At 36.5% G+C, this 72,089-nt stretch overlaps 1 protein-coding gene across 1 annotated transcript; it reads right to left on the reverse strand.

Annotated features, from left to right (window-relative positions):
- Positions 1–43,641: 43,641 nt before the first annotated feature.
- Positions 43,642–48,666, reverse strand: LOC131597957 (uncharacterized). The gene is made up of 3 exons (XM_058870614.1): positions 46,778–48,666; positions 46,164–46,684; positions 43,642–44,033 (listed from the first exon to the last, which is right to left on the reverse strand). The coding sequence occupies exons 1-3, from the start codon at positions 48,664–48,666 to the stop codon at positions 43,642–43,644; spliced, it is 2,802 nt and encodes a 933-aa protein (XP_058726597.1).
- Between the last annotated feature and the right edge of the window lie 23,423 nt (positions 48,667–72,089).

A 72,089-nucleotide genomic window follows, 5' to 3' on the forward strand; every position in this document is an offset into this window, starting at 1 on the left:
GAAATTTGCTGTGAGAATTTATGAAAAAAAATGAGGGGTATTTATAGAGTGAAAAGAAGGATGGAGACGTTGGGGAATGAAGTGATACCGTACAAAAAAGGAAAATTTGAGTGGTAGTAGGATTTGAAAGAAAGTGTATGGTAGGGTTTGAAAAGAAAGATGTATGGAATAAAGTTAGGATTTGATTTGAAAGAAAGAGATTTGAAAAGAAAGGAAAAGATATGAAAACAATAGTATAGTACAAAAATTAATGGGAAACAAAAACTAATAATAATTTAATTGTTACCAGTACAGTCTGAATCCCCGGACTCTGCGCCTGCAAAAATTTAATTCTGTACCAATTGCGTCAGTACTATTTATCTGCAAATAAATCTCAAATAAACAGCGTGTGTGAAGTGATAAACAGTACTTGGTGTTTGTGTAAGAATAAATTCAACAGCGAACCAAAATACCGTATAAAATATTCTAAAAAAAACTGAGTATTCATAAAATCAGGATATTTATGAAATAAAATCCAAGATTATATGAAACTCCCAATTTTTAGACAGAAGTCTGTTGCCTTCTCTCTGAAAAAAATGCGGGCAAATTTTGGGGTATTACAGGGAGCATTGTTAATTTCCGGGACATTCCTTTGAGCAACACAAAGGTGTCTAACTCTATAATAAATATCATATTAAAATATTTAAATACTGTTTAAAAGTAAATAACATTATAAGAATAACATATATTTTCGATTTGATATTGATATATATTTTTATTAAATATAATTTTCATAACGTTGCACATATTTGGGAAAAAGTATTAAAAATATACTTCTTAATTAATATTAAATTATTTAACCACGTCTTATAGAAAATTTAATTTTAATATTTAAACTTTATCCAAAAAAATTATAATTTCCAAAGAAAAATAAAAATTTCAAATTTCATATTTCAAATTCCAAATTTCAAATTTCAAATTTCAAACACAAATATCAATATATTGAGTAAAAATACAAATATTGTCAAAGAGATGATAAACCAATCCATTGAAAAAGCTCACAAAGAAGAAAGTCACAACAACATTTTGCTCTTGATCTATTTGATTTAAAAATGGTGAGCAACTTCATGACAAGATTGTAGTTGTAACACCCCATACATATATGTCTAGAATAATATGTAGTGATGCTAAAAATGGTACAAGAAACATACATAAGCGGTAAAGACAAGAAATTAAAATCATATACAAATCAAGTTTCCTACTAAATGTATATAATCAACTTGTCTTCAACAATGCACAACAGAAAGATAACGTCTGACGAGGTCTTCGTGCCAACTACTAATCCACTGGCTTCAAGCAATCCCTCAAGCAATCCGCCTACTTCTAACCTGTTCCTGAAAAATATTAAGAGGATTGGGGGTGAGATTATTAAATCTCAGTGAGTTCCCATATCTTATGGGTTCGCTCGGTCTACAAGGTGCATGCAATTAAACAGATCCACTGTGGATCCGAGGTTTTCCTCACGGTCTAGTACAAATACACAATAAGGGTACACCATCATTGAAAGTCCCATAACTATCCAATGAGGCAAACACAACAAACAACAACCGGCTCATTGCCATCACAAGCAAGTATGCAGACCCGTACCCGTGTACGAGGAATCCAGAAGTAAATCCCGCCTGTCTACCTAGGCTGCCAAACCACACCCTCGGTGAGTTACTCCTGTACATCGCGTCAAGAGACTCGCACAAGACCATCACACTATGAGTCAGATGAATCCCATGAGAATTACAACACAATCTCATCTGTGTTGAGTTACTGCAGTGACTTCTTAAGTGGTATCACCACCCCCATCAATCATGTATATACGCAGGTGGTTATCCAAATTGAAAAACGCATACATGACAGTACAAGCCCACCGGGCAAAAGCCTAGTGATTATCTACGTGACATCACTAGAGGTGAGTCCGAAGTGATGTAACCTACATGGCATCACGACCTCACCATAACAAGCACCTAATATGTTACTTTAAGGTGGGAAACTCCTTTCAAGACCCTCACCTTCATATTGCAATGGTAGCTCAGGTGCATAAACATACCGAGCACGTATGTGTGTCACATCAATGTGGGAAACGCCATTCAAGACCCCCACCTTCACTCCGCAATGGCAAATGATGGAACTAAGTCCATAAACAGGCCTTACCACCTATTAGATTAAGCCTACTCCGATTCAAGCATACATAACAACCATGCTCATAAAACCATACAATCAAACAACTCCGAATGTTCAACCAGAACAAATGGGAAACAATGCATAATTATACATAACATTACATGTGATTAATAACCCATCAAACATGCATACTAATGTTATAACCATAGGGTAATCATGCATTCAATCATCATAAAAAAACATTTATTCAATCAGTCACTTCCATGAAAATTCCCAATCCAAAACAAGAAGCTTTCGGTTCCCGATTCAAAATGAAACTGCACTCAATAGGGAAAAGTATAAATTCTGTGTAATATCCCATATTGGTCTAAGCATAATTATGTGATATTAGTAGAGTAATGAAGAGTGGCATTAGGGTAATCCTTCTTAAGTGCAAGAACCATAATGGGATTAGTTAGAATTGAACTAAGTGGCATTTGTTGTAAATACCACTTAGTTAAAGGGCATTTTTGGCCAAGAAAGAATATATCTTTAATAAGGTTTTGTTTGGCTTAAAGAATCAGAATTGGAAAGAATAAGAGTGGTCTTAGAAGCATGGAAGAGAAGAGTAATACTCATGTTCATCATCTTCATCCTCCATTTTTGCAACTATGGTACATCCCTCACTAATCAGGTAACAACTCTTCACTCGTAACTCCAATTGAGCTGATTCTGGTCTTGTTGGAAAGCTTACAAATTTCTCTACAATTTGCATATATGGATCACCTCTTGCATGTTCTTTATCATGGAGAAAAACATGTTTGAACATGGAACATTATTGCTGGAAGTGGATAAGGGTGTGCTACGGATTTGGTGATGATGGAAGAAGAGCCATGGCCTTGATGGGAGTTCTAATGCAGAAAGCTCGCCTTTCTAATCTCCATTTAAGTCAAGTGAGTTCCATTAGATAGGAATTTGGGGTAGGAGAATTGGGAATCTTTACATGAATTGGTGTTTTGGGGATTGATGAGAATTTATGAATTTCATGTTGTTAGATTATGCATGTGTATCTTACTTCTGCTATATAAATGAGATTGTATGATTTTGGAATGATATTGGAAGTTTGGGATGGTTTAGAATGGAAATGGTATGGAAGAACACCATTAAAATGCAGAATTTTTGGGTCTGTCAGCGATGTAACCGGTTACATGGTTGATGTAACCGGTTACATGTGTGAAAAGGGGTGAAAAACGCAGTTTTTGGGTCATGTAACCGGTTACATGATTCATGTAACAATGGGATCAAGTCATGCACAAGGATTTTTATTATCGCTGCGACGTCTCAAGGATGCCCAAAATTCAGGCATTCTTTGATATTTAAGTCTCTTTCACGCAGGAGAGATCAAGATGTCAATCGTTCTCCCCATGAAAGAAACTTAAATAGGGGCATCTATCATACCCTAATTTTGACCCCCCTGAGATGTCACATCTCCAGACATTTCAAGACAGGTACTCAGAGCAGTCACTTGTTTATCTGGTACTCAATCGAGGGTGCTCAAGGACAAAAGAGTTCAGGCAAAGGACCAATCAATATGATATTAACCTCTAATACAATCACAAGACTGAAATGATTCACTCATTCACCTATGATTGATTAGACACCAGTCATCTAGACTCAGGTTTGCTCAAGGACTAAAATCAGGGACCACATTTGGGAAACCCTACAAAGCGCAAGGACATCACTCAAAGGTTTCAATCATCTTCAATGATCCATATGACAATATCCACCGGGCATTGTACTTCAATTCAAGACCTACAATCATCAATTTCATCTGATATACAATTAGGGTTTCAGACCTAATTCACCTGGATAGTTGACTTTTAATCAGGACATGGGTCCATAACTCAAAACATGGCTCAAGAACTTCTATTACTTCAATATAATCCATTCATACCATTCATTTAAGGAGGAGAGGTTGATTCATCATAGAAGTCCAAGATTTCACTTCATCTGGAAAAAGTCAATTGTACAAGATCACCTTTGACTTTTAGGATTTTGGGTCAAACCATGACTTTTAAGGATCAATATCATCAACTCAGTAATGGGCACACCAAAGCAACTCCAATTCTTGCTATCTCCTTCTCTCCCTCATGCTTATGGTTTTCAAAAGTTCTTTGGCAAGAAGAATCGAATTCTTCAAACCAGAGCTCTTCTTTTGAAAGTAAGCCTTCTAACATCTCAAGGAGGTTCATTAGAAGTGATCCAAGCACCTGGATCACTTCTGTAAGTGGAGAAACGCCATAACCACTTTCACTTTGGAGCTTAAGCAGTTGGAGGTCTGTAGAACAATTTAGAGGGTGTCAAATAAGTCCAAGCATTCAAACACGTTCCTTAGGGTGTAGTGAAGCTATCCAGATGGTCGCAGCCTACCTGTAAGTGCAAAATCACAATCTTCCATTTTCACTTGAAGCTCAAATAGGAGGGGTCGGGTAGAGCAATTCTAAAGCATTCAAGGTGCAATAAGTATTCAGGTAGCATCATTGAGTCCCCAGGAAGCTTTTGTGATCATTTGTCCATAGCCAGAAGCTCTCCACCATAGCCATTGACCTCCACTTTTAGAGGTATTTTTTTCAAACTCTAACACTCTTATTTAAGTACTCTTTTTAATATATCTCGATACCAGTTTGTTAAGCATCATCAGAGGATTAAAAACCCTCTATCATCATTCAGTTATTCATCTTCATCATCATTTAATTTTAAAATTAAGGTTTATGTGTTCTTCGTGTTTTCTGAAGAATTAGATAGTTGTAGTTAATATAAATCAATATTAGTTACATATCTTGATTCGTGAGGAAATTTAGAACAAATTTCATGTTTACATCATCCCATTTGGTTGAGAGAAGAGCAAATTCTGAAATTCAAAAATTGAAGAGCCTGAGGTTGAAGACGAAGATGGTGGTGGCGCCATTTTCAAATATTCAGTCAGGGACAAGTTTAATATATTTTTATTGCAAGGCATATACATAACGAATACATCGTTATAGCCCAGTGGTAAAGAGAGTTTGTGTGAAGCGCGTGCCCAAGGTCTGGGGTTCAAATCCCCCTCGCCCCAGACCTTTTGATTTTATTTTCTTTTTTTGCCCTATACACTTGACAACACACATATGGCATTGGGGTTACCTCTATGACACCAAGTGCGCGTTGACCCAATGGTGTTATTTTGAGCTGGTAATTGCAAAGGCGTGGGTTCAAACCATGGTGGAGACAAAACCATATTTTTACCACTTTTTCCTTTCATTTTTATTTACAACTTCATATAATTAACTAACCTATCAAATTAAATCATTTTCACTTAATTTTTCACACACTTCTCATTTAATATGTCTATTTTAAGAATATCCAAAAAATCATAAAAATATATTATTTTTAATTTATTTTAATTAGGTTTAAAATCATATGTTTTAAGTATGTCTTAATACTTTAAAATATAGTTTTCTCTTGATTTTCAAAAACCTAATCCTTTGTAAACATTTTTATGATAAAACCCTAATCATTTAGGTCTTAATTAGGTATAGATTTTGTCTTTAACTTAATTAAGTGGACTTTTGTCTACTTTCAAAACTGTATTTACAAAATTTTCTCTCTGTTTTCAAAACATTCTTCTGGTATTTAAAGGGCATTATTCCCGGTGAAACTCTTCAGATACCTATGTGACCTAGTGTCCATCTTCACTTCTTCTATTTTCAAAAACCTTTAACTGTTTATAATAAATATTCAACTGTTATCAATAAACAACCAAGCTACTGGTAAGACTTTGTACATACATCTTTAAAGGCCTCCACTCCATCCAAGTTAGGCTTTATAGCTTTCAATTTACAGTCTTCATTTAAACTACTGTCAAATATAAACTGTATATATATTGTTTAGAACTACGTCTGAGTGTAAACCTTAGGACAAATAAACCATATATATATATATATATATATATATATATAAATATATATATATATATATATATATATATATATATATATATATATATATATATATATATATATATATATATATAGGACTACAACCTAGGATTGAGAATGTCTTCCCGGTGAAGGCTCTTGTAACACCCTTATATTTATATTATTAAGTATGAGAGGTATATATATATTTTATTGGAAATTTTAAGAGAAGTAATTGGATTTAGTTAGAAACAAATGGAATTGTTAGAATTGGACAAGATGGCAAGAATGTAAATATGACTTGGTTGGAGCATATATTGGATATTAAACTTTATTTGCATGGGCCTAAGCATGTTCATATGAGTATACCAACTTCCAATTCAGATTTTTATGTTAAGGATAAAGAATAGAGAATTTAAGAACAAGAGAGAAGAGAAGGAGCTCATGGATATCATCTTCAAGTTCCATTTTCGCACCTAGGGTACAACCTCCACTAAAACGGTAATATCTCCCTGCTATTAACTCCGATCGTAACGGTTCTGGTCTCGTTGGATAGCTAACGAAATTCTCTTCAATTTGGTATACTAATTCGCATTCATATGTGTTGTATTGAAGGAGAAAATCGAGCTTGAAGTTGTGTCAGTCATGCTGAAAGTGTGAGGAGAGGGATTACGGGTTTGTTCTTGTTAGGGAGGAAGTTTTGATCAAGAAGAAAGCTTAATGGCTGCATGATCATCATCTCAACCTCCATTTTAGCAAGGTGAGTCCTTAGTTAGAGACTTTGGGTAGGAATGTAGGGAAATTTGCATGTCAAGGGTTTAGCTTGAGCTAATGTGATGCATGCTTGATTTAATGATAAGATTATATTTTATGAGTATGATATGTACCTTGGATCATTATTGCATGTTTGATTTTCGTTGGAATTATATGTGTGGTGCTGGTAATTAATCTAGGCATTTGGGACTGGTTTAGAACCCTTAGAATGCAAAATTTTTGGGCCTGTCAGTCATGTAACCGGTTACATAGTTGATGTAACCAGTTACATGTGTGAAAAAGGGTGAAAGACGAAGTTTTTGGGTCATGTAACCGGTTACATGATTCATGTAACCCGTTACATCACTGTTTGGGCAGCTTTTTCAAAACTTCATAAATTCATAACTTTTGCATCGTATATCCGATTGACGCATATTTTATATCGTTGAAAGCTAACAAAAAGGGCTATGAGATGCCTAAGCTTACATGACTCTATCATACTCCTAAATATTACTAAATCCAAGTGTATATCTTGTACCTTGTTTAATAAAAGTAAAACTTGGTGAAAAGAATTAGTACGCTACATGTATGATTGACTCTTGGATTTATATAAGCTAACCTAAGTATAATACATGATTATTTAAAGTTAATTAAGACATGTAATGACGGATTGAGTGATATGGACAAAGAGATGAAAGGTTCTACAATTAACTTAAGTGTTAAAAGGATTACTCAATAAACATAATGGTGAGGTAATTCTTAGAATGCATATTGTGAAGTATTAATGGAGGTCAACTAACAAGGTTGTGTCATGGACAAGGGTTACGTAATGGGCATGAGGGTAGTAACTGGTGCGATGCTTGTTACTTATATGTGGTTGTCCTTGAGATGCGATGTCCAAGGATGTTCCCAGGCCATATATGAAGGTCCTTCTCGAGTGTGATGCGAATTCAGAGCTGATTCCATGGTTTTGACGAGTTGAATTGTGCGATGCAATTTGATGAGAATCCATGTTTTCCTATGGTCCATAATGTTGAGGATTCTAATCGTGTGATGCGGTTCAGAGTTAGAATTCCATGGTTTTGAGGAGTTGAAACGTGCGACGCGGTTCAATGTCAATTCCAGGATTCCCTATAGTCTATATGAGTTAATTACCATGTAGATTTAAAAGGTATGCTTCTGGGTCTTAATCTAAGAGCAGATAGGCAAGTAAATCCGGAAGACCTATATTGGAGGAAACATATACCTAATATCTGGACATGCGATATGTTCTCAGAGTATCCAATCGGGTGGTCAGTGGACACTAAATCGTGGAGCTACAGGTTGATAGGCTTTTCTGCATTGGATAGTGAGGAAACCTTAGGATCTGAGATGGATCTGTAGATGATGCATGTACCTTGTAGAACCGAGTGGACCCATAGGATAGGAGGACTCACTGAGATTTAGTAATCTCACCCCAATCAACTTATATTTTTTTCAGGTGCAGTTTAGTAGCGTTTGGTCAGTAGCAGGTTTGGACTGAAGACTTGGAAGTGGTGATGGCTCGGAGACCTCGTCAGATCTCATCTTCCGCTGTGCAGATCCATTGAAGACACATGTTTTGTTATTCCTAGTAGAATTTCATGTTGTACTCAATATGGATCTTTCTATAGCTATAGCTTTTGTATGTACTCAATATCAATTTTTAACGTTTCATGCATAATATACTAGTCAGTTATGTATGAGGTGTTACAGTTGGTATCAGAGCAGGTTGATTCTCGGCCGAGCCATGAGACATCACTAGCAATTCCTTTTCCTCCTCTCAAGTGTGCGTTGCTAGCCTGATTTTACTGATATCTCATTCAGTTGTTGAACTTGATCAACTGATCGACTGAGTGTGAGACAGTAGGATTACGGCAGAGCCGCCACGAGGACTCGTAATCTGTAAGTGTCGTGAACCCAAGTAGCAAGGATTGGTTGGGTGGTGAATTGTATATGGAAGCTGGATTTATTGGACGACGTAAGTAGAAGGAATGTTGGAGTTTTCAGACTTAAGAGGAGCGTTTGACGCAAAGAAGTAATACCCAAACTTTGAAGGTGTAGATTGAGACAGCTAGAACCCCCAGGATTTTGACTGGACGAAGTGAAACTTTTTCTAAGTCTTGGTAATAGCAAGGGAAATCCACATAGGATTGAGTAAGAGCCTTGTAAGCGAGATTCTCAGATTTTGTTGAGCCGGGAATTAGTAGGATTCAGTACCGATGATGTTGCTGGTGTTAGGTGTGACTGATGATCTGGTAGAACGAAATAACCTTTGGAAGCGCGGACAGAGGAGTCAGACCTTTCTGATTACGCTGGTATGGACAGTGATTGGATGGGTGAAGTATTAGATACTGATCCAACTTGAAGTACCCTAAGCGAGAGTAGTTGCCTAGTGAAGGTTGGTGGAATATACAAACGTGGTAACTTACGATTGGGCGAAGCTTGAATACCTTGTCGATAGAAGAGGACATGCATTCCCGTTCTTATCATTTTTTGTATTTAAGCTCTAGAACTACGCTAGATGGAATATGAAATGATGTAGAAGCGTGAAATGCAGTAACCAAGTTCTTGTTAGTTATGGTTCGTCTGACCCTGAGTGAAGCCATAAAACTACGTTTGGCGTTGGGCGTTCAGGCGAGTAAAAACTAAGATCTATCTAGAACGTCAGTAGGATGATCTCAGTTGCGTTGTGTCATACCCCAAAATTTACCCGATTGTGATTCTCATTTCAATTTATTAAGGGCGTTAAAAATTAGGAGCCATAGGGTTTGATATATCTATTATTAAACCCGCTCTCCTATAAAACTCCTGTATAGATTGGTTTAAAATAAAAAGGGTGGAAATAGCAAAAATCTCTCTAAATCCAATTGGCACTTGGTCTTTTCTTTTTGCTTCTTAGAAAAAAGAAAATAAAGGGGTGTGTTTTAGGACATTTTGGGGCCCAATAGGTCCATTTGCTTATCTTCATTTAACTATTTTATTATTTTTCTTACTAATTTTGAGATTATTAGTATGTTATTATTGGTTTAATTAAGTTAATTATTATTAGTATTTAAGATAATATTAGTATTATTTTAGATATTATTATTAATTGATAATATTAAACTTAATAATCATTTGCAATTATCACAAGCCATTAAGAGGTTAATTAAAATAAATAGACTAATTGAGTCTATTAAGGTTTTTTTTGCTGGATTGCTGTTGTTGGGCTAAAGAAAAACACACACACAAGAGTGAGTGGGCCAGGCGAATGGGTCAAGTGGTGGACCGGGTCAAAACGACCCGGATCCTGTTCACCCTCTTCCTCTCAGCACTCACAAACCCTAGCCATCTCCTCCGCGGCCGCCGCAGCCACCCACCTCACAAACCCTAGATCTCCATCACATGCCCATGCCCATGAATCACAAACAAAAAGAAATAGAAACAGAATCAAAAAACGTAATCAAATCTTCAATCATAACTCAATCAAAATCTAATCTTAACAGAATTCGTAACAGAAGAATCAATCAAAATATATTTTCATTAAAATCTCAATCAATTACAAGTCAATTTACATCTGAATCAAACAATAACGCAAATCGAATCTCTAACTTCCTAAACTAAAATCTAACCCTAAGTCTATAAATCTAAAAGAAAAAATTCAGAAGAGGGGTTGGAATTTTGCTGGAGAAAGAATCTGAAGCGTCGCTTGCTTGTTCTTCATCTTCAACCTGCGAAACAGAAAAGAGAGAGGAGATTAGAGGGAGGGAGCTTACACGTTCCAGAAATTGAAGAAATAAGGTAACCGAATCTTGACTTGGCTTTAGGACTTAATCGATTTGCATGCTTTGTATTGGATTTTGGTTGAATCTGGGTCTAATTTGAGTTTAGGGTTCATACTGTGGGGTTAGGATTTTTGTTTCTGGGTTGGTATGGATGAAGGTGAGGCCGGGGAAGATGAAGATCGCGATGATCTTCATCGGATTTGGATTTATACGGTGGTTTTAGGGTGGTGTGGGGGCGGCCGTTGGTGGCTAAGAAGAGGTTTCTGGGTTAAAGAATGGAGAGGAAGAGAAGAACAAGAGAGAGAAGAGAGCGAATTAGGGAGAGTAAGAGAAGAGAGAGAAAAAGAAAAGGAAAAGAGGAGAGAAGTGAGAAAAATTCCCTTTTGTAGCCATCCGGGACTTCACGGAACGACGACAAGTGGCCCTTCCATGGCCACTTGTTTGTGTATCTGAACATGATTCAGTACACCGTCGTTATCACGCGCCTTCCTCCAATAACACATGCAGACTGTCTGATCAGTCTATGTTCAAATCTGATGTTCATGATTCTGAACGCACACCCTATCACATACACCTGCGGTGCATACGAACCAACGGATCCTTGCAATTAGATGGGCTCAGCCCAGTAGCTGTTAAAACCCCTAAATTAACATCCTTTAACAAATCTACACCCCCTTTGCGCTAGAAGGACTAATGGGCCCAAATCTTTTTTTTCTTTCTTTTTACACCTCTAAATTCTCACATAAAAAATGATGATAATATAAAATATGATAACATTTAAACTAATTAATTTTAAAACATTAATTGGTTGATTGTTCGTTTTTTTTGTTCAATTTAATTTCTCCTCGAGCCGACTAAATCTATTAGTCATAGTAGACGAGAAATAATTATTTAATTAACTCTTATTAATTCTCTCTTCGACCCGACTGAAGCTATCAGTCGCTTTAGACGAGAGATAAAAATACACAAATTAAAATACATTTTAATTTGCTGCCCGCGATGATCAATCTATCGATCTGAGCAATCAGCAATGCCCTTAATTCGTTAGCTATACTGACCAAATCCATTGGTCACCGCATCTAACGGTGCCAAATCAAATAAGGGTTGTAACGTCAAACCTCAATATATTTTCACCTTTCAAAACAAATTTCAAAACTGCGAATAGGCCACTCAAAAAGCCTTTAAACAAATTTCAAACCACAAAATTCAATCCTAAGGCGTACAACCCTGTGCCCGAACTATGTTGACTCTGATCCTCCATAAGGAGGTACGTAGGCACTTGGTAACAAGGCGAGTCTCCCCCCCTATAATTTCAATTCACTCTTAAATTGTATTTTTTTTTACCCTTTTCATTTCATTAGCTATAAACCTCATAATTATTGCCATAAACCCTTATCTTTGAAATGTTAGCCTTTAGGAAAGGGTTGAGGGTGCCTAATACCTTCCCTCATCCTGATTATAATGACTTACCCTGAATCTCATAACTGCGTAGGGTTTCCTATTCGCCCTTCAGAATAGGTGGCGACTCTAAAACCTTCAATTTTAGGGTAAGTTGCTTCACGTTGGTTTTTAGGAACCATAATATCCCTATCTGAACCGAATTATCCTTGGAATTTCATGCATGTGTGGGACGAGTGGGTACGCGCATGGCATGGTAATCTGAAGTTGAACTTCAAGTCTTCGTGCTTGGCGTTTTGGCTTCCTGAGTAAGTAAACCTTGATGTGTAGCACTCCCAGGTTTTAGCATCCTGAGGAGTGTGATTCGAAGGACTTGAGGAACGATGAACCTATTGGAGGTCTGTTCAGACACTTGTCGGTTGCGACTATAGGATACGCGTGGGGATCATTATACGCCACTGAGGTAGGTTACCTGGATGCATGGCTTCGGAGCTGGACCACCATGTTGGTACTACCAGACGGGTATAATGCCACAGTATCGCTATCGTGCACAAGATGCGTGAGTCATCCTTTTTCCGACATGTGTGGAACAAAGGTGATCTAAATCTCAAGGTAGAATTCTGATTTAGTACTTGTGAGACACAGATCCAGAATCTCATAAGGTATGTGGGATAAGGATCCATACATCACGCTCGATAGTAGAGGAATAACTAGACAGGCGATGGTGAGACGGATCAAGATCCGATACTATGCTTATAGAGACTCTGAATGATCATGCTCGCGCAAGTTAGAGTCAGATTATACCTTGCAGACGTTCTCGTTTCATGAAGTGTTGAGCTGGCAGTTGTGCACATGTGATTAGTGTGGAACTTATGTGTGACGTATCTGGTAGAGTGTCTGTAGATACTCTGAGTGAAGAAATGTCAATCTTGATAAAGCATAGACATTTTGTTTGAGAACTGCTAAGGAGTCTATAAAAGAGATGTTCGAAGTACAAAGTGCAATTTCTTGCATTGTGGCTACACTCTGACTGTTAGAAGCACCGCAATGAAGGATGAAGCCGCCGAGGAAGTCAGTTTAGTTCAGATGTGGAACAAACATTAGATGACTGTATCAATGGAGTGTGGCTATGGGAGGATTGTTATGTCAGTAAGTCGCACGAGTTATCAGAGGTGATATTGCGCTAAGAGAATGAAGGTGTATGGTTGGGTAGAAGTTGTGTAAAACTGCTAAAGTTATCATGAGCTGCAGTACGTTTTTGAAGGGTTTATTATACCGTCTAAGCAACCAGACTTGTTGGAAGGGGAAAAACATAGCAGTTGTACGCTGTGGAAATCAGTGACAAGGACGAACCTCTAAGTCAGGTGAGTATTTGGGTTTCAATGCCCTGAGATCGAAACGTGTGCTTAAGTTGTGGTAGATGAACTAATGTGGAATGGAAGAGTGAGTAGAAACTTGATTCTAGAGAGTATGCAACTTCGAGGAGTAGTAGTTGACGATGGATGTATATGGAGTTCTGGCTCGTGTTGTAATTGGACAACTGTAGATAAGGAATTATTGCGTATTAATGGAAACTAAGTGAATTATGAATATAGCGGGACTCAGAAGATTCTGGAACATTTGTGATTGGTTGAAATCAGAGTAGCGCAACGGATAAAGGAAGGACCAGATAAGTCTAGAATAAGAATGGGCAGACTACTGGTAGGTTTTGTGTTAGGATGGAAGTATCTTCCTGAGAGAACTCGTCGAAGTAATGTGGTATCACACTCTCTCGACGATTCACCATTGCCCCAAAAGGTGTTGTTAATGGGCTAGCCTAGAAGGGACTTTGAGGTTGGCATATAATTGGATATTCTTAGACCATTAGTTGAGCCTATAAGTATCGAGAGTTAGGCAGGATGTCTTGACCTCTGGAATGCCGAGTATAAGTGAAGGATTTCAATTGGCGCAAGTTCTTCGTGGTTATGTCTTGTGAACTGTGAGCGTGCATGAAGAGCTAGACAATGGTCACAGGTTAATCGTCAGAGTCCACCTTGATGGGCAAAACCTTATGCGAAGTTGTTGGACATCAATGCTATGGTTGTGGAATGCTACACCATCGGGGATTGTGGTAATGATTGATACATCTAGGACTGAGGTGAGAATCGAGTAAGGAGGATCAGTGGTATAAGTAGAGGTAAACTTGGAACAACCACCCTAACACTTTGGAAACCAGAAGTTAAGACCAAGGAATTTGGCCAACACCTAATGCCACCGTATGGACTCGCGTGAAGAGTAATTCAAGTGTCATCGTGGAAAGGAATATTGTGGCAGGAATTCTTGGATGGGAAGTAATTCAAGGAGCCTGAGTGAATTAGTAATGTGTGTTGGACAAGGGCGTGCACCGTAGAGATTGAACAGCGGATATCCAACATGAGTGGATTACTAGGGTTTTTGAAGTTTTGGAAGTCTAGTATAGGGCAGTGGAGGTATAGAACCTTGGAAGGATCTTTTTCAAGTACATCAGAGTGTAGTATGTGAAATGACGCGTTGTGTAAGGATTAAGGTTTTCGATCAGGAACAGTGGGACACAAGTGTTTTGACAGATTATGTTTCATCGGATGGAACGACACTCAGGCAGAGTAATGATGTTATTTAAAGGAGGAATGTAAGGGACATTCCATCCCCCGGTTGGAATAGACTTGGACAGTTGTTTCTGCGGTGGTCGAAAAAAATTCGAGGGCGAATTCTATTTAAGGGGGGGGGAGAATGTAACATCATTATATTTATATTATTAAGTATGAGAGGTATATATATATATATATATATATATATATATATATATATATATATATATATATTATTGGAAATTTTAAGAGAAGTAATTGGATTTAGTTAGAAACAAATGGAATTGTTAGAATTGGACAAGATGGCAAGAATGTAAATATGACTTGGTTGGAGGATATATTGGATATTAAACTTCATTTGCATGGGCCTAAGCATGTTCATATGAGTATACCAACTTCCAATTCAGATTTTTATGTTAAGGATAAAGAATAGAGGATTTAAGAACAAGAGAGAAGAGAAGGAGCTCATGGATATCATCTTCAAGTTCCATTTTCGCACCTAGGGTACAACCTCCACTAAAACGGTAATATCTCCCTGCTAGTAACTCCGATCGTAACGGTTCTGGTCTCGTTGGATAGCTAACAAAATTCTCTTCAATTTGGTATACTAATTCACATTCATAGGTGTTGTATTGAAGGAGAAAATCGAGCTTGAAGTTGTGTCAGTCATGCTGAAAGTGTGAGGAGAGGGATTACGGAATTGTTCTTGTTAGAGAGGAAGTTTTGATCAAGAAGAAAGTTTAATGGCTGCATGATCATCATCTCAACCTCCATTTTAGCAAGGTGAGTCCTTAGTTAGAGACTTTGGGTAGGAATGTGGGGAAATTTGCATGTCAAGGGTTTAGCTTGAGCTAATGTGATGCATGCTTGATTTAATGATAAGATTATATTTTATGAGTATGATATGTACCTGGATCATTGTTGCATGTTTGATTTTCGTTGTAATTATATGTGTGGTGCTGGTAATTAATCTAGGCATTTGGGACTGGTTTAGAACCCTTAGAATGCAGAATTTTTGGGTCTGTTAGTCATGTAACCGGTTACATAGTTGATGTAACCGGTTACATGTGTGAAAAAGGGTGAAAGATGCAGTTTTTGGGTCATGTAACCGGTTACATGATTCATGTAACCCGTTACATCACTGTTTGGGCAGCTTTTTCAAAATTTCATAAATTCATAACTTTTGCATTGTATATCCGATTGACCCATATTTTATATCGTTGGAAAGCTAACAAAAAGGGCTATGAGATGCCTAAGCTTACATGACTCTATCATACTCCTAAATATTACTAAAATTTAAGTGTATATCTTGTACCTTGTTTAATAAAAGTAAAACTTGGTGAAAAGAATTAGTACGCTACATGTATGATTGACTCTTGGATTTATATAAGCTAACCTAAGTATAATACATGATTAATTAAAGTTAATTAAGACATGTAATGACGGATTGAGTGATATGGACAAAGAGATGAAAGGTTCTACAATTAACTAAGTGTTAAAAGGATTACTCAATAAACATAATGGTGAGGTAATTCTTAGAATGCATATTGTGAAGTATTAACGGAGGTCAACTAACAAGGTTGTGTCATGGACAAGGGTTACGTAATGGGCATGAGGGTAGTAACCGGTGCGATGCTTGTTTCTTATATGTGGTTGTCCTTGCGATGCGATGTCCAAGGATGTTCCCAGGCCATATATGAAGGTCCTTCTCGAGTGTGACGCTCGGGATTGATTGGTGCTCCGTAGTTCAGGAGTATTCTTTGGGGATGAACTCCCGGGGATGCGAACCAATACCTTCCCCTTATCATTCTCATTATTGAGGATTCGAATCGTGTGATGCGATTCGGAGTTGATTCCATGGGTTTGATGAGTTGAATTGTGCGATGCAATTCGATGAGAATCCATGTTTCCCTACGGTCCATATTATTGAGGATTTGAATCGTGTTATGCGATTCAGAGCTGATTCCATGGTTTTGACGAGTTGAATTGTGCGATGCAATTTGATGAGAATCCATGTTTCCCTATGGTCCATAATGTTGAGGATTCTAATCGTGTGATGCGGTTCAGAGTTAGAATTCCATGGTTTTGAGGAGTTGAAACGTGCGACGCAGTTCAATGTCAATTCCAGGATTCCCTATAGTCTATATGAGTTAATTACCATGTAGATTTAAAAGGTATGCTTCTGGGTCTTAATCTAAGAGCAGATAGGCAAGTAAATCCGGAAGACCTATATTGGAGGAAACATATACCTAATATCTGGACATGCGATATGTTCTCAGAGTATCCAATCGGGTGGTCAGTGGACACTAAATCGTGGAGCTACGAGTTGATAGACTTTTCTGCATTGGATAGTGAGGAAACCTTAGGATCTGAGATGGATCTGTAGATGATGCATGTACCTTGTAGAACCGAGTGGACCCATAGGATAGGAGGACTCACTGATATTTAGTAATCTCACCCCAATCAACTTATATTTTTTTCAGGTGCAGTTTAGTAGCGTTTGGTCAGTAGCAGGTTTGGACTGAGGACTTGGAAGTGGTGATGGCTCGGAGACCTCGTCAGATCTCATCTTCCGCTGTGCAGATCCATTGAAGACACATGTTTTGTTATTCCTAGTAGAATTTCATGTTGTACTCAATATGGATCTTTCTATAGCTATAGCTTTTGTATGTACTCAACATCAATTTTTAACGTTTCATGCATAATATACTAGTCATTTATGTATGAGGTGTTACAGCTCTTTCCTAATTAGATTTCTTTAGTTCAAACCTCAAAATAAATTATTCCCGGTGAAACATCTTGAAAAAAGCCTTAGAACCAAAACTAGGACACATCCACCCAAGAGGAATTATTCTCGGTGAAACCTCTTACCCATTTGCTTAGAGCCAAAATAAGTTCAAAACCACATAGCTTTCTCTTGTGCTATAACAAGGACCCTCGATGACCCTCGATTAGCCTCCTCCTGGGCTTTGTACAAGGACCCACATGCTTCTTAAAAGTATATTCCCAGCTTCCTCTTGAGCTTGTATACAAGGACCCATCAGGTTTCTTATAAACATAGGAACAGGTCTTTAGTTATCTTTTAGCCTACCCTGGTGAGTCTCTTCTATTCTTAAAACCAGACTTTAAACAAGCTAAGATTGTTTCAATCTCAGTATTGAGTACACCTTTTGGAATGAGAGACATGGACAGTCTCTGTCACCTTTATCTCCAATAGTTTTCCTCCTTAGCAGAGTATAGGTTCCATATCTGTCTATCCTCAGTCAGTGTCAGCATTAATCTTGGGCTTTAAACAAGAAGTCTCAAATAGTTAATCACTCTCCCTTTAAAGTCTAAATCCCCTGGAAAGGGTTAGCCTCCATCATTCCTTCATTTTAATAAAATCCCCTGGAAAGGGTTAGCCTCCATCATTCCTCCATTTTAATACATAAACCCCTGGAAAGGGTTAGCCTCCAAAATCAGTCCTTTAAAGTCATAAATTCCCTGGAAAGGGTTAGCTTCCAAAAATTCGACTCTTTCAAAAGATAATCTCACCAATTGAGTCTAAACCCCTGGAAAGGGTTGGCCTCCAAAATCAGTCCTCTAAAGTCATAATTCCCGGGAAAGGGCTAGCCTCCAACATTCCTCCATTAAAAGTCATAAACCCCTGGAAAGGGTTAGCCTCCAAAATCAGTCCTTTAAAGTCATAAATTCCCTGGAAAGGGTTAACTTCCAAAAATTCAACTCTTTCAAAAGATAATCTCACCAATTGAGTCTAAATCCCTGGAAAGGGTCAGCCTCCAAAATCATTCCTTTAAATCCAAAATCCCTGGAAATGGTTAGCTTCCAAAATCATATTTCAAACCTTTAAAACTCCTCAATAGAGTCTAGGTCAATCATTCAAACAAATACCCCAGTAGAGTCAATCTTCAAACCTGGGTCTTTCAATCCTCAATTCCTGCTTAACAAAATCACAATCCTCAGTAGGGTCAACCTTTAGTTCCAAAACAGTAGGATAATCCTTAACAGAGTAAAAAATCCCCTCTGAGTCAAAAGATCCCACACTGGTAGATCTTTCCCCATTAAAAGTCATCCTCAACCTTGGGCTTTGTACAAGGCACGTATTCCTTTTAGAGTCAAAACCCTACTCATAGGTATTCCCCTAGAGAGTCAGCCACAACCTTGGGCTTTGTACAAGGCAGATAATAGAGTCTCCATAGTGATTCCTTCCCCATCAAGTAGCCACAACCTTGGGCTTTGTACAAGGCAGATAAACCACATTTCCTGTGTCAAAAGATTTCTAACCTTCAGGATCTTTTCCCCAGAGAGTCATCCATACTCAGTTTCCTCAACAGTCAGCCACAACCTTGGGCTTCATACAAGGCATAAAATAATGACTTCCCTAGCTAAGAGTCAGTCACAACCTTGGGCTTCATATAAGGCAAAACATAGAGTCTCCCTAGTGTCATACCCTAATTTTTGACCCCCCCTGAGATGACATATCTTCAGGATTTTTCATCAGGTCAAGACAAGTACCCATAGCAGTCATTTCTCCATCTGGTACCTAATCGAGGATGCTCAAAGACAAGAAAGCTCAGGCAAAGGATCAATCAATACAAAGACTAGTCTCTAATACAATCATGGGGCTCAAAAACTTCACTTTTATCATCTATGATTGATTAGACATCCAGTCATATGAGTACAGGTTTACTCAGGTCACCAGACTAGGGTTTTGAGCCTATCAAGGACTGAAATCAGGGATCACATTTGGGAAACCCTAAAAAACCTCAGAGGGTCATTCAAAGACATCAATCATCTTCAAATAACTCATATTACAAGGTCTACTGGACATCACACTTCAATTCAAAGTCTACAGTCATTACTTTCACATGGTCGACAAATTAGGGTTTTGACCTAATTCACCAAGATAGTTGACTTCTGATCAGGGCATGAATCCAAAACTCAAGACATGATTCAAGGATCTCTACTACCTCCATATAATCCATTTATATCATCCATTTGGGGAGAAGATCTTATTTCTACACAAAAAGCCCAAAAATTAACTTTGTCAGGAAAAAGTCAACTGTGAAGGATCATCATTGACTTTTAAGGTTTTTGGTCAAAAAATGACTTTCAAAGATCAATATCATCAATATATGGATGTCAAAGTCATTTGGCCAAAGAAATTCAAAGAAATTCATCAAGGAGCGAAAAGTCGGGAATTAGGGTTTTTGAAGGCATGGTGAGATCTCAAAATTTCACCTACACAACTCAAAAAACTTCCAACATGAAAGTTGTAGATCTTGCCAAATAAAACAACATCTTACAAGGGAACTTTTTTCAAAAGATCAACCATTTATGAAGTTTTGGAAATTTTGAAGTTTAGGTCATAAACACTTAGAAATTTTTCTAAGTGTTTTAACCTAGTTTTCTTCCAACTTTGGCCTCATTTTTCACAAATTTCCCAAAGGATTCTGAAGAAGACATAAACTAATGATTTAAAGTAGATGTTTAGGGCTTTCCAAATTGTGTTCAACCTTCTCAAAATTCAATTTGAGCTAAGAGTTATGCTTGTTCAAAGTTGGCCTCATGAAGTAAAATTATAGGTCATGCATCATTTTGGAACTTTGAAATTTTGTGCACATGACCTCAAATACAGATGCTACATGACCCATAATACATCTGCAAACATGCCATGCATTCATTTTCACCATGCCATAAGAATTGAAGAAGATTCTAAAAACAAGAACATGTGATTATGTAATGATTACATTTGTGAATTTATGGCAAATTGATGAATCACCCAAGGAATCTTCTCACCAACCAATTAGAGCTCATTTCTGGCTCAGAATTGTCCCCTAAGATCAAGCAAAATCGAGGGCTAGGGGATTGATCAAATGGAATCAAAATTCTCATCATTGCATAAGAGATATTTGCAAATTTCCTTCATGGCTAAGAAACCAAATCAACTTCACTAAGGAAGCTCACTCCTCTGCAGCTATACTGATCCATTTTCCTATAAATACAGATGCATTCCTCATTCAAAAACACACCAAAGCAACCATATTACTTGCTTTCTCTTTCTTTTCTTTTGTTCATTGTTTTTCAAAGTTCTTTGGCAAGAAGAATCGATTTCTTCAAACCAGAGCTTATCTTTGGGAAGTGAGCATTCTAACATCTCAAGGGAGGTCATTTGAGGTGATCCAAGCACCTGGATCACTTCTGTAAGTGGAGGAACACCATTGTTGCTCTCACTTTGGAGCATTTGTAGTTGGAGGTCCATGGAGTAATTCAGGAGGTTCTGAGCCAAGCCAATCATCCAGGCACACTCCTCAGGTCATAGTGAAGCTAACCAGATGGCTGCAGCCCATCTGTAACTCTAAATTCAACACCCTCCATGTTCACTTGAAGCTGAAATCGAGGGAGGTCCATAGAACAATTCAGAAGGATTCAGGCTATAATAAACATCCAGTTAGCATCATTGAGTCTCAGGGAAGCTATTGAGATCATTCATTCAAGCCCAGGTGCTCTCAATCATCCTCACGACCTTCAGTTTCAGAGGTAAGTTTCTGAACCTCACCTCTTTAATTTAAGCACTCTTTGTGATAAAGCTCGATTCTATCTTGTTCAGCATCATCAGAGGATTGAAAACCCTCTATCATCATTCATTTATCTTTCAGCATAGCCATTTAATTTGATTTTTAAGTTTTAGGGTTCTTCACGATTTCTGGTAAATTAGTTAGATGTAGTTAATATAAGTACATGTTAGTTACATATTTAGAATCGTGAGTAAATTTAGAGCAAGTTTGGTCTTTACATCTTTGCAAATGGTGGAGAAATGAGCAAGTTCATAAATTTGAAATTTGAGAGCTTGAGGTTGAAGACGAAGATGGTGGTGGCGCGCAATTTTCAAACTCAGGTCTAAGTTTATTTTATTTTGATTGATACCTGTTTCATTAACGACTAAAACGTGATAGCCCAGTGGTAGAGAGTGTTTGTGTGTTGCGCGTGCCCAAGGTCTGGGGTTCGAATCCCCCTCGCCCCAGACTTTTTGATTCTTTTATTTTTCAATGATTTACTACTTGTTTTAAAACATAACCAAATGAGTGCAAGTTACTTTCACCATGCGCGCGCTGGCCCAGTGGTTTGGTTTTGGGTGTGTGACCTAAAGGGCGTGAGTTCAAGCCTTGGTGAAGACATTTCTATATTTTTTACCACTTTTCACACTTATTTCCTTCACAACTTCACATGAATATTTAACCTATCAAATTAAATCATTTTCACTTCATTTTTCACACACTTCTTATTTAACATATCTATTTTGTGAATAATCAAAAAAATCATAAAAATATTATTTATTTCATGTATTTTTATTAGGTTTAAAATAGTATGTTTTAGGTGTTTTCTTAAATACTTGAATACATATTTTTCACTTTGTTTTAACCTAAATCACTTTGTAAATAATTTTATGATAAAACCCTAATTGTTTAGGTCTTAATTAAGTAAAAATCTTTATTTTTACTTTAATTAAGTTGACTTTTGTCAATTTTCAAAGCTGTTATCAGTCTCCGATTAAACGGATGATTAAGGTTTTCAAACAACAAAACCTTGTATCATTCCAGATCATTTTTTTTAAATTGCTTTTACACCAGTACTGCAAAGTACTGGGCCTCTAATAGAGTGTAAGTCCCAAAAAAACCTTCTCTTCTTAGCTTGTTTTCAAAACTGTATTTTCAAAATCTTCTTTCTGTTTTCAAAACATTCTTCTGGTATTTGAAGGGCATTATTCCCGGTGAAACTCTTCAGATACCTATGTGACCTTTGTCCATCTTCACTTCTTCTGTTTTCAAAAACCATTAACTGTTTATCATATACATTCAACTGTTATCAACAAAAACAACAAAAATACTGTTGAGGCTCTGTACATACTTCTTCAATGGCCTCCACTCCATCCAGGTTAGGCTTTACAAGCTTTCAATTTATAGTCTTTATTTAAATTACTGTCAAATATAAACTGTGCATATATTAGTTTAGAACTGCGTTTGAGTATAAACCTTAGGACAGTTAAACTATATATATATTATAGGAATATGACCTAGGATTGAGAATGTCTTCCCGGTGAAGGCTCTTTCCTAATTAGAGATCTGTAGTTCAAACCCCCAAGATGAATTATTCCCGGTGAAACATCTTGGTAAAAACCTTAGAATCCAAATATAGGACACATCCACCCAAAGAGGAATTATTCCCGGTGAAACCTCTTACCCATTTGCTTAGAGCCAAAATAAGTTCAAAACTACATAAGCTTTCTCTTGTGCTATAACAAGGACCCTCGATTAGCCTCCTCTTGGGCTTTGTACAAGGACCCACAGGCTTCTTAAAAGCATTTCCAGCTTCCTCTTGAGCTTGTATACAAGGACCCATCAGGTTTCTTATAAACATAGGAACAGGTCTTTAGTCACCTTTTAGCCTACCCTGGTGAGTTTCTTCCAATTTAAACCAGACTTTAAACAAGCTAAGTTTGTCTCAATTTTGCATTGAGTACACTTTTTGGAATGAGAGACATGGACAGTCTCTGTCACCCTTATCTTCATCAATCTTCCTTAGCAGAGTCTAGGATCCATGTTTGATCATCCTCAGCATTGAGTCAGCCTTCATCTTGGGCTTTAAACAAGAAGTCTCACTAGATAATCTTTCTGCCATCCATTTTAATAAAAAAAAAACCCTGGAAAGGGTTAGCCTCCAACATCTGTCTAAAATGTCAAAAACCCCTGGAAAGGGTTAGCCTCCAACATCTGTCTAAAATGTCAAAATCCCTGGAAAGGGTTAGCTTCCACACATTCCTTCATTTTAATAAAAAACCCCTGGAAAGGGTTAGCCTCCAAAGTCAATTAATAAAAAGAATGTCAAAAAATAAATAATTTCATTCTCTTAGGAGATAATTTCCCCAAAAGAGTCAAAACCCCTGGAAAGGGTCAGCCTCCAAAAAACATGATAAAAGTCAGTCTTTTACCAGACAATTTCTCCAGCTGAGTCAAAATCCCTGGAAAGGGTTAGCTTCCAAAGAAAAATAGTCTTTTAATAAATAAAACCTCCTCAGTAGAGTCAAAACCAACAAAAACAGTTAGCCTCAACCTTGGGCTTCATACAAGGCACCCAAACAATAAAACTCCCCTGTCAAGAGTCAGCCTCAACCTTGGGCATTGTACAAGGCAGATAATAGAGTCTCCCCAGTGAGTCCTTCATCACTCAGTAGCCACAACCTTGGGCTTTGTACAAGGCAGATAAACCATATCTTTCATGTGTCAAAGATTCCTAACACTTAGGATCTTTCCCCATATAGTCATCAATACTTAATTCATTTAAAAGTCCGCCACAACCTTGGGCTTTGTACAAGGCAGAAAATAGTGTTTTTCCCTAACTAAAGTCAGCCACAACCTTGGGCTTTGTACAAGGCACATAAATAGAGTCTCCCTAAGTAGAGTCAGCCTCAATTCTGGGCTTTGTACAGAACACTAAAATACCCTGTAATTAATCCCCAGTGGAGTCATCTCCCAGAGTCAATAATATTAATTAATCAATCAAAAAAAAGCCTCAAGCTTGGGCCTCATACAAACCAGCTAAAGTCAAATCTTTTATACAGTAGATAGACATAGCTTATCTCCATAGAGAGATATTTTTACTACTCTACCACATTCAAACAAACAAACATTTCATTTCAATTTTAATCATGTCTCCCATTTAGGATTTTGAAAGGCATGAGCTGGCAGTAAAACCCAGACATGTGGTAACTTTCCCTAATTTGGATGAGCATCTTTCTTTCATTTAAGAGGCATTTGACTGGTATACTTGCACATACACAAGTAAGGTCCCCCTCTTGAATGAAATGAATTCAGTTATTCTGTCACTCCTTTAAATGTTTGTGGTAGAATAGTACAAATACCTCTCTGTAGAGATAATTTCATGTCTCTTTACTGTAAACAGAGATTTAATTCCAAGCTTCAACCTTGAGCTTCAAACAAGGCACCAAAAACAATTAATTTCCCTAGTTAGTTCCCCGAACTACATTAAGCTCTGACTTCCACTAGGGATATGTAGGCATGAGGTTCACAAGGAATCTCAGCGAGCTAATAAAATACCAAAAATAGTCAGTTTGTCTGTCTGTCTGTCTTTTAAAATCAATTCAATTCTCTCTCCTAATACAAAGGAGAAACTTTCCCAATCATAGCAATAAACACAATCACAATGACACAGAGAAGGTTCCTGTAGAGTACTACAGATATGTAGGGTGTTTAAACACTTCCCTATGTATAACCGACCCCCCGGACTCCAGAATTTCTAGTCTAGGTGTAAATCCCCACACTTAGCAAACTCCTAGGGTTTAGTTGAGATCTTTTTTTCCCTTTCCTACTCGTAGGACAAATAAGAAAGTTCGTGTGATATCGTAGGAAGAACTGAAATAAAATTCATCCCACCACGGGCGCATTCTCCTTCCAAATTTCGCGTGAAGGGTTTAGCGTGCCGTCCTCCCAAGTGAAACGGGGAGGTAAAAGAAAACGACCACCACACCTAGGTAGAGTCAGCCACAATTCTGGGCTTTGTACAAAACACTAAATAAACCTTTCAATCATAAAACAAAATAAACACTCTCCAGCTAGAGTTAGCCTCAATTCTGGGCTTTGTACAGAACACATCTCCCAGGGTCTATAAAATCAATCAAAAAGCCTCAAGCTTGGACCTCATACAAGCCAGTTAAAAATCAAATATTTCATACAGTAGATAGACATAACTTATCTCTATAGAGAGATATTTCTCCTATCTCACCACATTCAAACAAACAAACAAACATTTCAATTTTAATTTTAATCATTCTCCCATTTAGGATTTTGAAAGACATGCTATGGCAAGTTAACCCAGGCATGTGTAACTTTCCCTAATTTGTTTGAGAATCTTTCTTTCATTCAAGAGACATTTGACTGGTATACTTGCACATACACAAGTAAGGTCCCTCTCTTAATGAAATGAATTCAGATTTTCTGTCACTTAAAATGTTTGTGGTGGAATAGTAGAAATACCTCTCTGTAAAGATGATTTCATGTCTCTTTACTGTAAACAGAGATTTAATCCAAGCTTCAACCTTGAGCTTCAAGCAAGGCACCAAAAATATTAATTTCCCTAATTAGTTCTCCGAACTACAAAAAGCTCTGACTTCCATTAGGGATATGTAGGCATGAGGTTCACAAGGAATCTCAGCGAGCTAATAAAAAACCAAAAATAGTCAGTCAGTTTGTCTTTTTTAAATCAATTTCATTCCTTATCCTAACACAAAGGAGAAACTTTCCCAATCATTAGCAACAAACACAAACACATAGACACAGAGAAGGTTCTCGTAGAGTACTACGGATATGTAGGGTGCTTAAAACCTTCCCTATGTATAACAGACCTCCTGGACTCCAGAATTTCTAGTCTAGGTGAATCCCCACACTTAGCAAACTCCTAGGGTTTATTTGAGATCTTTTTCCCCTTCCTCTTTCGTAGGATAATTAAAAATTTCATGTGTTATCTTGGGAGGAAATGAAACAAAATTAATCCCACCCACGGGCGCTTCCCTCCTTCCAAATTTCGCGTGAAGGGTCTAGCGTGCCGTCCTCCCAAGTGAAACGGGGAGGTAAAAAAAAGACACCACAATTCCATATGTTTATGAAAAAAATAAAAAATAAACTATTTTATTAAAAAATTCTTTAAATAATTTGTTTTTTAATAGTTTCTTAGAGAGCTCGTGATGGGAAACTACTACATGACATAACATTAGTAGAGAGAGAAAGATATAAGGTTTTTAATAATTTATGTGTAACTGAAATAATATAATACTATTTCTTTTATGTTCTCTTTCTTCCATGCACCTCTCCTATTCTACTTCATTGCTTTTCATTAATTTTATAACAAAAAAAATATTACCAAGGTTTAAAAATTAATCTTGGTAGATAATTCAACCTTCAATAGCTTATCTTAGTTGTTGTTAATAAAAATTTTAGAAATTAAAAAAAAAATCAAGGTAAAATTTACTTCTTTGTATTTCATAACATGTGCCTATTTAAGATTTTAAAAGTCAAGTTTAGAAAAAAGAGTTTCGGAGTAAATCTAAAATATCATATTTAATGTTTATAAAATTGTTTAATTCAGTCATAATAGAGTTTATGGAATATCCACTCTACCATCAAAGTCCAACAAAAATGTTTGTGCATAATAGGCGTCATGTTTAAATTCTTAGAGGTTGGTATGTACTCAATACCATATAATTGAAAAATCATGAATACAATATTAGGTTGTATGAATTTTTGCCTATCAAATTCGCAATTTGAACTAGACTTAACAATAAACATATCCATGCAACCAAATATATGAGTCAATAATCATAGAAACAATAAAATATGGAAAATAAATATCAAAAGTAATGATTATAATAAAAAATTAAACTTTATGAAGTAGAATTTATTTATTTAAATTTGACACATTGTCAATTTGAATAGTACATTTTATTACGTAGAGTCTTTCATAAGATACATATCATATATTTATTAGTGTTGCAACACCCCATGCCAAAAGCAATTTAGTCATGTACGACATGCCAAGGAACCTACAGAATAAAAATAATTAATTTAATTATTAAACAAGTCTCTTCTGCTAAAAACATGAATAAATAAAAGATAATGTGAAAGTAAAAAAAATACCACGACTCATGCTAATAACCATAGCAATATAATTGTTAGCATTTTGTGGCTTGACAATCTTTGACACACTTATCAAATTCATCAGCTAGTTGCTTTCCGATACATAATAGGTCACACTTTATTTCACACCAAGGCTCTGCTAAGCTTTCAACTTGAATTGCAACTAGCAGAATCATCAACATCATCACAACAAAATTTTTTATTAGAAAACCTTCCATTTTTTTTCAATAATTCCTTTTCTCAAATTCAAATAAATTTCTTAATTCTGTGAATTTTCGGCTCTTACAAAGGACTCACTAAGAAAAAAGTTTATCGTTAGACCTTTATTTATAGCTAAAATTTCCTAAAAGCTTTATGCGTTCATTAAATATACTTTAGGGAAAATTTATTTAAAACATGAAATTAACCAAATTAAATACTCCCTCCAATCCTTAATATAAGGGAATTTGTACTTTTAAGATAAAGTGAATAATCATAAATATAAGGAAATTTTTTATCGATGTGTCTTTTTATAGCATTATTGAAATAGCAATTTTGGATTACCATTTTATAGGTTTTCCTTTTAATACAATAAAATAATTAAATTTCTTAAAAAATATTTCTCGATAATCATTTTATGAAAACCTATTCAATATAGTTTCAATCTTAATTATTGTGTAAAATGAATAAAAAAAGACATAAAAAAAATAAAGATATTTACATTAAAGTTTTGCGAGTATCTACTTAAAATATATTTAATTTGATGAATTTTTTACACTACTTTTTTCTTTTCCACATATTTTTTGATGCCTAAAGACTCATATTTACATTAATCTATTACCGAAAAATATATATCGTCCAACAAAAAATATCGTTAAATCAATTTTACAACAACATATCGTATAACTTCCTCTATAATAAAATTCCATATTTAAAAATTTAATATAGAAATATTGTAAAAAAAAATTCACACTATAAAAGTAGCATATATTGAAATTTTGTTATTTATAGTTTTATTAAAATATAGTTTTCATAACATTCCATATGTTTATGAAAAAAATAAAAAATAAACTATTTTATAAAAAAAAATTCTTTAAATAATTTGTTTTTTAATAGTTTCTTAGAGAGCTCGTGATTGGGAACTACTACATGACATGACATTAGTGGAGAGAGAAAAATATAAGGTTTTTAATGATTTGTGTGTAACTGAGTATGGGAACTTATCTTTATTTTATAGTCATTGCATGTGTATGGGTCACTACATCGACCGATGTTTAAAACTTGAAAGACATCATAATGAAGCTACCAAAGAAAAGGTAGGACAAAATTACAACCTAAAAAAGTTCTAGACATGGTTTAACAAAATGAAAAGAGAGGTGATATAGAGAAGGAAAACATGATAAGGATGAAAAGGGATTGTAATTGAGGACTGCAGATAATATACACAATGCTCAACACCATGACGAACATGAGACTAGATATGAAGTGCTTATTGATGTAAATATTAATGAGCAATTCAAAGTAGACTTGAAATAATATATTACTATTTCTTTTATGTTCTCTTTCTCCCATGCATCTCTCCTATTCTACTTCATTGCTTTTCATTAATTTTATAGCAATAAAAACATTACCAACGTTTAAAAAATAATCTTGGTAGGTAATTCAACCTTCAATAGCTTATTTTAGTTGTTGTTAATAAATTTTCTAGAAATTTAAAAAAAATCAAGGTAAAATTTACTTCTTTGTATTTCATAACATGTGCCTATTTAAGATTTTAAAAGTCAAATTTAGAAAAACGAGTTTCGGAGTAAATCTAAAATATCATATTTAATGTTTATAAAATTGTTTAATTCAGTCATAATAGAGTTTATGGAATATCCACTCTACCATCAAAGTCCAACAAAAATGTTTGTGCATAATAGGCGTCATGTTTAAATTCTTAGAGGTTGGTATGTACTCAATACCATATAATTGAAAAATCATGAATACAATATTAGGTTGTATGAATTTTTGTTATCAAATTTGTAATTTGAACTAGACTTAACAATAAACATATCCATGCAACCAAATATATGAGTCAATAATCATAGAAACAAGAAAATATGGAAAATAAATATCAAAAGTAATGATTATAATAAAAAATTAAACTTTATGAAGTAGAATTTATTTATTTAAATTTGACACATTGTCAATTTGAATAGTACATTTTATTACGTAGAGTCTTTCATAAGATACATATCATATACTTATTATTGTTGCAACACCCCATGCCAAAAGCAATTTATTCATGTACGACATGCCAAGGAACCTACAGAGTAAAAATAATTAATTTAATTAATAAAAAAGTCTCTTCTGCTAAAAACATGAATAAATAAAAGATAATGTGAAAGTAAAAAAAAATACCACGACTCATGCTAATAACCGTAGCAATATAATTGTTAGCATTCTGTGGCTTGACAATCTTTGACACACTTATCAAATTCATCAGCTAGTTGCTTTCCGATACATAATAGGTCACACTTTATTTCACACCAAGGCTCTGCTAAGCTTTCAACTTGAATTGCAACTAGCAGAATCATCAACATCATCACAACAAAAATTTTTATTAGAGAACCTTCCATTTTTTTTCAATAATTCCTTTTCTCAAATTCAAATAAATTTCTTAATTCTGTGAATTTTCGGCTCTTACAAAGGACTCACTAAGAAAAAAGTTTATCGTTAGACCTTTATTTATAGCTAAAATTTCCTAAAAGCTTTATGCGTTCATTAAATATACTTTAGGGAAAATTTATTTTAAACATATGAAATTAACCTAATTAGATACTCCCTCCAATCCTTAATATAAGGGAATTTGTACTTCTTTTTTTTGAATCAAATATGGAATATATTAATTCAAAAGTAGAAGAAAGTACACGGCGATCGCTCACGATCCAGCCAACAAAGACAAACAAAAAGGACAAAGACAAATCAAGCCATATAGGATGCTAAATGGGGCCTAAACTTCTTTGACATCCATCCTCTATACACTATCTTATCAAGTATACCCTCTGTGACATTTTCTATGATATCATTAAGAAAAACAATATTATTTCTATACAACCACACACCATGAAGTGTCTCAGCAAGAGCCAGTTTCAGAAGTTTGGCTTTCCATCCCTTTTTCTTAGTCATTTCAATAGCCCAGATTTGCTCAGTGGACCATTCCTCAGGGCTATGATCCAACTCCAGCCAGCAAAGGATCGTTTTCTAGATGATCTTGGTTTCTCGGCAACCAAAAAACAAGTGATCAATTGTCTCTTCAAAATTAGAACATAAGCTGCATAAACTCTCTTGGATGATACCAAACCGTTTGAGACGTTCTTTTGTAGCAAGCTTTCCTTGACAAATCAGCCACATCGTGACAAGGGCTCGAGGTCTCGCTATGTTCTTCTTAAGCATGAATCTCCATGGAACTCGAATGTTATCATCAATTAACTCTCTATATATCTCCTTCATGTGGAAGTTTCTATCCTGCAGCATTTTATTCCATGTGAGTTGGAAACTAGGAATAGTGGGAATCTATTGCATAATGTTGGACATCATCCAGGACCAGCTCGGTTTGCACAGAATGTTCATGATGATGGCATTTTTCACGTAGTGGCTATGGATCCATTTGACCCACAAGTTATCCGACTTACGACAAATATTCCAAAGGCACTTCAGCATGCAAACTTTGTTCCACACAGTCAAATTGATTATGTCGTATCCACCCTGGTGTGCAGGTTTACATACAGAACTCCACGCCACGGGACTTCTCTTTTTATTTTCCTGGTTACCAGCCCAAACAAAAGAACGACATATAGCTTCAATTTTGTGAATGACAAATTTGGGAAGAGGGAAACATTGCATCCAGTATTGAGCAATAGCAAAAGCAACACTTCGCACCAATTGGAATTTTCCAGCATAGCTCAAGAGTTTTGACGTCCAGTGTTTAACTCGACTAAGGATCCTATCTATAAGGGGGAGGTAATGAGCAATATTAAGTCGCTTGCTAGATAGAGGTACCCCTAGGTATTTGAAAGGAAGTTTACCTTCCTCAAAAGTGGAGAGCACTTGCAGATCTTGTTTTGTCCTTTCATCCAGGCCAGCATAATATGCTTTGCATTTTTGAGGATTGATGACAAGCCCTGTGGAGTCCGAGAAGGTTTGAACAGTCTGTAGCAGAAGATTTACAGAATTATGATCACCTTTGCAGAAGAGGAGAACATCATCTGCAAACATCAGATAAGTAATGGCCAGCCTTTTACAATTAGAGTGATGAGAAAATTTGGAATTCTGTTGCATTTTGATAAGAAGTCTATGAAAATACTCCATTATAAGGACAAAAAGCAAGGGGGAAATCGGGTCCCCTTGCCTAATACCCCTACAAGCTTGAAGAGGTTTAGATAATTCTCCATTTATGTTGAAGACATAAGAAACATTTGTTACCACAGTCATAGTCCAGTGAATGAAGAGATGAGGAAAACCAATCTCATACATAATGTCTTCAAGGGCCTTCCAGCTCACCATATCGTATGCCTTTTGTAAGTCTAGTTGGAGCATAACTCTAGGTGTCCCTCCCTTTCTACTGTATCCTCTAATTATCTCATAAGCTAGCATAATATGATTATGGATAATCTGACCCGGCACAAAGGCAGCTTGACTCAGACTGACAATATCAGTTAAATTTCTCCCCAATCTAGCAAACAGGATCCTAGATATGATTTTGTAAAATGTAGTACAAACTGCGATGGGTCTATAATCTTTGACTGACAGAGCTTGATCAGTTTTTCGAATAAGAGACACAATGGCTTTGTTGAAATCTTTCAGGATCCTACCATGTGTGAAAAATTCCTGCACAGCTGCAGTGACATCATCTTTAATGATAGACCAACAGCTCTTGTAGAATTTGGCTCCATACCCATCTATACCAGGTGCTTTTAGGTCCCCCATACCTCTAATGGCATCATCAATTTCTTTGGTTGTGACATGGATGATCAGGGAATTCTTCTGCTCCAAATTCAGTTGGTTGCCACTTCTCATCGCTTCAAGATCAATGTGATGAAGGTGATGATTGGCTTTCCCCATGAGATTACTATAGAACTCCATGACTTCATGCTCAACTTGCTGCTGCTCAGTAATGTAAATCCCATCATTGTTCTTTAGAATCCTCATACTTTTGGCCTCATATCTGGATTTTAGATAGGCATGAAAAAAGGCACTGTTGCCATCACCCTTTCTCAACCAATCAATCTTAGTTCTTTGAAACATGATTTTCTCCTCCATATCATTTAAGTGAATGACCTCTTCTGTCAAGCTTTTTGCCTTCTCAATCAAGTCAATATTAAATCTATTGGATAAGAGCTCCTGTTGCACATCCTTTAGTTCTTGCCTAGCCTTTACCAGGTTTAGCTGTACACTAGATATAGGGTTGTCAATAGTCTTTAAAGCCTTCTTAAGTCTCAAGAGTTTGTGCCACAATATGTTCATGGGAGTACCTCTGCTGGGAAGGTTCCAACTTTGTCTAACACATTCCTCAAAGCCATCTGCATCAGTAATATTGTTATGAAATTTAAAGATACCATGCTTCACTCTACTGGTGCAGTGCACTGCCAAAAGAAGCATGGCATGATCAGATATGCTTGGGGGCAGGATATTAAGTTTCAAATCATGGAAATTGTGTAGCCAGTCAGGATTAGCAAGCATCCTATCAATGCGAGAGTAAATCGGGGAGGCACTCTGTTTATTTGACCAAGTGAAAAAATCACCTCTACTTTCCATCTCATGTAGATCTGTATTCTCCATCATGAGCTGAAGGTCTTTGTATTCATTTTCCATCACCATGTTCCCACCAATTCTGTCCTGAGCCTGAAGGACATTGTTATAGTCACCTATTAAACACCAGGGACCATACTGGCTGCTATTAAGTCTTTCAATGTCATTCCAAAGGTTCTTGCGATGTTCGAGCTGGTTCAGGGCATAAATAGCAGCGAGCCAGAATTTGAGGTTACCAAGTAAATCATATATACCACAATGGATGAATTGGCTGGTGCTAGTAATGAGTTTTACCTCAAATTGTGTGTGGTCCCAATTGATCCAGATGCGGCCATTAGCATGAGAAGCGTAATTATCTATAAACCTCCCCTTAAGGTTAAGTTTATTTCTAATATGCCCAGCTTTATTCCTTTTAACCCTTGTCTCAAGCAAGATACAAATCTGTGGCTGGATTTCTCTGAGGCGGGAACTCACCTCCTTGACTTTTCCAGCTTTATTTAGTCCCCTTATGTTCCAAGAGATTAACATTGATTGGATGTGGAAGCCAAGGGCTCATGCAAACCCCCAAGCACCCCAAAAACATTTACACAAGGTACATCATTAGGAACTTCCACATAAATGATTCTCTTACCTTTATCACGAGTAGTTTTATTAACTGTAGTCCAATTCTCCTTAGTAGTCTCACTACTTTCTTCATTTGGCTTTGGTACCTCCTTTGGTGTGGTGGCAACAATGGTGGTAGTTTCCTGTTGAGGCTTAGCTTTCCACACTTTCTTCTTTGGAATTCCGCCACACATATGACCTACAACTTGGCATTTGTCACAAAACTTGGGCTTCCATTCATATTCTATCACTTATTTCACCTTTTTCCCATCTTTATCTTTGATAGTAATTTCGTCGAGCAGCTTGCGTGTAATGTCAAATTCCACTAGAATACGAGCATAGGAGACTCGTAACTTCTGAGCCGTACACTCATCAGTCACCAACGGTACGCCAATGGCACTTCCAATTTATATGGTCCTTTCATAAGTACTGCATCTTTATCGTCATGACTCCTGAAGCGAAGGATGAAGTAAACGTCATCGTGGTAATACATTTGTGGCAATGGTACAAAATTCCACACTCTTACCATAAAGTTCTTCACCATGTTCATACTCATATCTTCTCCCATTACATATAAGACTAGGGCATGTTCCCAAAATTGGAGTTCTGAAGCCATGTCTTCATCTTCAATTTCAATTTCTACGCCCCCTTCGTAAAGCACCGGAGCTACATAGTTCATCACAAGTCCGTTCGCAGGGTTACGGTTATCTTTTAACACATCCACCCATAGCTTACACTCTTCAGAAGCATTTGGTAACGGTGTCGGTGTAGGGTTTTCTGGTATAGAAGCTTTCCCCGATCCCAAATCATCTCCCTTCGGAATCTCTATAGTATCAGGTGTCGCCGGTTGAGCCACCGGAGACGTATGACTCACTGGAGACGGTGGCACCGCAGCTTTTGGCCGCCCTCGTCCCCTTTTCGCCATCTTTTCGGAATTTGTACTTTTAAGATAAAGTGAATAATCATAAATATAAGGATGTAATACCCGGTATTATATTGTCCGAATTATTATCATTAATATAATGTGATATGATTAATAAGACAAATATAATACACCTTTTATTAGTAGGCTTAATGTAACAATTAGGCCAATTAGTAACTATGGGGGCATTATAGTACTTTCACCCTTAATATAGAATTGGGACTTGTTTGGATCCCTCATTCTTTCCTTATTCAAACCAGAATTTTGTGAAGGAGAATAGAAGAGAGGAAGAAGAGGAAGAGAAGAGAAGAGTCCCAATTTGGTCCAAGCTCCACACTTGCATGCAACAGAATCTGTCCAAGCTTTGATCCTACCATAATCTTCATCTTGCTCTCAACTTCATCATCGTCATCCTCTTCTTCATCTCTAAGGTGAGTCCTTTAGATAGAACTTGGGTAGGATTTGGGGAAATTTGCAAGTCAAGGGTTTAGATTGAGCTAATGTGATGCATGCTTGATTCAATGACACGATTATGTTTTATGAGTATGATATGTACCTTGGATCATTGTTGCATGTTTGATTTTTGTTGGGATTATAAGAATGATGCTGGGAATCAATTAGAAGGGTTTGAGTCTGGTTTAGAACTCTTAAAATGCAGATTTTTGGTTCTGTCAGCGATGTAACCGGTTACATGGTTGATGTAACCGGTTACATGTGTGAAAAAGGGTGAAAAACGCAGTTTTACAGTGATGTAACCGGTTACATGATTCATGTAACCCGTTACATTGCTGTTTGGGCAGATTTTCCATAACTTCGGAAATTCATAACTTTTGCGTCGTAAGTCCGTTTCGCGCAAACATTATACCGTTAGAAAGCTAATTAAGCGTACTATTTAGGAAAATTAGCCTTAGTGTCTAAGTAATATTTTTCGATATATCTGACGCACCTTCAGTTAAGTGCGACACTGATAACATGTGATTTATGTATGTTTAGACTGAATGTACTTCATTATTCCTAACTGTTGAGTTATATCATTATGTGCTATGCATGAAAATATGAGGACACCATCGTTTTGGGTAAACGATTGGATTGATTGCATTGTTTGTGACCTTGACTTTATGTCATATTTCTGTATGCTTGAATCGAAGTGGCCGGTAGGCTAGATTGGGACGCTGCTCTGACCGTGTAGTCTATGAGCCCTCCCGGACCGTGTAGTCCAATGGAATAACCTGTTCATGTGTATTGTTCGATATGGTGTGCATCTGAGCTACCGTTGCAGTGTGCTTGTGAGTTTCCGTACGGGGTTTTACTCACTTGCCGTTAACACACTTGCGTGCTCGGTATGGTGGGGTTATGCGGCCAAGTAGGCTAATGCATAATGAGGTAACTCACCTCTAGTGAAGTCACGTAGACTAACACTAGGCTTTCGCCCGATGGGCTCAGGCATCAAGGTGGCGGGTTGTACTCGGCGTAACTCACTAGCGTGAAGGAGGTTAACGGGACAATTACGCCAATTAGGCCAGGTCATCTCACGGCCATTTAGGCTTGTGTGGACTCGTTTAACCATCCTGCAGTGTGCTTGTACAAGTCCCTTGACAAATAGGCAGGAGGTTACTCATCGAGGATGCATTTATTCCATAATCCTAGCCGGGGTTGTTTACACTTCTGGATTCCCCGTATGTGGATGCGGGTTTGCATACTTGTTTGCTATACTACGTGTATTTGTTTGAGACAAGTCCAATGGTGGACGAGTCACTTGTTTTCTCCGTACTTGTACCGGATGTGAGGTTGAACCCCGGATCAATGGTGGATTCGGTTTTGTTGATGCATGTACCCTGTAGAACCGAGTGGACCCATAAGATAGGAGGACTCACTGAGATTTAGTAATCTCACCCCATTCCAATTATATTTTTTCAGGTGTAGTTTAGTAGTGGTTGGTCAGTAGCAGGTTTGGACTGAAGACTTGGAAGTGATGACGGCTCGGAGACCTCGTCTGATCTCATCTTTCCGCTGTGCAGATCCATCGAAGACACATGTTTTGTAATTATTATTATTTCTTGTTGTATTCTAAATGGATCATCTTATATAACTATAGCTTTTGTATGTACTCAATATCACTTATTAACTTTTCATGCATAATATACTAGTCAATTATGTATGGGGTGTTACAGTTGGTATCAGAGCAGGTCGATTCTCGACCGAGCCATGAGACATCACTAGCAATTCTTTTTCCTCCTCTCAAGTGTGCGTTGCCAGCCTGATTTTACTGCTATCTCATTCAGTTGTTGAACTTGATCAACTCATCGACTAAGTGTGAGACAGTAGGATTACGGTAGAGCCGCCACGAGGACTCGTAAACCTGTAGTTTCGTGAACCCAAGTAGAAAGGATCGGTTGGGTGGTGGATTGTATATGGAAGCTGGATTTATTGGACGACATAAGTAGAAGGAATATTGGAGTTGTCAGGATTAAAAGGAGCGTTTGACGCAAAGAAGTAATACCCGAACTACCAAGGTGTGGATTGAGACAGCTAGAACCCCCAGGATTTTAATTGGACGAAGTGAAATTTCTCTAAGTCTTGGTAATAGCAAGGGAAATCCAAATAGGATTGAGTAGGAGCCTTGTAAGTGAGATTCTCTGAAGGTGTTGAGCTGGGAATTAGTAGGATTCAGTACTGACGATGCTGCCGGTGTTAAGTATGACAGGTGAGCTGATAGGACAGAATGACCCTTGGAAATACGGACAGAAGAGTTAGACCTTTCTGATTGCGCTGGTACGGACAGTAGTGGATGGACGAAGTATTAGATCCTGATCCAACTTGAACTACCCTAAGCGAGAGTAGTTTCCTAGTGAAGGTTGGTAGAATGTATGAGTGTGGTAACTTACAATTGGGCGAGGTTTGAATACCCGGTCGATAGAAGAGGATATATATTTCCGTTCTTATCATTTTATATTTAAGTTCTAGAACTACGCTAGATGGAATATGAAATGATGTAGAAGCGTGAAATGCAGTAACCTAAGTTCTTGTTAGTTGTTGTTCGTCTGACCCCGAGTGAAGCCATAGAACTACGCTTGGCGTTGGGCGTTCAGGCGAGTAAGAACTAAGATCTATATGGAACGTCAGTAGGATGATCGCACTTGAGTTGGTTGTTAGGAACCATAGTATTCCTATCTGGACTGAATTATCCTTGGAATCTCATGCACTGCATGGCAATCCGAAGTTGAACTTCAAATCTTCGTGCTTGGCGTTTTGGCTTTCCGAGTAAGTAAACCTTGGTGTGTAGCACTCTCAGGTTTTAGCATCCTGAAAAGTGTGATTCGAAGGACTTGAGGAACGATGAGCCTATTGGAAGCCTGTTCAGACACTTGTCAGTTGTGACTTTAGGATACGCGTGGAGATCATTATACGCCACTGAGGTAGGTTACCTAGATACATGGCCTCGGAGTTGGACCACCATGTTGGTACTACCAAACAGGTATAATGCCGCAGTATCGCTATTGTGCACAAGATGCGTGAGTCATCCTTTTTCCGACATGTGTGGGAGGAAGGTGATCTGAAGCTCGAGGTAGAATTCTGATTCGGCACTCGTGGGACACAGATTCAAACTCTCATAAGGTATGTGGGATAAGGATCCATATGTCGTGCTCGATAGTAGAGGAATAACTAGACAGCCGATGGTGAAATGGATCAAGATCCAATACTATACTTATGGAGACCCTGAGTGATCGTGATCACGTGAGTTAGTATCAAATTGTACCTTGGGGACGTTCTCGTTTCGTGAAGTGTTAAGTTGGAAATCTTGCATGAGTGTCTAGAGTGAGACTCATGTGCGGTCATGATATCCTGGTCAGCATAGTAAGTGGATATCATGTACCATTGGCGACCGATGATGGAATATGTGAATCGTATCTGGATCGGCTCGATGTGTGATGTGTCTGGTAAGGTATTGCTAGATACTCTCAGTGGAGAAGTATTAATCTTGGTAAAGCATGGACATTTTGTCTTAGGACTGCTAAGGAGTCTATGAAAGAGACGTTCGGAGTACAAAGTGAAATTTTTGCATTGTGACTACACTCAGACCGTTGGAAGCACTGCAATGAAGGATGCAGCCGCTGAGGAAGTCAGTTCAGTGTCTGATTCAGTGGTGGAACATACATTAGATGACTGTGTGAATGGAGTGTGGTTATGGGAGGATTGTTATATCAGTAAGTCGCACGAGTTATCAGAGGTGATACCACACTAAGAGAATGAAGGTGTATGGTTGGGTAGAAGTTGTGTAAAACTGCTAGAGTTATCATGAGCTGCAGTACGTCGTGAAGGGTTCGATATACCAGTTGAGGAACAAAGACTTGTTGGAATGAAAAAAACCACAGCAGTTGTACGCTGTGGAAATCAGTGACAAGGACGAACCTCTAAGTCATTGAGTATTTGTGTTTCAATGTCCTGAGATCGAAACGTGTGCCTAAGTTATAGTAGATGAACTATATGGAATGGCAGAGTAAGTAGAAGCTTGATTTTGGAGAGTACGCAACTTTAAGGAGTAGTAGTCGATGATGGATGTATATGGAGTTCTGGCACGTGTTGTAATTGGACAACTGTGGAATAGGGATTATTGTGTATTAATGGAAACCAAGTGAATTATGGATATAACGTGACTCAGAGGATTTCAAGGTGTGTGGCTTGTTGGAATCAGAGTAGTGCAACGGATCAAGGAAGAATCAGATAAGTCCGAGGTAGGAACGAACAGACTTTTTGTAGGATTTTATGTTGGGATGAAAGTATCTTCCTAAGGGAAATTGTCGAAGCAGCGTTTCGTTCGTTCTAGTTTCTCAAGGATCACCATAACTCGAGAGGTGTTGTCAATGGACCAGCTTGGGAATACATTTTTGTGGATGGCATGCGGTCCGATGTTCGTAGGCTATCAGTTTAGCTTGCAAGTCACAAGGGTTGGACATAGTATCGTGACCACCGGAATGCTGAAGGCTAGCGAGGGTTTTTCAGTTGACGCAAGTTCTTCGTGGTTATTTCTTATACATTTATGAGCGCATATGAAGATTTGAATCGTGGTTACAGGTTAATCGTTGGAGTTTGCATGTGTGGGCGAAACCTTATGCAAAGTTGTTGGACATCAAGGCTATGGTTATGGAATACTACGCCATCGTGGATTGCAGTGATGATTGATGCGTCTAGGACCGAGGCGAGAGTTAAGTAAGGAGATTTAGTCGTATAAGTAAGGGGTAAACTTGAGACAATCATCCTAAGACCTTGGGAACCGGAAATTAAGACCAAGGAATTTGGCTAACACCTAATGACATTGTATGAACTCGAGTGGAGAATAACTTGAAGTGTTATCGCAGAAGCGACGTTGTGGCGGTAATTCTCAAGTGGGAAGTAATTCAAGGAGCTGAGTGAATCAGTAATGTTTGTTAAACGAGGGTGAACACACCAGAGAATGAAACGAAGGATATCCGACATGAGTGGGTTATTAGAGTTTTTGAAGTCCTGGAGATTCAGTGCAGAGCAGTGAAGGTCAACGACCCTGGAAGGATCTTTCCCCAGATATGTCAGGACGAAGTATCTTGATAGACGTGTTGCTTGAGAGTCAGGGTTCTAACCATGCATAGTGGGACACAGGTGTTTTGGCAGATTATATTTCTTCGTATGGAATGACCCTCAGACAGAGTAGTGAGAATATCTGAAGAGAAATGTAAGGAACATTTCATCCCCTGGTCGGTATATTTTTGGACACGTTGTTTCCGTGGTGATCAGAAAGAATTCGAGGACGAATTCAATTTAAGGGGGGGAGAATGTAATACCCGGTATTATATTGTCCGAATTATTATCATTAATATAATGTGATATGATTAATGAGACAAATATAATACACCTTTTATTAGTAGGCTTAATGTAACAATTAGGCCAATTAGTAACTATGGGGGCATTATAGTACTTTCACCCTTAATATAGAATTGGGACTTGTTTGGATCCCTCATTCTTTCCTTATTCAAACCAGAATTTTGTGAAGGAGAATAGAAGAGAGGAAGAAACGTGAAAGAAAAGGAAGAGAAGAGAAGAGTCCCAATTTGGTCCAAGCTCCATACTTGCATGCAACAGAATCTGTCCAAGCTTTGATCCTACCATAATCTTCATCTTGCTCTCAGCTTCATCATCGTCATCCTCTTCTTCATCTCTAAGGTGAGTCCTTTAGATAGAACTTGGGTAGGATTTGGGGAAATTTGCATGTCAAGGGTTTAGATTGAGCTAATGTGATGCATGCTTGATTCAATGACACGATTATGTTTTATGAGTATGATATGTACCTTGGATCATTGTTGCATGTTTGATTTTTGTTGGGATTATAAGAATGATGCTGGGAATCAATTAAAAGGGTTTGAGTCTGGTTTAGAACTCTTAAAATGCAGATTTTTGGTTCTGTCAGCGATGTAACCGGATACATGGTTGATGTAACCGGTTACATGTGTGAAAAAGGGTGAAAAACGCAGTTTTACAGTGATGTAACCGGTTACATGATTCATGTAACCCGTTACATTGCTGTTTGGGCAGATTTTCCATAACTTCGGAAATTCATAACTTTTGCGTCGTAAGTCCGTTTCGCGCAAACTTTATACCGTTAGAAAGCTAATTAAGCGTACTATTTAGGAAAATTAGCCTTAGTGTCTAAATAATATTTTTTGATATATCTGACGCACCTTCAGTTAAGTGCGACACTGATAACATGTGATTTATGTATGTTTAGACCGAATGTACTTCATTATTCCTAACTGTTGAGTTATATCATTATGTGCTATGCATGAAAATATGAGGACACCATCGTTTTGGTTAAACGATTGGATTGATTGCATTGTTTGTGACCTTGACTTTATGTCATATTTCTGTATGCTTGAATCGAAGTGGCCGGCAGGCTAGATTGGGACGCTGCTCTGACCGTGTAGTCTATGAGCCCTCCCGGACCGTGTAGTCCAATGGAATAACCCGTTCATGTGTATTGTTCGATATGGTGTGCATCTGAGCTACCGTTGCAGTGTGCTTGTGAGTTTCCGTACGGGGTTTTACTCACTTGCCGTTAACACACTTGCGTGCTCGGTATGGTGGGGTTATGCGGCCAAGTAGGCTAATGCATAATGAGGTAACTCACCTCTAGTGAAGTCACGTAGACTAACACTAGGCTTTCGCCCGATGGGCTCAGGCGTCAAGGTGGCGGGTTGTACTCGGCGTAACTCACTAGCGTGAAGGAGGTTAACGGGACAATGACGCCAATTAGGCCAGGTCATCTCACGGCCATTTAGGCTTGTGTGGACTCGTTTAACCATCCTGCAGTGTGCTTGTACAAGTCCCTTGACAAATAGGCAGGAGGTTACTCATCGAGGATGCATTTATTCCATAATCCTAGCCGGGGTTGTTTACACTTCTGGATTCCCCGTATGTGGATGCGGGTTTGCATACTTGTTTGCTATACTACGTGTATTTGTTTGAGACAAGTCCAATGGTGGACGAGTCACTTGGTTTCTCCGTACTTGTACCGGATGTGAGGTTGAACCCCGGATCAATGGTGGATTCGGTTTTGTTGATGCATGTACCCTGTAGAACCGAGTGGACCCATAGGATAGGAGGACTCACTAAGATTTAGTAATCTCACCCCATTCCAATTATATTTTTTTTCAGGTGCAGTTTAGTAGTGGTTGGTCAGTAGCAGGTTTGGACTGAAGACTTGGAAGTGATGACGGCTCGGAGACCTCGTCTGATCTCATCTTTCCGCTGTGCAGATCCATCGAAGACACATGTTTTGTAATTATTATTATTTCATGTTGTATTCTAAATGGATCATCTTCTATAACTATATCTTTTGTATGTACTCAATATCACTTATTAACGTTTCATGCATAATATACTAGTCAATTATGTATAGGGTGTTACAAAGGAAATTTTTTATTGATGTGTCTTTTTATAGCATTATTGAAATAGCAATTTTGGATTACCATTTTATAGGTTTTCCTTTTAATACAATAAAATAATTAAATTTCTTAAAAAATATTTCTCGATAATCATTTTATGAAAACCTATTCAATATAGTTTCAATTTTAATTATTGTGTAAAATGAATAAAAAAAGACATAAAAAAAATAAAGATATTTACATTAAAGTTTTGCGAGTATCTACTTAAAATATATTTAATTTGATGAATTTTTTACACTACTTTTTTCTTTTCCACTTATTTTTTGATGCCTAAAGACTCATATTTACATTAATCTATTACCGAAAAATATATATCGTCCAACAAAAAATATCGTTAAATCAATTTTACAACAACATATCGTATAACTTCCTCTATAATAAAATTCCATATTTAAAAATTTAATATAGAAATATTATAAAAAAAATTCACACTATAAAAGTAGCATATATTGAAATTTTGTTATTTATAGTTTTATTAAAATATAGTTTTCATAACATTCCATATGTTTATGAAAAAAATAAAAAATAAACTATTTTGTAAAAAAATTCTTTAAATAATTTGTTTTTTAATAGTTTCTTAGAGAGCTCGTGATTGGGAACTACTACATGACATGACATTAGTGGAGAGAGAAAAATATAAGGTTTTTAATGATTTGTGTGTAACTGAGTATGAGAGCTTATCTTTATTTTATAGTCATTGCATGTGTATGGGTCACTACATCGACCGATGTTTAAAACTTGAAAGACATCATAATGAAGCTATCAAAGAAAAGGTAGGGCAAAATTACAACCTAAAAAAGTTCTAGACATGGTTTAACAAAATGAAAAGAGAGGTGATATAGAGAAGGCAAACATGATTAGGATGAAAAGGGATTGTAATTGAGGACTGCAGTTAATATACATAATGCTCAACACCATGATGAACATGAGACTAGATATGAAGTGCTTATTTTTTTTGAACCAATCAAAAGATATATTAATTCAAAAAAACAGTACAAACAAGGTAATCCAAATTAGGATTCAGCCAAACAAAGGGAACCTATAACATTAGATTTGCCACATGCAATCTAAGTTTTCTATTATCCCAACCTCTATATACTATGCAATCAATAATCTTTTCCATTGTATTATTTCTATGAGTATCGCTATTGAAGATAAAATCATTACGAAATAACCAGATTTCATGAACTGTTTCCGTTAAAGCCAGCTTAAGGAGCATAGCTCTCCAACCTTTTCCTTTAGTTTTCTCCAAAATCCAATTCAGCTCTAAATTCCAAGGCAAAGGACACTGATGAATATTCAGCCAGTACAGAATTGCATTCCATATTCTCTTAGTAGCAGGACAATCAAAGAAGAGGTGATCCACTGTTTCCTCCACTTGATCACATAAACTGCACATCTTATTATCCAACATCCCAAATCTATACAACCCTGTAAGTACAAGCCTATACTCACCAAGGAGTTTTCGATTCATGGCAAACATCATAAGTGAACAAACAACAAAAGCACAAGTGAATGACTCAAGGAAAAGCAAGCATTGGCTATCCAAGACAATGTAGGTCGACCTACCCTGTGTCAAGGTCAACCTATAAAGCTCAAATTACTCAATATATGGTATTGCATCAACTAGGCCGACCCAGTGCATCATTTGGTCGACTCAAATTAAGGCAAACAAAGAAGATTCAAACATGCCACTGTTAGGTCGACTCACTCACCTTCCTAGGTCGACCTAAACTGAAGAGATTTACACATGTCACTGTTAGGTCGACCTACCCACACTCCTAGGTCGACCTAAACTGAAGAAAAGTCCCAAGAACGTATTTCAAATGACTTTAGGTCGACCTAAACCTTCAACAGGTCGACCTAACTGGCAACAACTGACTTTAGGTCGACCTAAACCTTCAACAAGTTAACCTAATTGGCAACAATTACACTTTAGGTCGACCTAAACCTTCAACAGGTCAACCTAACTGGCAACAATTACAACTTGATTAAATCTGCTTCTGTTAGGTCGACCTAATCAATGAAGTAGGTCAACCTATCTTCTCAAAAACTGCCAAATTGAATGCTTGCTCTGCATCGACATACCAGCTCCTATATATATTGTTTGCTGTCAATTATTGAGGAACAATACCAACAACTGATAGAGACACAAAGGCTTCTCATCTTCGATCTTCGTCACAACTCCAACACAACTACACACAATCATTTTTGCATTGAGGGTTTGCGTTCAAGATCGATAACGTCCATGGAACAGAATTGAATATTCCTAGTGGGTGAAGATTTGTGGGGTTTTTGGTGAATAAAATATGCGGATTTTGTCCTCCAAGATTGGTAAATTTTGGGGGTTTTTATCAAGAGGCTTTATCACAGATTCAGCTGAGTGTGAAGGTTGAAGAACAAGGGTTCAAGAAATTCAATACACTGCAGCAAGGGAATCAAAGTGAAGCTCTTGGAAGATACTTGATCTGGCTCAAGATCAAGGGGAAGAAGATTCAAAGGATCAACATATTCGGTTTATCATTATCGCTTTGTTATCTTCTTTGTATAAACTGTTTTCAATCATAATGAAAGACATCCCAATTCTCGTTTGGAATTGGGGGCAGATGTTGTCGTAGCGGGGACGATCGACGAACTGCCTGAACAAATATCGTGTTCTTATCGCTTTTATCTTTTCGTTTATGTTTCGCTTATTTCTGGTTATAATCACAAATTGATCAAAGGTTCAAGTGTTAAACTTGTGTGTTAAAACCTAATACAAACATCACAAGTCACCACACATTGAATCAATATCAATTTGGTTATTATCACCAAGTGTTTGATATATTGCTTCAACTATTATCAAGTCATTGCAAACAAGTTAATCAAGCGTATAGTTTAAACGATTTACATTAGTGTAACTGTTTGATTCGATAAGCGATCTTTTCATCATTAATCCTTAACTATTTTGTGGTTTTATCACATATCCAATTCTTTCACTAGAGGTTCGGAATAGACGCAAGTCGATCCCGATACGCTTTCGCCTAAGTTTGAAATAATTTCAAAAAATTCTGTGTGATCTAATCACCCCCCCTCTAGATCCTTAAGCCTAGCGTTTAACAAACCTTTCCTTGGTAGGTAGCTAGCCATGACACAGCATCCAAAGAGTAATACGGGCTCTAGGCCGAGCAATATTGCGTCGCAACAGAGTGTGCCAACAAACATAATTACCATCAATCAATCGGTTGTACACAGTTTTCATAGAAAACTTACTGATAGAGAGCATACACTGCCATTCCAAATTGATTGAAGCGATCAACGGTTTACAATTCATAACTTTCTTCATTATCCAGGTCTAGCTCTGCCCCGCCTTGACCTCCATGACATCCTTCCCTTTCAAATAAACCTTATGGATCCATCGGATCCAAAGGCTATCACTTTTGTTGCAAATGTTCCAGAGGCATTTAAGGAGTGTTACTTGATTCTAAATGGTGAGATTTAGTAATCCCAATCCTCCTTGCTTACACGGGCTGCATACTTTATGCCAAGTCATCGGACTTTTCCTGCTAGCCTCTGATTTACCTGTCCACACAAAAGTACAGCAAATAGTATCAATTTGCTTCAAAACAGATTTGGGGAGGGGAAAGTTAAGCATCCAATACTGAGTTATGGACCCAATAACGCTACGGACAAGTTGAACACGACCAGCATAACTAAGCATCTTTGAGGACCAGTGTCGGATTTTGCTATTAATTTTATCAACAAGAGGAAGATATTGGTTCAAACTGAGTTTCTTGCTGCTGAGGGGAACTCCCAGATAACGAACATGAAACTTTCCTTCATCAAACCCTGATATAGCTTGGATAAGGCGCCGGTTTTCGTCATCAACACTACCATAAAAGGCCTTACATTTTCGACTGTTGAAAATAAGCCCTGTAGAAGCAGAAAAACTCTGAAAAGTATTCATTAGGAGCTGGACAGAATGTGCTTCGCCTCTACAAAACAGTAAGATATCGTCAGCAAACGCAAGATTCGTTAATTCAAGTGGCTTGCATTTGTCATGATGATGAAATCCCGGAGCATGCTGCATCCTCACCATGCATCTGTTAAGATATTCAATCATCAAAACAAATATGAGAGGGGATACGGGATCACCCTGACGAATTCATCTTCTTGCTTGCAAATTGTTAGTGTACCTACCATTGACTTTAAAAACATAACAAACAGAATTGACTAAGTTCATCACCCAATTAGTAAAGATATTCGGGATACCCACCTCCTTCATAATACAAACCAAGGCATCCCAATGAACCATATCGTACGCCTTCTGTAAGTCAATTTGAAACATACATCGGGGCGTCCCTGTTTTCCTCTCATAACCCTTCAATAATTCATAGGCAAGGTGAATATGATTGTGTATGTCTTGTCCTACCACGAAAGCAGCTTGATTAAAGTTGATGACGCTCGGAAGAACTTTCCTCAATCTAGCAGTGAGAATTTTTGAGATAATCTTCAGGAAGGTGGTACAACCCACAATTGGCTGAAAGTCTCTAATACACTTAGCATTGTCACCTTTCGGAATAAGCGTGACCACAGTTTTATTAAATCTACTATCAATCACACCTGTCCGAAAGAATTCAGTAACACTATCCACAATATCTTTTTGCATAAAAGGCCAGCATTTTTTAAACAACTTGACATTAAAACCATCAATTCCAGGAGATTTATAATCACCAATACCTTTTAGGGCAGCTTCAATTTCCGGAATCGTGACTTGGCAAGTAAGGTCCATCTGTTGATCCATGTCTAGTTGTTTTCCCTCCCTCATAGCAGCAATATCTATATGTTGAATGTGCCTAACCCGATCCCCCATGAGACTGCCATAAAATTCCATAACTTCTTTTTCAAGATCATTCTGCTCAGTTATAATATCTCCATTCTCCTTTTGAAGAAATTTGATACAGCTTTTGTTCTGTCTTGCCTTAAGATAAGCAAAAAAGAACTTGGAATTATCATCACCCTGCCTTATCCAGTTGAGTTTTGTCCTTTGTCGTATCCTAGAATATTCATGCTCATGAATCATATTGATATCATTAGATAACTGCTTAATCCTCTCTATAATGCTAGGATCCTGCCTATTATTGATAAGCTCCAGCTGGGCCTGATGGAGATTAGCTCTAACATCCTGCAGTTTACTCATCATATTGCCATTATCTCTACTAAACCTCTTAACATTCTTCTTCAATCTCTGGAGTTTGAACCATAGCCGTTGCATTGAAGAACCCCTCGCAGGCTTCTCCCAAAACTCCTTTGCCATAACCTGAAAACCATCAATATCTAGCAGATAATTGTTGAATTTAAAATGGTTATTCCGTCTACCTTCAGCAGGGCCACTGATAAACAACATAGAATGGTCATATAGGTTAGGAGGTAAAACACTAAGAGTATGGTTATTATACTTTAGAAACCAGGCACTATTGTAGATAGCACGGTCAATGTGAGAATAGATGGTGCCTGTGATATGCCTATTGGACCAAGTGAAATGTTCTCCCACATTATCTATCTCGGCCATTTCAGTAACTTGCATCATGTTAATAAGGTCACAGTACTCGTGGATACCAACCAATTTCCCCCCAATTCTGTCTTGAGCAGATGCAACATTGTTGTAATCTCCAATGGCATACCATGGACCAGTTTGAGTAGAGTGAATTTTGATGATCTCCTTCCATAGCTTCCTTCTTAACTCCAACTGATTATGGGCATAGATACCAGTTAGCCAAAATAAAAATTCTCCATTCAACTTGTACACACCACATTGAATATGTTGGCTTGAACTACTGCATACTCTTAGGTTCACCTTAGAGTCATCCCACACAATCCAGATACGCCCATTAGGGTGATCTTGATAATTGTCAACAAAGCAACCTGGAAATCCAAGACTCTCCCTAATCTTATTAGCTTTACACTTCTTGACTCTAGTTTCAACTAAAATGCTAATTATAGGATGAAGATTTAAGAGTCGGGTTTTAATCTCTTTTATCTTCCCCACCTTATTCAGTCCCCGGATATTCCACGACACAATCATGGCCCTCTGTCAAAAGCCACTAGAGGCTCATTCACAACCCCTAGGACATCATATCCATTAGCACATTTAACCTGAGATGTGGAACCCAATTCATTGGCCTTGCCATGTCCATTGCCACTCTTTCCTATAACTGTCCGGATATCAGCATCAAATAATCCAGAATTATCTACCTTAGCCTTAGGGATTTCAACCTACTTAGAGCTTGCTTCCTCTATAACTTCTGGTGGATCAACAATAGGCAGAGGTGCACTTTTCTGTTGCCATTCCTTCTTCTTGTTCCTGTTTTCACAATTGTGTCCAACCATCTGGCATTTGTCGCAATATTTTGATTTCCACTCATATTCAGCTTTCTGAATGATAGACTTCCCCTCCTTATCCTTAATGACAATTTCTTCCATAAGCTTTTGGGTGATATCAACTTCCACTAGAACTCTAGCATAGGACACTCTTAACTTGTGAGAAGTACATTCATCAGTTACAATTGGAGTTCCAAAGGCACTAGCTATCTTACTTAGATTTGATCCCCCCCATAGATGCAGAGGCAGAAGAGGGAATTTAATCCAGATAGGAATTGTTCTCATTAGATCTTTCTTCAAGTCGAAACCAGCTCTCCACTCCTTCAAAATCATTGGGGCTCCTCTAAAGGTATAAGGACCTTTCATCAGAACCGCGTCCATATCATCATCAGATTTGAAACGGAGAATGAAGTAACCTTCATTATGATATAGTAGATCTGGCAGAGTGATATAGTTCCAAGTTTTCTGCATATAGGACTTGACGGCAATCATACTGAGATCCTCCCCCAATACATACATAATGAGCGAATTTCTCCAATACAAGATTTCTCGTTGTGCATCCTCAGCATCTACTTCCAATTCAATACGTCCAATAATGATTGTGGGAGCAATGTATTGCATAATCAAACCCTTCGCAGGGTTTCGATTCTCTGATAGAACGTCCACCCATAGTTTTCGATCCTTAGCCGCTATATCCCCAATCTCAGGAATTAGAGTTTCCTTCACTTCGATTTCCTTTTTCTTCTGTTGCACTATGACATTCTCAGAACCATCAGAACCGGTAGGAGATGCAGACTTCGTTGCCAGGTCCGGTTGAAATGGTGGAGTTGGTTGAATCGTCGGAATAGAGGGTACTAGAGATTTTCGCGGCCGCCCCCGATTTCGCTTCTTCGTCCCAGGTCCCATCGTATATGAAGTGCTTATTGATGTATATATTAATGAGCAATTCAAAGTAGAGTTTAAATTATATAATACTATTTCTTTTACGTTCTCTTTCTCCCATGCATCTCTCCTATTCTACTTCATTGCTTTTCATTAATTTTATAACAATAAAAATATTACCAAGGTTTAAAAATTAATCTTGGTAGATAATTCAACCTTCAAAAGCTTATTTTAGTTGTTGTTAATAAATTTTTTAGAAATTTAAAACAAATCAAGGTAAAATTTACTTCTTTGTATTTCATAACATGTGCCTATTTAAGATTTTAAAAGTCAAGTTTAGAAAAAAGAGTTTCGGAGTAAATCTAAAATATCATATTTAATGTTTATAAAATTGTTTAATTCAGTCATAATAGAGTTTATGGAATATCCACTCTACCATCAAAGTCCAACAAAAATGTCTGTGCATAATAGGCGTCATGTTTAAATTCTTAGAGGTTGGTATGTACTCAATACCATATAATTGAAAAATCATGAATACAATATTAGGTTGTATGAATTTTTGCCTATCAAATTTGCAATTTGAACTAGACTTAACAATAAACATATCCATGCAACCAAATATATGAGTCAATAATCATAGAAACAATAAAATATGGAAAATAAATATCAAAAGTAATGATTATAATAAAAAATTAAACTTTACGAAGAAGAATTTATTTATTTAAATTTGACACATTGTCAATTTGAATAGTACATTTTATTACGTAGAGTCTTTCATAAGATACATATCATATATTTATTAGTGTTGCAACACCCCATGCCAAAAGCAATTTATTCATGTACGACATGCCAAGGAACCTACAGAATAAAAATAATTAATTTAATTAATAAACAAGTCCCTTCTGCTAAAAACATGAATAAATAAAAGATAATGTGAAAGTAAAAAAATACCACGGCTCATGCTAATAACCATAGCAATATAATTGTTAGCATTTTGTGGCTTGACAATCTTTGACACACTTATCAAATTCATCAGCTAGTTGCTTTCCGATACATAATAGGTCACACTTTATTTCACACCAAGGCTCTGCTAAGCTTTCAACTTAAATTGCAACTAGCAGAATCATCAACATCATCACAACATAAAATTTTATTAGAGAACCTTCCATTTTTTTTTTAATAATTCCTTTTCTCAAATTCAAATAAATTTCTTAATTCTGTGAATTTTCGGCTCTTACAAAGGACTCACTAAGAAAAAAGTTTATCGTTAGACCTTTATTTATAGCTAAAATTTCCTAAAAGCTTTATGCGTTCATTAAATATACTTTAGGGAAAAAATTTTAAAACATATGAAATTAACCAAATTAAATACTCCCTCCAATCCTTAATATAAGGGAATTTGTACTTTTAAGATAAAGTGAATAATCATAAATATAAGGAAATTTTTTATTGATGCGTCTTTTTATAGCATTATTGAAATAGCAATTTTGGATTACCATTTTATAGGTTTTCCTTTTAATACAATAAAATAATTAAATGTCTTAAAAAATATTTCTCGATAATCATTTTATGAAAACCTATTCAATATAGTTTCAATTTTAATTATTCTGTAAAATGAATAAAAAAAGACATAACAAAAAGATAAAGTTATTTATATTAAAGTTTTGCGAGTATCTACTTAAAATATATTTAATTTGATGAATTTTTTACACTCTTTTTTTCTTTTCCACATATTTTAGATGCCTTAAAACTCATATTTACATTAATCTAATACCGAAAAATATATATCTTCCAACAAAAAATATCGTTAAAACAATTTTACAACAACATATCGTATACCTTCCTCTATAATAAAATTCCATATTTAAAAATTTAATATAGAAATATTTTAGAAAAAAAATTAACACTATAAATGTAACATCCCTGTTCATTTATTGTCCATAATCATTCTAATGTTAGTATTAAGGCATAATTATTATGATTTGTGATTGAGAAGTGGATTTAGATGGAATTAGTAAGATAATGTGTGCTTAGTCTTTGAAGATTAAGTGGAGGGCACATTAGTCTTTTTGATGGTGGACCATATAAGCCTAGAATCCTTCTCTCTAATTCATTTTTCTCCCCATTTCATTTTATTTCTCCCACACTTAGAAGAACAAAATCAGAATTTGGAAGGAGCAAGGAGGTAGGGAGAGACAAAGTCTAAGGGGAAAGGAAGAAGAGGAGTTCAAGTTTTACCTACAACATGCATGTGTGTGGAACTTGGTGATCATGGAGGAAGAACTATGATCAAGTGTGAAGATCATCATCATCGTCATCTTCTTTCTCCACATCTCATTCTGTTTCAGCATCATCATCATCAATAAGGTGAGTTCCATAGTTAGAACTTGGGTAAGAATTGGGGTTTTGTGATCAATTGCATGTTTGGGAACAAGGGTTAGAATGATTAATTGTTGTTGCATGCTTGATTAATGATGGAGTATGTGTTCTTGAAGTGATAATACATGTATTAAATTGCTTTTACATGTTAGGGTTCGGATTGGAATGGATTAGAAAGTGTTAGAACTGATCTTATGCAGTAAAAATGTCATTTTTCGCTCTGGTTCAGTGAGCAATCGATTGCACACCAGTGCAAATCGATTGCACAGTGAAAAATTGGCATTCTGCGCTTCTGGTTTAGTGAGCAATCGATTGCACACCAATGCAAATCGATTGCACTTGACGGAAAATCATCCTTTTACTGTTAATCATTCTAAGGGCCTTGCTGCCCAAGTGTTCCTTCAACTGGGTTGTAGGGATCATGGAATGAGTGGTAATGTAAATCAAAGTTATCCACGTACACTAAAGATGTTGAGGTCTTATAGCTTGTGAAGCTAAGCATGCGAACCAAGAGGCGAGGAGGTCTTATAACTTGGTGCAACTTGCGTACGTCAATTAATAAAATATGGATATGGTAAGCTGAACCTTAGGATACCTAAACCAAGAGATATGAACATATTCTAGCCTGATATTCCCTCTTTCCTATCAAGCGACTTCTTCTGAAATTCTACAATCTAATGGTGTAGTAAGTATGAGACGAGGGGTTAGAGGACAGACAAAAGGACAATAACTGCGAGTAGGCACGTTACATATATGTTGGTTACTTCTTGTGAAGAAATTCCAAGGATTCCCCTGTGCCACATATATTGCAGGCATTCTCGTGCTTTGGTCTCAAGAACGGGTCGGCTCTGTAACACCCATATATAAATACATACATCAAAGCATATACATATACACGAATCCAAGTATTTGGTACTGAAAATACTTATAAGTTCCTAGTCAACACATTATACATATTAATGCCTTAAATACAAAGTTCTAACAACGGCATAATACATACAAGATGTTTAAAGCAAAATACTAAGAACTAGATCAACAATGATCACAAAAGAAAATCCACAACGGAAGCTTCGCCATATCCAAAATAAGCATAAGGAATAAGGAATCAAACTGCTTTCTCCTTACCCTTCGCGGAACCTGTAGTACCTGAAATCAATATATAATGGGGTGAGATACAAAATCTCAGTGAGTTCCCTATCCTATGGATCCTCTCGGCTCTACAAGGTTCTAACCTATAAGTCTCAAGTCATAAAGGAACTAGACCTTGAGTTCTCATACTAACATTATATGGAATCATACTTAGAGTTCAACAACTCAACACAAGATTACTAATCGGAAACCAATACCAAGGCATCCCTATATTCACGTCCCCTTCTACGTCTAGGAGGTGGCACGAGTCATGGATCCTTTGGAAAATCTTGACATACGAAATGGATTCGGACTCATGAGCCTTTCCCCATGAATCATCACTTCACATGGCCCGTACACCATCACAAGTCTCTACCCGTAGGTTCCATTCGTACACAAAAGCGGGAATCAAACCTGCCAAGATTATTAGTGTCTCTCTGCACAGTGCCTCTCTGCACGAAGAATGCCTGTTAGCATTCAAAAGAAAATAAAGAAATAAAGAAATACAACGGTTCCGATTAATACATCATACAATGGTGATCGCTCACGCAAACCACTAGGCCTGTTAGCCTTTCGCCATAAGATTTCAAACACGTATGTTCCATATAATGTCTCATCCTAGGTTTCTTTGTTAAGCTACATAACCTAACAATTCCTAGTTTCCTCACTTAACCTTTATTCACATAACGATGAAGTTATTCAAACCTCTCTGATATAAATATATATAACCAAGGTATACCAATCCACCTACAATAGAACTCAACCAACAATTATTATCATTGTCCGTAAACAATGGTAATTTATCACAATTATAGAATACACAAGCATTATACCAAAAGCATAGCGTTCACATGATTCCGAACGATAACCAACCCAAGAAATCAAGCAATTCCCGACTCTCGGTTAAATAATTCACCTTTTGTTCCCAAAACCTACACTACTAAAAAGTACACGCTTCTAGCCTACTACTACTTCGAACGGCAATTAAAACAGAGTTATGGTTCAAAAGTTATGATCGAAACAGTTTTTTCTCATTAAACTAAAGAATTGGCTAAGAAAGCTTCAGTTCGCGCCGCGCAACATCTAGGTCACGCCGCGAACCTCAGGCAGTGGCAACCTCACAAAATTCTCAGAGTGTTCGCGCCGCGAACCCTCGTACGCGCCGCGTACTGATAGCAGAAACAAAACCTCCTAAAAAAACCTGCTTAGTTCGCGCCGCGCAGCCTCGTTCGCGCTGCGAAGCGCGCGAAATCAGAAATTCCAGATCTGATTTCTTGCTTTTCCCATGGTTGAATCCAACCATCTCCATACTCAAACCTGTTCCAGATTCATACTAAAGCATAGAACAACATATATGGTCTCTACTCAGGATTTATTTGCAGCAACAAACATCAATCTCTTAGATTGAGTCAAACCCTAAGATTTCTACCAAAAACCCCAATTTCTCAACTTATGATTTCACCCATAAATCAAAAACTATAAGTTTCTAACTAGAACCCACCTCGATTATGAGTCGTTGATGTCGAAGATGAGTTGATTCGGCGGAGAAATGATGAAGATCCAAGCTTCTCCTCTTTGCTCCTCTTGCTCTTCCTTCTCTCTACTCTTCTCTCTAACTTTGCCTTTGAAGAAGAATAATGAAGAAGAAAAGCAAAGTGAAGGATATAAGAAAAATATCTTAAGTTAGCACTACTAACTCATATGTCCAAAAGTATCTCTAATGTACCAATTAATAAAACCTCGGTGTCAGCTAATAACATTAGAGCATTTAATTTAATACGGGGTTTTACAGGCTCCTTAGTTCAGGAGTTATTCTTCGGGGATGAACTCCCGAGGATGTGTACCTCACCTTCTCCTTTTGTTGTTTCCTTACGGGTAAATTTCTATGTGAGATTTGTACCCAGGAAATTGGACGAGTTGAATCGTTGTAGCGATTCAATGTCAATTCCATGGTTCTCTATAGTCATATAAGTTACTTACCATGTAGATTGAAAAGGTACGCTTTTAGGTCTTGTTTCCGAGAGCAGATAGGCAGGTAAAACCAGAAGACCATACCTTGAGGGTAGCTCTTGAGAGAAGGCTGGCAGGTAAATCCAGAAGACCTATTCTAGAGGAAACATGTACCTAATATCCGAACATGTGATATGTTCTCAGAGAATCCAATTGGGTGGTCAGTGGACACTCAATCGTGGTGCTACGAGTTGAAAGGCTTTCCGGTACTGGATAATGAGGAAACCTTAGGATCTGAGATGGATCTATAGATTATGCATGTACCCTGTAGAGCTGAGAGGACCCATAAGATAGGGGAACTCACTGAGATTTAGTAATCTCACCCCATTCATCTTATTATTTTTCAGGTACCGTGCAAGATCGAGTTTTGCTAGATGCTTGGATCAAGAGCTTTTAATCGGATGCCGTGAAGACCGTGCCTGATCTTTTCTTCCGCTGTGTATTAATATCTTTATGTAGACATATTCTTTGTATCCATTTTCAAGATGATTTTGAAATGTATACATCTTATGTCATTATTTCTGACTTTTGTATGTACTCAGTACCAGTTATTAGTATCTTGCTGATATGATTCTAGACACATATTGGTAGGGTGTTACAATAAAAGTAGCATATATTGAAATTTTGTTATTTATAGTTTTATTAAAATATAGTTTTCATAACATTCCATATGTTAATGAAAAAAATAAAAAACAAACTATTTTATAAAAAAATTCTTCAAATAATTTGTTTTTTAATAGTTTCTCAGAGAGCTCGTGATTGGGAACTACTACATGACATGACATTAGTGGAGAGAGAAAAATATAAGGTTTTTAATAATTTGTGCGTAAACTAAGTCTGAGAACTTATCTTTATTTTATAGTCATTGCATGTGTATGGGTCACTACATCGACCGATGTTTAAAACTTAAAGGACATCATAATGAAGCTACCAAAGAAAAGGTAGGACAAAATTACAACCTAAAAAAGTTCTAGACATGGTTTATCAAAATGAAAAGAGAGGTGATATAGAGAAAGAAAACATGATGAGGAGGAAAACGGATTGTAATTGAGGACTGCAGTTAATATACATAATGCTCAACACCATGATGAACATGAGACTAGATATGAAGTGCTTATTGATGTAAATATTAATGAGCAATTCAAAGTAGACTTTAAATAATATAATACTATTTCTTTTATGTTCTCTTTCTCCCATGCATCTCTCCTATTCTACTTCATTGCTTTTCATTAATTTTATAACAATAAAAATATTCCCAAGGTTTAAAAATTAATCTTGGTAGATAATTCAACCTTCAATAGCTTATTTTAGTTGTTGTTAATAAATTTTTTAGAAATTTAAAACAAATCAAGGTAAAATTTACTTCTTTGTATTTCACAACATGTGCCTATTTAAGATTTTAAAAGTCAAGTTTAGAAAAAAGAGTTTCGGAGTAAATCTAAAATATCATATTTAATGTTTATAAAATTGTGTAATTCAGTCATAATAGAGTTTATGGAATATCCACTCTACCATCAAAGTCCAACAAAAATGTTTGTGCATAATATGGGTCATGTTTAAATTCTTAGAGGTTGGTATGTACTCAATACCATAAAATTGAAAAATCATGAATACATTATTAGGTTGTATGAATTTTAACAATAAACATATCCATGCAACCAAATATATGAGTCAATAATCATAGAAACAATAAAATATGGAAAATAAATATCCAAAGTAATGATTATAATAAAAAAATTAAACTTTATGATGTAGAATTTATTTATTTAAATTTGACACATTGTCAATTTGAATAGTACATTTTATTACGTAGAGTCTTTCATAAGATACATATCATATATTTATTAGTGTTGCAACACCCCATGCCAAAAGCAATTTATTCATGTACGACATGCCAAGTAACCTACAAAATAAAAATAATTAATTTAATTAATAAACAAGTCCCTTCTGCTAAAAACATGAATAAATAAAAGAAAATGTGAAAGTAAAAAAACATACCACGGCTCATGCTAATAACCATAGCAATATAATTGTTAGCATTTTGTGGCTTGACAATCTTTGACACACTTATCAAATTCATCAGCTAGTTGCTTTCCGATACATAATAGGTCACACTTTATTTCCCACCAAGGCTCTGTTAAGCTTTCAACTTGAATTGCAACTAGCAGAATCATCAACATCATCACAACAAAAAATTTTATTAGAGAACCTTCCATTTTTTTTCAATAATTCCTTTTCTCAAATTCAAATAAATTTCTTAATTCTGTGAATTTTCGGCTCTTACAAAGGACTCACTAAGAAAAAAAGTTTATCGTTAGACCTTTATTTATAGCTAAAATTTCCTAAAAGCTTTATGCGTTCATTAAATATACTTTAGGGAAAATTTATTTAAAACATATGAAATTAACCAAATTAAATACTCCCTCCAATCCTTAATATAAGGGAATTCGTACTTTTAAGATAAAGTGAATAATCATAAATATAAGGAAATTTTTTATTGCTGCATCTTTTTATAGCATTATTGAAATAGCAATTTTGGATTACCATTTTATAGGTTTTACTTTTAATACAATAAAATAATTAAATTTCTTTAAAAATATTTCTTGATAATAATTTTATGAAAACCTATTGTAATACCCCGTATTAAATTAAATGCTCTAATGTTAATAACTGACACTGAGGTTTTATCAATTGGTACATTAGAGATACTTTTGGACATTAAGTTAGTAGTGTTAACTTAAAGTTATTTTTTTCTTATATCCTTCATTTTTGCTTTTCTTCTTCATTATTCTTCTTCAAAGACAAAGTTAGAGAGAAGAGTAGAGAGAAGGAAGAGCAAGAGGAGCAAAGAGGAAAAGCTTGGATCTTCATCATTTCTCCGCCGAATCAACTCATCTTCGACATCAACGACTCGTAATCGAGGTGGGTTCTAGTTAGAAACTTATAGATTTGATTGTGGATGAGAAATCATAAGTTTGGATATTAGGGATTTCATAGAGAAATCTAGGTTTTGAACAAAATTCATCAATGTTCATGAACAAGTGCTTATAATCCATAAATATATCATCTATAGGTTGTATCTATGCTTTTATATGATCTGGAACAGGTTAGGATGGTTTTAGATGGTTTTGAACCATGGGTTTTGTATGTGAAAGAGAGCTGAGAACTCAGTTCTCGCGCGCTTCGCGGCGTGAACGGGGCTGCGCGGCGCGAACTATGCAGGTTTTTAGAGGTTTTGTTTCTGCCATCAGTACGCGGCGCGTACAAGGGTTCGCGGCGCGAACACCATGAGATTTTGTGAGGTTTGCTTCTTCCAGAGGGTTCGCGGCGCGACCTAGCTGTTGCGCGGCGCGAACTAAAGCTTTCTTAACCAAATTCTTTAGCTTAATGAGATAAACCGTTTCGATCGTAACTTTTGAACCGTAACTCTGTTTTAATCGCCGTTCGAAGCAGTAGTAGGCTAGAAGCGTGTAATTTCTAGTAGTGTAGGTTTTGGGAACAAAAGGAGAATTATTTAATCGAGAGTCGGGAATTTGCTTGATTACTTGGGTTGGTCTTCGTTCGGAACCATGAGAACATTATGCTTTTGGTATGATGCTTGTGTACTCTATAATTGTTGATTGAGTTCTATTGCAGGTGGATTGGTAGACCTTTGTTATATATATATATATATCAGGGAGGTTGAATAACTTCATTGTTATGTAAATAAAGGTTAAGTGAGGAAACTAGGAATTGTTAGGTTATGTAGCTTAACAAAGAAACCTAGGATGGGACATTATATGGAACATACGTGTTGGAATCTTATGAGGAAAGGCTAACAGGCCTAGTGGTTTGCGGAAGCGATCACCATTGTATGATGTATTAATCGGAACCGTTGTATTTTCTTTATTTCTTTATTTTTCTTTTGAATGCTAACAGGCATTCTTCGTGCAGAGAGGCACTGTGCAGAGAGGCACAAATAATCTTGGCAGGTTTGATTCCCGCTTTTGTGTACGAATGGAACCTACGGGTAGAGACTTGTGATGGTGTACGGGCCATGTGAAGTGACGATTCATGGGGAAAGGCTCATGAGTACGAATCCATTTCGTATGTCAAAATTTTCCAAAGGATCCATGACTCGTGCCACCTCCTAGACGTAGAAGGGGACGGGAATATGGGGATGCCTTGGTATTGGTTTCCGATTAGTAATCTTGTGTTTGAGTTGTTGAACTCTAAGTATGATTCCATATAATGTTAGTGTGTGAACTCAAGGTCTAGTTCCTTGTTGTGACTTGAGAATTATAGGTTAGAACCCTTTAGAGCCGAGAGGACCCATAAGATAGGGAACTCACTGAGATATTTTATCTCACCCCATTATATATTGATTTCAGGTACTACAGGTTCCGCGAAGGGTAAGGAGAAAGAAGTTTGATTACCTTATTCTTATGCCTCTTTTGGATATAGCGAAGCTTCCGTTGTGGATTTCTTTTTGTGATCATTGTTGATCTAGTTCTTAGTATTTACTTTTGAACATCTTGTATGTATTATGCCGTTGTTAGAACTTTGTATTTTGGGCATTAATATGTATAATGTGTTGACTAGGAACTTATAAGTATTTTCAGTACCAAATACTTGGATTCATGTATATGTATATGCTTTGATGTATGTATTTATATATGGGTGTTACACCTATTCAATATAGTTTCAATTTTAATTATTCTGTAAAATGAATAAAAAAAGACATAACAAAAAGATAAAGTTATTTATATTAAAGTTTTGCGAGTATCTACTTAAAATATATTTAATTTGATGAATTATTTACACTACTTTTTTCTTTTCCACATATTTTTGATGCCTTAAAACTCATATTTACATTAATCTATTACCAAAAAATATATATCTTCCAACAAAAAATATCATTAAAACAATTTTACAACAACATATCGTATAACTTCCCTATAATAAAATTCCATATTTAAAAATTTAATATAGAAATATTGTAGAAAAAAAGTTCACACTATAAAAGTAGCATATATTGAAATTTTGTTATTTATAGTTTTATTAAAATATATTTTTCATAACATTCCATATGTTTATGAAAAAAATAAAAAATAAACTATTTTATAAAAAAGTTCTTCAAATAATTTGTTTTTTAATAGTTTCTTAGAGACCTCGTGATTGGGAACTACTACATGACATGACATTAGTGGAGAGAGAAAAATATAAGGTTTTTAATAATTTGTGTGTAACTGAGTATGAGAACTTATCTTTATATTATAGTCATTGCATGTGTATGGGTCACTACATCGGCCGATGTTTAAAACTTAAAGGACAGCATAATGAAGCTACCAAAGAAAAGGTAGGACAAAATTACAACCTAAAAAAGTTCTAGACATGGTTTATCAAAATGAAAAGAGAGGTGATATAGAGAAGGAAAACATGATAAGGGGGAAAAGGGATTGTAATTGAGGACTGCAGTTAATATACATAATGCTCAACACCACGATGAACATGAGACTAGATATGAAGTGCTTATTGATGTAAATATTAATGAGCAATTCAAAGTAGACTTGAAATAATATAATACTATTTCTTTTATGTTCTCTTTCTCCCATGCATCTCTCCTACGCTACTTCATTGCTTTTCATTAATTTCAAAACAATAAAAATATTACCAAGGTTTAAAAATTAATCTTGGTAGTTAATTCAACCTTCAATAGCCTATTTTAGTTGTTGTTAATAAATTTTTTAGAAATTTTAAACAAATCAAGGTAAAATCTACTTCTTTGTATTTCATAACATGTGCCTATTTAAGATTTTAAAAGTCAAGTTTAGAAAAAAGTGTTTCGGAGTAAATCTAAAATATCATATTTAATGTTTTTAAAATTGTTTAATTCAGTCATAATAGAGTTTATGGAATATCCACTCTACCATCGGTTGAAGTTGGTATTTGTGTTTGTTAGAGTTTGTTTGAAGTCCCACATTGCTAAGGTTCCCGGACTGTTGGGTGTCTAAATATGTGAGGGCAACCTCATCCCCTCAGCTAGCTTTTGGGATTGAGATCCAAGCATATTTAACATGGTATCAGAGCCGGTTTAAGGACTGCAATATGGGCATTTGACCCAGGCCTACACGCTAGGCGTGAGGGTGGGTGTTGAAGTTGGTATTTGTGTTTGTTAGAGTTTGTTTGAAGTCCCACATTGCTAAGGATCCCGAACTGTTGGGTGTATAAATATGTGAGGGAAACCTCATCTCTTGAGCTAGCTTTTGGGGTTGAGATCCAAGCATATTTAACACCATCAAAGTCCAACAAAAATGTTTATGGATAATAGGCGTCATGTTTAAATTCTTAGAGGTTGGTATGTACTCAATACCATATAATTGAAAAATCATGAATACAATATTAGGTTCTATGAAATTTTGCCAATCAGATTTGCAATTTGAACTAGACTTAACAATAAACATATCCATGCAACCAAATATATGAGTCAATAATCATAGAAACAATAAAATATGGAAAATAAATATCAAAAGTAATGATTATAATAAAAAATTAAACTTTATGAAGTAGAATTTATTTATTTAAATTTGACACATTGTCAATTTGAATAGTACATTTTATTACGTAGAGTCTTTCATAAGATACATATCATATATTTATTAGTGTTGCAACACCCCATGCCAAAAGCAATTTATTCATGTACGACATGCCAAGGAACCTACAAAATAAAAATAATTAATTTAATTAATAAACAAGTCCCTTCTGCTAAAAACATGAATAAATAAAAGATAATGTGAAAGTAAAAAAACATACCATGGCTCATGCTAATAACCAAAGCAATATAATTGTTAGCATTTTGTGGCTTGACAATCTTTGACACACTTATCAAATTCATCAGCTAGTTGCTTTCCGATACATAAAAGGTCACACTTTAGTTAACACCAAGGCTCTGCTAAGCTTTCAACTTGAATTGCAACTAGCAGGATCATCAACATCATCACAACAAAAAAATTTATTAGAGAACCTTCCATTTTTTTTCTATAATTCCTTTTCTCAAATTCAAATAAATTTCTTAATTCTGTGAATTTTCGGCTCTTACAAGGACTCACTAAGAAAAAAGTTTATCGTTAGACCTTTATTTATAGCTAAAATTTCCTAAAAGCTTTATGCGTTCATTAGTTATACTTTGGGGAAAATTTATTTAAAACATATGAAATTAACCAAATTAAATACTCCCTCCAATCCTTAATATAAGAGAATTTGTACTTTTAAGATAAAGTGAATAATCATAAATATAAGGAAATTTTTTATTGATGCGTCTTTTTATAGCATTATTGAAATAGCAATTTTGGATTACCATTTTATAGGTTTTACTTTTAATACAATAAAATAATTAAATTTCTTTAAAAATATTTCTTGATAATAATTTTTGAAAACCTATTCAATATAGTTTCAATTTTAATTATTGTGTAAAATGAATAATAAAAGACATAACAAATAGATAAAGATATTTATAATAAAGTTTTGCTAGTATCTACTTAAAATATATTTAATATGATGAATTTTTTACACTACTTTTTTCTTTTCCACATATTTTTGATGCTTAAAAACTCATATTTACATTAATCTATTACCGAAAAATATATATCGTCCAACAAAAAATATCGTTTAAACAATTTTACAACAACATATCGTATAACTTCCTCTATAATAAAATTCCATATTTAAAAATCTAATATAGAAATATTGTAAAAAAAAAATTCACACTATAAAAGTAGCATATATTGAAATTTTGTAATTTATAGTTTTATTAAAATATAGTTTTCAAAACATTCCATATGTTTAAGAAAAAAATAAAAAATAAACTATTTTAAAAAAAAATTCTTTAAATAATTTGTTTTTTAATAGTTTCTTAGAGAGCTCGTGATTGGGAACTACTACATGACATGACATTAGTGGAGAGAGAAAAATATATAAGGTTTTTAATAATTTGTGTGTAACTGAGTATGAGAATTTATCATTATTTTATAGTCATTGCATGTGTATGGGTCACTACATCAACCGATGTTTAAAACTTAAAGGACATCATAATGAAGCTACCAAAGAAAAGGTAGGACAAAATTACACCCTAAAAAAGTTCTAGACATGGTTTATGAAAATGAAAAGAGAGGTGATATAGAGAAGGAAAACATGATAAGGGGGAAAAGGGATTGTAATTGAGGACTGCAGTTAATATACATAATGCTCAACACCATGATGAACATGAGACTAGATATGAAGTGCTTATTGATGTAAATATTAATGAGCAATTCAAAGTAGACTTGAAATAATATAATACTATTTCTTTTATGTTCTCTTTCTCCCATGCATCTCTCCTACTCTACTTCATTGCTTTTCATTAATTTTATAACAATAAAAATATTACCAAGGTGTAAAAATTAATCTTGGTAATTAATTCAACCTTCAATAGCCTATTTTAGTTGTTGTTAATAAATTTTTTAGAAATTTTAAACAAATCAAGGTAAAATTTACTTCTTTGTATTTCATAACATGTGCCTATTTAAGATTTTAAAAGTCAAGTTTAGAAAAAAGAGTTTCGGAGTAAATCTAAAATATCATATTTAATGTTTTTAAAATTGTTTAATTTAGTCATAATAGAGTTTATGGAATATCCACTCTACCATCTGTTGAAGTTGGTATTTGTGTTTGTTAGAGTTTGTTTGAAGTCCCACATTGCTAAGGTTCCCGGACTGTTGGGTGTATAAATATGTGAGGGCAACCTCATCCCTTCAGCTAGCTTTTGGGATTGAGATCCAAGCATATTTAACATGGTATCAGAGCCGGTTTAAGGACTGCAATGTGGGAATTTGACCCAGGCTGTAATGCCCGGTATCATACTTAATTCAATAATTGTTATTAGTTATCTTGTACAAATATTGGATAAGAATAATACATATTACTATAATTGGCTTGCTTTTGGGTTAAAGAGTCAATTAGTAATAGAGAAGGGGCATTATGGTCTTATCACCACTTAATTAGACTTAGGACTTGTTTGGTCCCTCACTCTTTTACTTGGCCAATTCAGAATTGTGGAATAGAAGTGAGAGAGAGAGAAGCGTGGAATAGAAGGAGAAGAGGGGGAAGCCATCATCATCTTCAAGCTTTGCATGAACCAGACCCAACCTCAACCTCTGATTTTCGTCCTCATTCCTGCTCCAGCTTCATCATCTTCATCTAAGGTGAGTCCCTAGATAGAAAATGGGGTTTTGATTCAATTGGGAACTTTTGGGGTTTAAGGGTTTTGAGAGATTATGCCCAAATTCTTGCTAATAACATGTTTTAATGTTGTTTATCACTTGTTTATACTATGTGCTGGCTGGATATATCTTTAATTCGTGCATGCAGGTGGATTTAAGGGGTTAGGGTACCCCAGGACAGAACTGATGAGTTCTGCGTTTTTCTGCATCTGCTATGGTTCGCTGAGCGGACTAAGGCCGCAGAGCGGATGTTGAGCATTTTTCCAGAAATTCGCAATCCCGCTGAGCGGACCCACCCAGGCCGCTAAGCGGAGAATGCTGTATGCAGAAAATAATTATCGCGAGGCCGCTAAGTGGAGGAACAGTTAGGGTTCGCCACTGGAAAGCCCGCTTACAGCCCGCTAAGCGGCCAGTGCTGAGCAGAATTTTATTTTTCTTTCCGTAAGAGCAGTTTTGGTTCCTAATTTGTAACCAAACTCCTTCTTAATTATTAGTATGCATATGTACGTCTGACGAGTAGTATTTTATAGCACATGTTAATCTTGTTTCCGTTTGGCTACTCATGATTGAATATTATACGTAACGTAGATATGCTATCCAACAATTTTTGTCTATTCATTTGATATTAAATATGAATAATATGATGATAAGATGGCACAATATGTGTGGTGTCCGATGTTTCGGTTAAACATACGGATTGAATTGCCTTGTGTGACTTTACGCTTGTTATGCGTGTGTATACATGAATCGAAGCGGGCCAGGGGCTAGGTTGATTTGTGACTCGGACTCTGTGATCAATAAGTCGTCCTGGGCTTTGTGATCAATGGGACAGCCCTGATCGTGGATCGATGGGCTCACACCTGAGCTACCGTTGCAGTGTGCTTGTGAGGGTCTGGAGGCTTTCCCACTTGGAGTTAACACACTTGCGTGCTCGGTATGGTGGGGTTATGTAACCACGTAGGTTAACACATAATCGGTAACTCACCTCTAGTGAAGTCAAGTAGACTACACACTAGGCTTTCGCCCGATGGGCTCATGTGTTAAGATGGCGTGTTGTACTTGATGTCAACACACGTGCGTAAAGGTGGCTATTGGGACAATGACGCCCCTACGGCTAAGGTCATCTCGCGGCCAATTAGGCTTGTGCGAACCCATTTAACCATTCTTGCAGTGTGCTTGTACAAGTCTCTTGATGTTAGACATGGGTGTAACTCATCGAGGGTGTGTTCTATAACCTAGTCGAGGCATTAACGCGCTTCTTGATTCCCCGTATGTGGATACGGGTTTTGCATACTTGTTTGTCATGTACTTGTGATAAGAGGAGTCCTATGGTGGACGACTCCTTGTTTTCTCCGTGTTTGTACCGGGTGTGAGATTAAACCCCGAACCAATGGTGGATTCGGTCTTGATGCATGTACCCTGTAGATCCGAGTGGACTAATAGCATAGGCGGACTCACTGAGATTTAGTAATCTCATCCCATTCCAATTTTATCTTTTTCAAGTGGTTCAAGGCAAGGTCGTGGCAAAGGCAAGGAGAATTAGTCCTTTGGCGTTGTTGCTAGACATTATCTTTTATTCGCATTTTGTGCTTTTGTAGTACCTTGTTGGATATTGTACTATTTTGGATGTATTATCATTTTGGCCATGATACATTCGGCTTTTGTACTTCGTGCTTGTGATGTTTTTATTATCTTTCCCCTGCGACATTATGTAATCGTTGTCTTTATGGAACCATCTTTAATACTTTATGCATATTATTCTAGACAAATATGTGTGGGGTGTTACACAGGCCTATACGCTAGGCGTGAGGGTGGGTGTTGAAGTTGGTATTTGTGTTTGTTAGAGTTTGTTTGAAGTCCCACATTGCTAAGTTTCCCGGACTGTTGGGTTTATAAATATGTGAGGGAAACCTCATCTCTTGAGCTAGCTTTTGGGGTTGAGATCCAAGCATATTTAACACCATCAAAGTCCAACAAAAATGTTTATGGATAATAGGCGTCATGTTTAAATTCTTAAAGGTTGGTATGTACTCAATACCATATAATTGAAAAATCATGAATACAATATTAGGTTGTATGAATTTTTGCCTATAAAATTTGCAATTTGAACTAGACTTAACAATAAACATATCCATGCAACCAAATATATGAGTCAATAATCATAGAAACAATAAAATATGGAAAATAAATATCAAAAGTAATGATTATAATAAAAAATTAAACTATATGAAGTAGAATTTTTTTATTTAAATTTGACACATTGTCAATTTGAATAGTACATTTTATTACGTAGAGTCTTTCATAAGATACATATCATATATTTATTAGTGTTGCAACACCCCATGCCAAAAGCAATTTATTCATGTACGACATGCCAAGGAACCTACAAAATAAAAATAATTAATTTAATTAATAAACAAGTCCCTTCTGCTAAAAACATGAATGAATAAAAGATAATGTGAAAGTAAAAAAACATACTACGGCTCATGCTAATAACCATAGCAATATAATTGTTAGCATTTTGTGGCTTGACAATCTTTGACACACTTATCAAATTCATCAGCTAGTTGCTTTTCGATACATAATAGGTCACACTTTATTTCACACCAAGGCTCTGCTAAGCTTTCAACTTGAATTGCAACTAGCAGAATCATCAACATCGTCACAACAAAAAATTTCCTTAGAGAACCTTCCATTTTTTTCAATAATTCCTTTTCTCAAATTCAAATAAATTTCTTAATTCTGTGACTTTTCGGCTCTTACAAAGGACTCACTAAGAAAAAACTTTATCGCTAGACCTTTATTTTGATCGCGACTTTACGTGTCTATAAATCTGATAACTGCAAGTGCACAGTCGTGTCGTGTAGTTTTAAAAGATATCGAATCCACAGGGACTATGAATCGATCTACCGTTATCTAAGGTTACTATGTAAAGCTAGGAGTACTAAAATTTTCGATTGTTCCTAAGGGAAAGTGATTGTGAGAAAATAAAGAGTAATAATAAAAGACAGGTGTCAGTATGTATTTCGTTTAACTAAAGGTAATCCGAAGGTCCATTGGCTTTTGCATAATTAAATTAAAAATCTTTACTAATTCCAATTGATTAAAAATCCTCGTCTCAAACTTTCGCTCTGTTGAGTCAGACTACTGTCCTAATCCTAATGTACGCTTTCGCCATCCCATTAGATTTTAGAAGAGCTTTTTGGAAACAATGTAATTAATAAAATGCCTATTTTACGAGGTTGTTATCTATTTAAATCTCCTAATCTCAAACTTTCGCTCTGTTGACTCGGAGCAAGCTAATACCCCTAACGTACGCTTTCGCCATCCCGCTCGAGTGTAAAAACAATTTTTGAAAATAAATAAGTTCCAATTAGTTTTAATACGCTTTCGCCATCCTTAAAACTAATGTCCTATGTCTACTATCTAGTTAAAGATCTCAAACTTTCGCTCTATTGATTTTAACCTTTGACCGTCCTAATCCCTCAAACTTTCGCTCTATTGGTTTTAAGACTTACTAATTAAACTAGACATATAAACCAAAAATAAGTGATAATTAATAAAACATAATTTAAGCCAATTTATTTCGGACCCCTACGGTTAACTTACTTTACATACCGACACCTTTAGTATTTTAGCCAGACATATTAATACGATTAAACATACATAAATCGGTTCGGTTCATAATAATAAGCATATTAAATGGCATATAATATATCATGCAAATAAATAATATAAATAAGGCGGTAAATAAAAAAACCTGAATTAAAATAAATCTGGATTGAATTGAATCTTGAAGTACTCGAACTTCCACCACAGGTTGGCTGGATCGTTCTTCGGAATTTAAATGGCAGAAAATATAAACAAGGAAAATAAAGCGATAAATCTAACGTAAGGCTAGATCTATGAAAAGTTCACAACAATTTCCAGTGTAGAAATCGTTGTGAGAAAATAGACGGTTAAATGAAAACAGAATAAAGAGAAGCAGTTCGCGGTACAATTTCGGCAGCACTTCGTTGGCAGGAAATCGGACCCTTTGGACTGAAGTGACTGCCTCTATTTATAGGTGAGGCTTTGCAGTTGCTTTGCGTGAAAAACGGGACTTTTTGCAGACCGGGACTTGGAGACGTGCGTCTCCTATTCTTCAGGGAGACTGGGTACGTGACTTGAGACGTGCGTCTCAAGTGGAGAAGATGTAGGAGCATGGAGACGTGCGTCTCCCTTTGCTGACGTGGCATGGAGGATGTGGAGACGTGCGTCTCCACTTGCTGGGCAGGTTTGGGCCACGCAATTTTGTTCCTTTGTGGGCTGGTTCGTCTCTTTTGGGCCTTTTGGGTCCTAATTGCACCCCTCTTTAGTTTCAGCGCCCTTTTCGTCTTTTAAGCATAAATATTGGTCATTTAAGCTCGATTTTCTTTCCTTTTCGCAAATAGTCGGAATTGAAGTGTAAAACCTGAAACAAAGCAAATACACGCGTAATATCATAATAAATTGACATAATAAATGGAAAATGCTATAAATATCTATGGATTTTAGGCTAAATATACGATATAAAATCGTGTTATCAAATTCCCCCAGACTTGAACCTTTGCTTGTCCTCAAGCAAAATAAGAAGATAAAGATAAATGAAACACACTTCCACCACGTCGTTCAGTCATACTTAGCTACATAGTGTTCTTATTCGGAAGTAACGAATCTTAGCAATAAACCTATAGTAACAACACTAAACAACTCCCAGTATGCATACCAATCCGAATCATGTCATTATAGCTCGACCTATTTGACTTGTCATCATGTTTCACCCTTTTCATTCGCGCGCAATCACATTAAGCCCATTATCTTGACACGCACATAGCAGAGTAGTCGGTTAGTGACTATGATCCTTCTCATGGAGTTCTGGCACAATATGTGGTATACTCCTTAGCATTCACTTGTAGATTGTGGGGAATCGGACAATAGTCCTTCCTACCAAGTTCATTACCAGATGACTTCTGAACCAATCGACAGTGAGTTTTTAAATTCTTTGTATATGAGATTTGCGACCGTTAGGTTAAATGATCTTGTGAGGATCACCTTACTTAGTAGGCACATTTCTTCTTATAGCTGAACACATAATTATTATGAGGATCATACACTTATATTCATCGACTCTCTGCGTAGTTTGTATCTAAGACGGTGCCGACTGCTAGAATAAACTACTAAGGGTTATTTCAAAACTTAAAGTCGATGGTTTTGGTATAACGGGTATTCAAATCGGTTATGTATACTCGGGGGTTTTTAGAGTGTTGCGACAATAAGGATATTGATTAATTCAGTTTCTGTTCGTTGAGTGATTGAGTAGCTTCGTATTTCTTGAACGTGTGGGGTTTGCGTTTATCGTTTAGGAGCAAAAAAATTTTGTTATGGCTCAAGAAAATGGAAGAAATTGAAATAACTACGGAATTATACATATAAGACTTAAATTCCATAAATATTCTTTATTGAATTAGAAAAACATTACAAGGAAGGGAAATAAACTGAAGGGAAATAAAACTAAAGGAAATATAAATAATACGACTCCCCCAGACTTAGATGATGCAATGTCCTCAGTGCATAAGAACTACTCCTCATTGTTGCGGTTTCGAGAACTGCTCGCGCCTCTTGTACGAACACGGCGACGTCTATCAGGAGAGTCATTAACACGAATGTCAAGATCATGCAAATATGTGGCAATTTCAGCGTATTGACTTTCGTTCCTAATAGCATAGTCACGGTGCTCCTGTTGCATCTCTCGGATGAGCCTAATTGTTTCAGTTTGGTTTGTCTGCATAGCTTGAACGAGTTGATCTTGGCGTTGAATAGCAGCATACATGGCTTCAAGAGTGATAGGCGGAGGGTTGTTTGGAGAGGTTGGTTGACATCAGCTTGTCCTTGGTTGAGCTCTTCTTCATTTGCATCCATAGGTTCATTAGGATGACCAGGTTGGTTATCTTGAGGATTGTCTTCAATAAGCCTCCAACGCTGAACATAACGGATGTTGATTCTTTCAGGACATGGAAGGATGACATAAGGAATCAGAACTTTGTTGACGACCAAGGTGTATCGGCCATCATGGCGTGGTGAAACCAAGTGGGAGTCACGGCAATAGGTGAGGTCAAGTGATTGAGCAGGCATCATGAGATGAGAGAGTGAAAGGAGCTCGTCACCAAGACCTAAAGCACAGGCCAAGGAAGTAATAATTCCGCCAAACAAAAAGGGATTTGTAGCGGGGGCGTTGACACAGCCTTGGATGTGTTGGAGCATAAACGGTGCGGCATTAAAACGGATGTTGTTTAGCGCACAGTAAAGGAAGAATAGTTCATGTTGATTTACCTTGTGGTTGTTGGATCGCGCAAAAATAGTATGCCCCAAAACACGTTGAAAATAACGTATAGCGGGGTTTTGAATGTGAGAAGCATGTAGGGCCCTCCAACCAGTTTGAACTTCGCCAGTGAGGTGAAACCATAGGTCGAAGGCATGTTGTTCCCATGAACGACCATTGAGTTCTTGAAAGATATTGCGGAGAGCATTCGGTGATGTATTGAAATTCAAGTACGTAGCCACAACTTCTTGATCCAGTGTATATTCACGGTTGAACATCCTAAATTGGATGCTACCGGTTGAGAGTGGTTGATCAGAAGGAGTGTCGTAACTGAAAGAACTCAAGAATTCTAAGACGAGCGGCTCATAAGTGGGTATGAGTTCGGTACAGAGATGGTGTAGGCTAGATTTAGTGAGTAAACGGGTAACACCATCAATGAGGCCTAGAGTTTCTAGACATTCGGTGTTCACAAATTTTGTGGGAACAACCGAACGTTCGTAGAAAGCGAGGTATTTGGTTCTTTGAGCATCATTGTCGTCTTCGCGGAATATAATATTGTTAAGGTTAGGGGGTGGTCTCTCAGGACGCACACTACGGATGATTGAACGTGGAGGCATGATGAGTTTGAAGACGAAAAATAAAGATGGTATTAGAATGGTAGAAAAGAAATGGTATGAAGGTTGTGAAGAATAAGAGTGGTGGTGGTGTGGTTTTATAGTGAGGTTTGAAAATGGTGTGGTAAATGGAGAATTAAATATGGATTAATGGTGGTGTTTGAATTTTTGAATAGAATAGAGAAATGGGAAATGAATGGAGTTTAAGAGGTGAATGATGGAGGATGAATGAGGTTAATGGAGTTTAAATGGAATAAATAGGGGAAGAATGAGGAGAATGAATTTTGAAATTCAAATTCAAAATTCAAGAGGGAGAGAGGAATGGTCTGCGTGGTCAAATGCAGACTGCTAGCCTTGGGAGACGTGCGTCTCAGGCAGCCAGTCTGCTGGGGCGGAGCATGGAGACGTGCGTCTCCTGTCCCTTGTTTCGTCCCAACTGGTCCCACACAGATGGAGACGGGCGTCTCCTGTGGCAGACAAGTGGGTCACGCATGCAGGTGACCAGACAGTGCTGACTGATACCATTAACAGCAAAAAG

This window comes from Vicia villosa, linkage group LG4, assembly GCF_029867415.1.
Source record: "Vicia villosa cultivar HV-30 ecotype Madison, WI linkage group LG4, Vvil1.0, whole genome shotgun sequence".
Classification (NCBI taxonomy): Eukaryota; Viridiplantae; Streptophyta; class Magnoliopsida; order Fabales; family Fabaceae; genus Vicia; species Vicia villosa.

Coding starts and splice junctions, on each gene's coding strand:
- LOC131597957 (XM_058870614.1), bottom strand. CDS start 48,666: ATGATTGTGTCGTGGAATATCCGGGGACTGAATAAGGTGGGGAAGATA. Junction 46,685..46,777: donor GTTTTTAAAGTCAATGGTAG/GTACACTAACAA, acceptor ATATCTTAACAG/ATGCATGGTGAGGATGCAGC. Junction 44,034..46,163: donor CTGTACTTTTGTGTGGACAG/GTAAATCAGAGG, acceptor TTGTACTTACAG/GGTTGTATAGATTTGGGATG.